This window comes from Quercus robur, chromosome 1 (assembly GCF_932294415.1).
Source record: "Quercus robur chromosome 1, dhQueRobu3.1, whole genome shotgun sequence".
In the NCBI taxonomy this organism is placed as follows: Eukaryota; Viridiplantae; Streptophyta; class Magnoliopsida; order Fagales; family Fagaceae; genus Quercus; species Quercus robur.
The window spans coordinates 20874208-20946296 of record NC_065534.1 but is presented as its reverse complement, the minus strand read 5'-3'; the positions used below and the strand labels follow the sequence as shown (position 1 = coordinate 20946296).

At 35.2% G+C, this 72089-nt stretch overlaps 3 protein-coding genes and 1 long non-coding RNA gene across 4 annotated transcripts in view; all 4 read right to left on the bottom strand.

Annotated features, from left to right (window-relative positions):
• The window catches only part of LOC126725026 (uncharacterized), a 17104-nt gene extending 13203 nt beyond the window's left edge, over window positions 1–3901 (bottom strand). The window contains exon 1 of the long non-coding RNA XR_007655258.1: window positions 3766–3901. This is a non-coding gene — a long non-coding RNA (uncharacterized LOC126725026). The remainder of the gene's footprint in view (window positions 1–3765) is intronic.
• A 17125-nt stretch (window positions 3902–21026) lies between these two features.
• Window positions 21027–21811, bottom strand: LOC126731779 (uncharacterized). Its single transcript, XM_050435080.1, has 3 exons — window positions 21777–21811; window positions 21304–21622; window positions 21027–21095 (listed from the first exon to the last, which is right to left on the bottom strand). The coding sequence occupies exons 1-3, from the start codon at window positions 21809–21811 to the stop codon at window positions 21027–21029; spliced, it is 423 nt and encodes a 140-aa protein (XP_050291037.1).
• Window positions 21812–21995: 184 nt separating this feature from the next.
• Window positions 21996–24446, bottom strand: LOC126731624 (uncharacterized). The gene is made up of 5 exons (XM_050435067.1): window positions 24236–24446; window positions 23704–24038; window positions 23022–23441; window positions 22583–22913; window positions 21996–22519 (listed from the first exon to the last, which is right to left on the bottom strand). The coding sequence occupies exons 1-5, from the start codon at window positions 24444–24446 to the stop codon at window positions 21996–21998; spliced, it is 1821 nt and encodes a 606-aa protein (XP_050291024.1).
• Window positions 24447–43990: 19544 nt separating this feature from the next.
• Window positions 43991–52061, bottom strand: LOC126731472 (aluminum-activated malate transporter 7-like). The gene is made up of 7 exons (XM_050435053.1): window positions 51729–52061; window positions 51464–51604; window positions 51109–51378; window positions 48921–49065; window positions 48578–48770; window positions 46053–46196; window positions 43991–44233 (listed from the first exon to the last, which is right to left on the bottom strand). Exons 1-7 carry the CDS (start codon window positions 52000–52002, stop codon window positions 43991–43993), a joined length of 1410 nt encoding a protein of 469 aa, XP_050291010.1. The 5' UTR covers window positions 52003–52061.
• Window positions 52062–72089: the final 20028 nt, after the last annotated feature.

Below are 72089 nucleotides of genomic sequence, written 5' to 3'. Positions count from 1 at the left end.
TAGGGTCATCTTAGGAAACTCATTCATGTGTCTGTTGTATCCATTTATCACGGATAGTGAAGGAATCACTACCCATCCTTTTGGCCAACCAGTCAAGTTTAAGTTTATTAGGAGTCCTGAACCTAAAGACATCAATAGTTTCCAAAAGGTTTCCATCTCCAAAACCTTTAGCCTCATTAAAGCCAAAACCCAACACCTTAAGTACCTTGGTAATGAACTAAGTTACAAAAGAGTTGAAGAGCAATTAGCCTGCAAGAATTACCAATCAGACATCAGAATGTTTGAAGAAAAACTCAAACATGAAGTTTGCTCTGATCTTCCCACAGCCTTTTGGCATAGGAAAAGGCACGAAGTTGCACTACCTTATGTCAAGGATTTCTATGAAAAGGATATCCCTACCAAAGCCAGACCTATCCAAATGAGTCAAGAACTTATGGATACCTGCAAAGCAGAAATAGAGGATCTTCTTAAAAAGGGAATCATCAGAAATTCTAGGTCACCATGGTCTTGTTCAGCCTTTTATGTCCAGAAAAACGCTGAGATTGAGAGAGGTGTTCCTCGTCTTGTCATCAATTACAAGCCCCTTAACAAAGTCTTAGAATGGATTAGGTATCCTATCCCCAACAAAAGAGACTTAGTCAACAGGCTTAGTAAAATAGTGGTTTTTAGTAAGTTTGATATGAAGAGTGGTTTTTGGCAGATACAAATCAAAGAATCTGATAGGTACAAGACAGCTTTTACCACCCCCTTTGGCCATTACGGATGGAATGTAATGCCCTTTGGTCTAAAAAATGCACCTTCTGAATTCCAAAACATCATGAATGAGATTTTTAATCCATTCTCCAATCATACCATTGTATACATTGATGATGTACTCATCTTCTCTGAATCCCTAGACAAAAATTGGAAGCATCTCAGAACATTCTTCCAAACCATAGAAAGAAATGGTCTTGTTGTCTCGGCCCCAAAGATAAAGCTTTTCCAAACAAGTGTTAGATTCTTAGGATTTGATATAAAACATGGAGTTATCAAACCCATAGATAGAGCCATCCAGTTTGCAGAAAAATTCCCAGATGAAATCCTAGAAAAGACCCAGCTTCAAAGATTCTTAGGATCCCTCAATTACATTTCTGATTTCTATCAAAATCTTAGGCAACAATGCAAGCCCCTTTTTGATAGACTCCGAACCAATCCTCCTCCTTGGACGCCCACTCATACATCGGTTGTCCAACAGGTCAAGAAATATGTCATGACGCTCTCTTGCCTAGGAATCCCTTCTGAAAATTCCTTCAAGGTAGTTCAGACAGATGCTTCTAACATTGGTTATGGTGGCATTCTTCTCCAGCGTACTAGTCCCACTTCCCCTAAACAGATTGTCTGTTTTTATTCAGGAATCTGGACTCCCACTCAACTTAATTATAGTACCATTAAAAAAGAGATTTTATCCGTAGTACTTTGCATTTCAAAATTTCAAAGCGATCTTTTGAATCAAAAGTTCTTATTAAGAATTGACTGTAAATCTGCAAAACATGTTTTAGAAAAAGATGTTCAAAACATTGCATCAAAACAGATTTTTGCACGTTGGCAAGCTATCCTTTCAGTTTTCGATTTTGACATTGAATTCATAGCAGGAACTCAGAACAGTATCCCTGACTTCCTAACCCGTGAATTTTTGCAGAATCCAAGTCAAAATGTCCGGGAAGAAACCCGCACAACCCCAACCTCCAAAAATACCTAAACAACAAACCACTAGGAGTATTAGTCAGGCACAAAACCCTGGCCCCTTAGTACCCTTCTCCAGTTCACCCAAAGTTACACCTGTGTCACCATCCATTGTAGCCAATCGTTATTTGGTCTCCACAATTCCAAAACCAAATTACCAAAGGCCCCAAGGACAACACAGTTACAGTTTTGCTCTAGCCACACTTCCTCCCAAAGCAACTTTAGCTCCATACAAAGATAAAGAACCCTTTGGTCCGATTGTGTCTAAGCAATCTTCATATACTCTCCCTCCCAGAACAGGTAGAGCTTCTTATATTAAGAAACCTTTTGTTCAGCATATCTCTTATATTGAGCCACACTTAGCTCATATAACGGATCCACTAGCACTAGCAATGGAAGTTTTACCTCCTGAATGGCATTTCCTTCCCAAAAGCCCTGAAAAGAGCATCAAATTCTATAAAGGCATACTCACACAGGAAAAGTCTGCCAGAATAGAAGATATCAGAGACAGGAATAATCCCTCAATTATCTTATATCACAAGTTCACAATACAGAGTTTTGTAAGCTGCAAAGATTGGGGACATCCCTCCACTCTCAGAACACTTACAGTACTCAAGGGCTCAGAACCCCTGTATAACTACTATGATTATATGGATGCATTTGAAAAGGTATTATTCTTCCAAACTGAGACCTATGATCACTCATGGTTCATTCAGTTTGACAAGAATTTCAAGGGACAGATACCTTCGTGGTTCCTCAAGTGGTGGGAAATGTTTGGTTCTACCCCTCAGAACTTCCCAGAACCTCTACAGGATGCACTAAGATACTTTGGTTCCAAATTCCAGACAGATAAGCATTCTTCACAGTTTCCAGCCATCTTGCATATGACAGCCCGATACAAGATCCACTGGATTTGCTTGTGGAATTATGCTATAAATCAGAATCTACTTGATAGGGAATTCTTTACAAAATGGTGGGATAAGTTCAGGCCAACTGATGCTATCACCAAAATATATAAAGACTTTCCTCTTCCAGTTCAGAAACCAATAGCCTATTGCACAAGATCACAGTCCAGCCTTGATTCAGTACTCTCCGGAAAATCAAGCAGGGAACTCAAAGATCTTGCCCAACAGCTACTCCTTCAATCTGCACAGCTAGAGTCAGTAGAAAAGGATTCTCCTGCCTCTTCAGAAGCCTCCTGCAATCGTGCCCCAAATGACCCATTCCAGGATTCTCAAGATCCTTATGATGGTTATAATTTGGACAGTGATTAATATCTTCATATATCTTCAGAAGCTCAGAAATCATCTTCTGCAAAGAACCGGTTACTATTCAGAACAGTACCCGCATACAGATAGATCACTATTCACTGCACAGTCCAGAACACTATGCAGAGTCACTATTACAGTAAAGCAAGGGGACAAAACACTGTTCATAAACAGTGACCAGTTACTGTTCACTCTACAGTACCCCAGACAGAATCATGGAAATCACTGTTTGCTTTCGGTGGAAAAGAATCTACCCTCGGTAAAAGCAGTTTACTCTCCATGATTCCAGCAGTCTCTAGACCTGATCCAAAGCTCTCCTCAGCTATAAAAGGGACCTTTGGCTCGAGTCTTCAGCAGGCTTAATTCTTAGGAATACCTCAGAAGCTTAGTTTCACATTGTACTCAAAATACTTTGTAAAACCAGCATGTCTCTCTTCTCTTCTCCTTTAGTTTACACTTGTACTAGAACTACACTTGTAACCTATTTACACTTCCGCCCCCAGTGCCCTCTGAACGGCACCCTCTGTCTGTAGTAGCTTACCCCCGATATATATATATAAACGAAAACATTTAATCAATCACATCAGAATCCTATTTTCTAAGCCCTAATTTCTGAATTTAAATCTAGAACCAAAGCCAACTAAAATTATAAAATTTGAAAACGTATAACAAAAAATCAAAGAAAGAATGGGAACCCATCGGTGGAGGAATTTTTTTTATCAGAGAAAGAGTAGGAACCCATCAGCAGCGGTGTTTATGGGCGGAGGAGAATTACCTTTTGAGAGGAAGTAGGCCACAACCTGAAAATCAAAGAGAATGGTGAAGGACCCTCAAAATCAAATTGCTATCTCTGTCTCGGCGTTTCGCGGCTCTGTGTTTTTTTTTTTTTGGATAAGGCGGTTCTGTTTTTTTTTTTTTTTTTTTTGTAGAATAGAATCTGTTTGGGGTAGCAGAGCCACAGGTAGAAGAGGAGTGGGGGGAACGACAGAGAGAGATACGTTTGCGTTTGAGGGAGAGAAACAGGTTTTATCGGGTTTGTTTTTGGAGAAATAGTTATTGGGTCAGAAAAGGATTTTACTTTTTTTTTTAATAATCTTTTTTTTAAAAAAATAATGCTGATGTGGAAAAATGTGGTAGCTCTAAAAGCTTCGGTTATATATATATATATATATATATATATATATAGATTAGTAACAACCTGCCACTTAAGATTTGTTATAAAAATGTTGTGAAAATGTTGTGGACATATCATTTCTAAAAAAAAATTGTGGTGCCGAAATGGAAGGAAAAAAAAAGTGGCAAATTGTTTTTTTCCCTCTATTTCGGCAATGCCATTGCCACAAAACAGTTTACCACTTTTTTTTTTTTGGCACCACAATTTTTTTTAGAAATGATATGTTCACAATATTTTTACAACAAATTCTAAGTAGTAGGTTGTTACTAATTGTTATTATTGGGGTAAAAAAATAATCTTAGTGTTAGGTTCAAATTTGAATTAATAACAATTAACCACCTGTAATTTATTGTGAAAAATGTTGTGAATGTAGCATCTTTTTTTTTTCCCTCCATTTTCGGCAACTTAGTTGCCACAAATTTTTTTTTCTCCCATTTAATTGGTTTCCATTTTGGGCAGTATAGGCAGGACAAGAATTTCGGTAATCTTACTTTTTCTTGCAATTTAGGTAACACCGTTGCTGAAATTTAGTCTCTCTCCTCATTTTGCCAAATAACTTTGAGCAATATCTATAACAATAATAAATTTCATTTTTTTGCAATTTTTAGCCAAGACTCTAATAATGTAAACTAAAATAAATGGTCACACAAATCTATGTCTTTAACCTAATTTAATGGCCCACTTCACCACCATCGTTATCTTTAGAATGGCCCAATTAGATGTTAAAAAAAAAAATCCAACACAAGTCAAAAGAATCAAAAGTTCAAAACATCCCACCTAGTATTCACGTGCATTCTGACATAATTCAAGACTTCAACATTTACCTAACACATCACAGCCACACATTTTGAATATAAGATAACAAAAATATGCAACAGCTGCTGGAGAGAGAGAGGGTAAACGCATTTGACATTTCTCTAGTGAAAAATGAAAACATGGTGCGTGCTTGGGCAGAGAAGACAAAGTAACAAATTAAGAACTAGAGCATTAACATTGGGAAATGTTAATGCTAAATGTAAGGGATATTTGACATTTTAAGCCCCAAAATGTATTGCATCAAGAAATGCTATTGCTAAGTATTGTAATTTTTTTTTTTCCAATAGTGCTACAGTGCAATTCTAAAAATAGACAATTCTAAAAAAAAAAAACTAATATTTTATTGTGATGGTGATTAGGAGAAAGAAAGAATAAATGATGATGATTAGAAGAAATATTATTTTATTATGTAGATATATTATTTTAATGAGTAGAATAGGAAAATAAAAGTTTGGGATGCTGGAAGTATTGTAAAATGAGATAGTATAATTGATAAAGTAGCTTTTTGGGATGGTAAAATAGAATAGAGTAGCATTTCCTGATGCTAATGCTCTAAAAGATTGTATGGGAGTGGCTGAAATTTTGAGCTTATTTGTAATTTTATTTTATTTTTGTTTTTTATTTATAGATCTCAGTTCACTTTTTAATACTATTCATAAGTTCTATTGTACTATACAGCTTATTTTTCAACTTTTTTGTCTATACTTCTAGCAAAAAATTTTCAATTTCAGTTAAATAAGTTGTTTCTAAATAGACCCTAAAAATCTTTATTGTAACAACGAGTGAAGTAAATTGACTGAACAAGGTTGTGGTGTTGTGATGGTATAAATTTATTGATAGTTCAAGTATGTGTATAAACACCCTTGAACGTTTAGACCCCTAAATTACAACTTAACCAATTCAAGTATTATGTCAAACAACAAGTGTGCGGAAAATTAACATAAGCTATAATATGGAATTGGAAAAACTATCTAAGCCAAATTAAAATCACAACCATAGCAGAAAATAAATGGCAAAGATAAAGGGAAGAGAGATGCAAACACAAGGACAACACACGATGTGTTATCGAAGAGGAAACTGAAGCCCTCGGTGTAAAACCTTTCCGCCGCCCTCCAAGCGGTCAATAATCCACTAGAAAATGTAGTTGGGATACATGAATAACAATAGACCCTCCAAGCCTAATCTACCCGATGTACCTAAGCCCTCCAAGCTTCTTGCTCCAACGAGGTTGCGCCGAACCTTTTTCTTTTGTAGCTTACCGGATTCCGCTACTAGACCGTAGCATCCGCCATCCTTGGTATCTTCCAATACTTCCCAAAGCTCCAAAAACACTCAACACTCTAAATTGGTGTGGGTAGTGTTTGGATAGAAATCTCCTCTCAATAGGTATGACAATGAGAGAGGGAATGAGAAGAGACTACAAAGGTTTCTCTCTAAGAATGAGTAGCTTTCTCTAATTGGGTGGGTGTTTTGAAGAAACCTCTCTTAGGGTTTTTCTTTCTGAATAGCCACACATATTTTGTGGGAATGAGGGGTATTTATACTGGTATGAGAATGGAATGTGAAGAGTCAGTTTTTCCAAAACAGGGCTAGCTAGCGACTTGACCTCGCGACTTGACTGAGTCGCGAGTTTAAGCCGCGAGCTAACTGAGTGGCCAGTCTGGATTTTTGTCCTGTAGTGCTCCAGCTGGCATGACTGTGCAGCTCCCCTGCACGCTCTACACGTGTGTAACTTTTGGCGGCTTGCAAGCCGCGAGCCTCCCGCGAGTCCTAGCCTCGAGTCTTTGCTTTACTGTACTATCTTGAGCATTTCTTCACATTCTCTCACACACTACCCTTACATGATTCCCACCTAAATACAGGGTTTCTAAGTGCTGTATTATAAGCAAATATATCACGGAATAAAGCCAACACATGGTTGATTAAATTCAACCTTACATTTATAATTTATTTTTTGGAAAATTTTGGGGTTTTCCAAATGAAAAGACTTAGGTGTTATTTTTTTAAATTTAGTTACGTGGTCTTTTTTCTTATGGAATGAAAGTGCATTTTTTTAATTAAGTAGCCACATGACTGAATTTTAAGAGGAGAATCTAAGCTACTGTATATAAATTGTCACTTTCTAAATTGTTTGGCATGATTATGCGGATTTTTTCTCATATTGTTTTGGTCAATTTGTTAGTTTAAAGGATTATGTTTGGGAAGACCAAGGAGAACTTTCTTGAGTACAAATTTAAAATCTCATAAAAATATATATACTACTAGGTTATTTTTTAAATTCCGGGGGCATAGCCCCCCAAGCCATCAAATTGCTTCCTCCCTGTCAAAAACAATAATTAATTTGCTATTATGCTTGCTTTTCATTAGTCAATATGTATATGCTATTATGCTATACATATATATATATATATATATATATCTATATATCTATATATATATATATATTCTTTGCTTATGTAGATTGAATAGCATCTAGGGGTTAGATCTCTGTTTTAGTTTAACATAATTCATAGATATGAAAGAAAAATAACTCTGTCTTACAACAATATTGTAAGTGAAAATCAGAAGGGAATTTAGCTTTATTCCATATAATTATATGGGCCAAAATCTATGCCTCATTGATGTAAAATAAGGGTTTAAGATCTAATTTAACTAGTCACTAACCCGTGCGATGGACGGAATAATTATATAAAATATGCAGTATCAATAATTGATCTAAATTCATAAAAACGAAAATTAAACTAAAATGTAAGCTAACATATATACTTCCCCTTATATATTTAACTATTAATAAGACCACACATTACATATGCAAACTTATCATTATTAGCAATTATGTTGCAAAGAAAGCATGCAAGATAGGAATAACAATTAGATCAATATAAATTCAAAATATGGAGATGCACCAACAGGTGGTGGTTGAATGAAAATTTTAAAAAATGTCTCTCTTCACTTGAGATAATCATAATCCTAATGCATTTGGAATTCAAGAAAGTATTCAACATTGACGAAAATAACTACAAATGAAAAAAATCAAATCAAATGTGAAAGTTCAAAAATGTGTACAAAACACCTTTGAACGTTTAGACCCCCAAAATACAATTTAACCAACTCAAGCAATATGTCAAACAACTAGTGTGCGGAAACTTAACACATGCTATAATATGTAATTGGTTATAAACTATCTAAGCCATAACAAAATAAAACCACAGCAGATAATGTAAAGGCAGAGATAGAGAGGAAGGAAGATTCAAACACACAGACAACACTCGATGTGTTATCGAAGAGGAAACCGAAGTCCTCGGCGAAAAACCTCTCCGCCGCCCTCCAAGCGGTAATCAATCCACTAGAAAATACAGTTGGGATACAAGGACAGCAATAGACCCTCCAAGCCTAATATACCCAGTGCACCTAAGCCCTCCAAGCTTCTTGCTCCAATGAGGTTGCGCCGAACCTTTTTCTTTTCTAGCTTCCCGGATTCCGCTATTAGACCATAGCATCAACCAATGAAGATTGGCTCCTTCCTAACTGCTTCCCAGAACTCCAAACGACTGTCTCACAGAGATGATGATGGTGAGAACCAGGTTTGGTATAATGCCTCTCAAGGATTTGACAATGGAGAGGAAGAGAGAAAGGGAATTTGAAGAGACTCTAAGGTATAAATTGTGGATGAAGCAATCTGGTTTTTCTTTAGGGTTTCTCTCTCCAAATTCTCTCTGGAAGCTCTCTTTCAATCGTGGGTTAAAGGGGTATTTATACTGGAGTGGGAGAGGAATGTGAAACGTCAGGTTTTGGCAAAACAGGGGTGGCTCGCGGCTTGACCTCGCGGCTTGACCAAGTCGCGAGATCCAGTCGCGAGTTAACCGTATGGCCAGTTGTCCTGTTTTGTCCTGTAGTGCTCCAGCTAGCATGACTGTTCATCTTCCAGCATGCTTGGCACGTGTGCAGCTTCTGGCGGCTTGCAGCCGCGAGTCCACCCGCGAGTCCCAGCCGCGACTCTCTGTTTTCTTGCACACTCTTGAGCAATCTTCACTCTATCTCACTCACTACCCTTACAACAAACCCACCTAGATACAGGGTTACTAAATGCTGAATTACAAGCAAATTTGGCACGGAATAAAGCCAATTAGATGGTTGAATAAATTCAACCTTACAAAATGCAAACCTATTTTAGATATATAGTAAAATTAAATTTAACGTGATTACCTATGTTGGGTAACTTTTTCTTTCCTTTCTCAACTAAGAATAATATCAACACAAATTATAAATAAGAAGAACCATTAGGTGAGGCGGCTATGATCGCATATGTGGGTTTTGAAGGTGCTGAAAGCTTTTGCCAATCGATGTAATCCACAAATCCACCGAAGTACTTGTAAATTCCAATTGCACAAAAAAAATAAAATAAAATAAAATAAACAGTTTTATAAATAATCAAGAGAGCCATAGTTACTACATTAAAGTAGAATTCCAATTAACATTATTAACAGAAATTAAAAATTATTAAGAAAGTTGCTATGGAGGCGTAGTTGTACCAAAATTCATACAGTATGTTATAATTGTTGACATCACCTCATGAGATTGATTCCCTCCCCCACACTACCAATAACTAAGCCTTCACTTAGCAAACAAAAATCCAAGGTAAAAAAGTCATTGGTGAAATCCATAGAGATTTGCAAAATTGAATCTATAACAAAGGGCACAAATCAATGATTAAAAAAATATATTATTGATTTATAATCACAAAAATTTTCATCATGTAATGATATTAATACAATCAGGTCATGGCAAACAAATATCTAAACTTGATTGCAAGATTTAGAACTATACGCTATCATTGAAGGTTGAAAAATCAGCAATCAAGTATTATTCAACACTTGCACCACTCATAAACATGTATTGTTGGTTGCACAGATTTGTAAAAATTAGCAATCAAGTATTATTCAACACTTGCACCACTTATGAATATGTATTGTCGGTTGCATAGATTTGTAAATTGCTAATGCATATTGAACTAAACCCTAGAAATCAATATAAAAAAAATTTAGCAAATAGAAAAAGCCTTACCTTGATTTGATTTTTCAGATGTAGCAACTGGAGAGGGAGTGCTAAAGAAGGAGAAAAGTATGAATGGCTGAAACCGTAGCTCAAGAAGGAGAAGCATGGCTAGTCAGGCTTTTGTTTTGAAAAAGGAACATGTGTTATTTATTTTTAAAAAGTCAAATAATTTTATCTAAATATTGTGCTAAAATGAAAAATTATGAGAGTTTTAGAGACTTTGGTTATATATATATATATATATATATATATATATATATTTATAGACACCAGGTACAATTGAATTCAGTAAGAGGGGAAAAAGTTAACTTTTTTTCCTCTACCATTGGATCAAATACAAAAAACCAAAAAAAAAAAAAAAAAAAAAAAAAAAATTCTGCCGTTGGATTCACTTGCACCCAGTGTATATAATACCTTTCTTTTTAGGAACCAAAGTATATAATACCTTAGATATTGCATTTTGATTATCTCAATCCTAAAATAGGAAATCACCAATGTAGTAACTAAAGTGATTTGATAATCATAAATTACTCTCAAACAATTTATAGTTTGAACTTCACTAAAAAAAAAAAAAAAAAAAAAACCATACTCGTATTTAATTTCAATTTTAAACTAAAATTTTCTAACCAAATGAATCAATGATTAAATCATTTTGCACTTCGTGAAATGTTATAAAACTTATTTTCTAGAAGTTGCGGACCAGAAAATTCTTTATAGCAACCTTTAACTGATTTATGAGGTTAATCAATTTAGGAATAAAATTCAAATTAAAATTTCATCCATAATGAAGTCATTGCATTTCGATGCTTTGAAGTCGGGACTCGGAAGAATCAATGGAATCCAATAAGAACTTGTGGGTTATTTGTTCACCTTGAACTTGAGTCTCATAAGATTTTTCAGAATTTCTAACAATTTTTATCCCTTGATCTTTTTTAATTATTGAGTTACATCTACCTTCTTAAGCAACTCTACATTGTAATGTTTGACTTCATCGTAATTAAATTAAATGCAAAATTTCAAATTCAAAGACTTGAACTTGTTCCCAATGTGGTGTCACATAAATCTAGTGTCTTCTCACGATACTTGGATATCAAATTCCTCGATATTATTAATAGGGTTGATGGCTTTTAGATCCCTTAAAACACAATTGATTTAACCTAGGTAATTAGCCAAGTTGTTACTTAGTCCAATTTAACAAATCTAGGTTATCATAATCACAAAGATCATATCATGCAAAGCAGCGGAAAGATAAATAACACAAGATATGATCATCTAGGAAACCAAACTGGTAAAAACCTGAGGAGGATTTGACCTAGCTATCCTCAAGGTAAACTTGAATCCACTATCTTGAAAGAATCGAAGTTCATACAATAAGACTTACAAGCCCCCACGCTCGACTTCTTATTGCTACGAACCAGTAGAACTTACTGACACGACCACGTGCAAGCTCTGAATCCACGGACTCCTTCTTTCTTGGATTCACCACCAGATACAAGCACACCCGCTTGTGTTTTCTTTAAGCTTCAATGGCAGCAACCGAGTTGATCATCAAGGTGTAGATAATATCTCTTCCTTGAAAACCCTAAGTTTGTGTAAATGAAAGCTTCTCTAGATCTCACAAGAGATTTACACAAATCGCAATATGAGCAATACTAAAACGTGGCTAGGGTTTGCCTTTTATACTTAGGACAAATTAGAAAACCCTAAAACGTTTTAAACAACTAGGGCTGAGTTGGAAATCTGCAAAAAAAAAAACATTCTGCCTGAGCTTCGATCGATCGAGCCTAAGCTTCGATCGATCGAGTCAGGCCGAAATGCATAATGCTTTTTGCATTAGCTCGATTCCAACTTTACATAAAATGTACAACTTTGAGCAAGACTAAAACACTTCTAAACACATTGTTTTAATCATGATTTGCCAACAATACACATTAGAGTTCTAAATACATAAATACCTTAGTCTTTAGAACCTAACAAACTCCCCTTTTGGCAATCCGTGACAAAACACAACTAGAAGCTCAAAGTTTACAAAATAAAAACCCTTTACACAAATAATGCTCATAAAACAAATTCAATCCTAACTACTATCCATCAGTTGCAAGTGTAGACAGCAGCTCAATTGAATCAACCTATATATTTCCTGAAACACTAAACAAAATGCATAACCGCATGTGTGGAAAAAATACAAGTAAACAAATTAACTTCTTGATTTCAAACAACACACAATAGACATATATCAATGGATACCTCATAAATATAAATCAATAAACAGTTTGAAACAAGAAACAATATAAGGTAACAAAAAAATAATACTCCCCCTAAAAATACTCCACAAGCTCCAACCACAAAAATACTCTCCCTGAAAACAAAAACTCTACAAGGTACTCTCCCTTTTTGTGACGGAATGCCAAAGGGCAAACAAAATCCATCATCAAAAGGGAGGTGGTGTGGAAGAACGTCTAAACTGCACCAACTCCGCACATAAGGCAAGGATCTCATCGAGCACGTCCACCAAAATCTGTCCATGAGCCGCCTGAACGGTCAAGACATGATCCAACGTACGTCAAATATCTAAATCATCCGAAGTAGTCGGTGGAGGAACATCAGCATCAGCAGCAGCAACACTCGACGTCTCAGCAGTATCAACACCTGTAGAAGAGGGATGAGGGGGAACAACACTAGATGACGCACCTCTAGGACACGAAGGAGCAACTCTTAAGTGAGCAGCCCTCTGTCTAAGAAAGGTGGCACCTATGGGAGTAACGACATGAACAGGCTCACCAGACGGGAAACCATCTAGACCCAAAAACAGCAAAATCCTATGAATGAAAATAGGATGAATAAGCGCATACCCTATGGTAGAACTCCTATGAACCTCGTTCAAAGAACGAAGGAATAGATGAGGGAAACTGATCGACGCACCAGAAATGAACGCATACAAAAACACACATTGCTCTGGAGGAATGGTGTGGAAATGAGAAATAGGTCACAACGAATGACACGCTATCCTAAAGAAAAGATAGGCAGTTTCGGTAAGTTTAGCGGATGTGATTCGAGGATTAGAACCCCACTAGATAGATGACCCAGTGATGTATGACATGACAACATCTAAGAAGGGCGACTCATCATAGGGATAGTCAGACTCCCGAACAACCGGAACCCCAAGAGCCTCAGCCACTACTCGAGGGTTAATGGTGAACTCAACACCTCGTATCCAACTCCTAATAAGAGTGTTGGAATCATAGACGTGGCAAGAGAGGTTCGAGAAGAATTCTCTAATCAGGGCGGTCGGGGGTGGATGATCAATCTCTAAGAGAGGTAACCAACCTCTAGACTCAAAGTTGGCCCTAATGGCCAGATCAATCTCATCTAAAACTACAGCACGCTTAGCCCAAATCTTGGTATGGTGAGAAAAGGTTTTGACTAATGTACCTCTCAAGAATAAAACAATGGAGAGGGTAAGAGTTGAGGAATTTGAAGAGTCACTTATGTAAAGATTGTGGATGAGTCAATCTTGTTTTTCTCTAGGGTTTCTCTTTCAAAATTCTCTCTGGAAGCTCTCAATATTTCGTGGGTATAAGAGGTATTTATACTAGAGCGAGAAAGGAATACGAAGAGTTAGTTTTTCCATAACAGAGTGGACTGGCGACTTGATCTCATGACTTGACTGAGTCACAAGTCCAAACCGCGAGCTAACTGATTGGCCAGTCTGGATTTTTTGTCCTGTAGTGCTACAGCTGGCATGACGGTTTAGCTTCTCTGCATGCTTCACTCGTGTTCATCTTCTGGTGGCTTGCAAGCTGTGAGCCACCCATGAGATTTAGCTGCAAGTCCCTGCTTTACTGCACAATCTTGAGCATTTCTTCACACTCTCTCACACACTACCCTTACATGATTCCCACCTAAATACAGGGTTACTAATCGCTAAATTACAAGCAAATTTGGTACGGAATAAAGCCAACAAGATAGTTGATTAAAGTCAACCTTATATATGTGAAGGCAAACAACTTTAGATCTCACAAGAGGTTCACATACACAACATAAACAACATTAGAGAGCTTTTGGGTACAAAACTCTAGATCTACAAAAGAGACACAAGATGCACTCTAATCACTCTAAAAGCTAATAAAAACGTCCTTAGGGTTTCCTTTATATACTAGGAGTGTTTTACTTGAAACCCAATATGTTTAGTAGAGTATGGGCTGAATTGGAATTCTGCAAAAAAATAAATATGCACGTTTAGCTTTTCTGCATGCTTCACTCGTGTGCATCTTCTGGTGGCTTGCAAGCTGCGAGCCACCCACGAGATTTAGCTGCAAGTCCCTGCTTTACTGCACAATCTTGAGCATTTCTTTACACTCTCTCACACACTACCCTTACATGATTCCCACCTAAATACAGGGTTACTAATTGCTAAATTACAAGCACATTTGGTACGAAATAAAGCCAACAAGATAGTTGATTAAATTCAACCTTATATATATGAAGGCAAACAACTTTAGATCTCACAAGAGGTTCACATACACAACATAAACAACATTAGAGAGCTTTTGGGTACCAAAATCTAGATCTACAAAAGAGACACAAGATGCACTCTAATCACTCTAAAAGCTAATAAAAACGTCCTTAGGGTTTCCTTTATATACTAGGAGTGTTTTACTTGAAACCCAATATGTTTAGTAGAGTTTGGGCTGAATTGGAATTCTGCAAAAAAATAAATCTGCACGTGATTCGATCGATCGAGTCTTGTAGATTTAGTTCAATAAATTATGCACTCACTCAATTTCAATTTTACAAATAAAAATAATTTGAGCAAGCCTAAACCTAGACTCTATGTTTTGATCGTGGTTTACCAACATAATACAAATTGAAGTTCTAATACATTAGTTCCTAAAGTCTTAGAACCTAACAGTTTGAAATAGTGTTGTAATATTTCATTTAGTATTTATAATAAAATGACTTTTGAAGATTCATAGTATCATATTAAATAACAATACATGATAATAATGTGTTTAAGACTTTTTAAATGAATATACATGAACTTGATGGTCAAATGGTTAAATTTATCTAGAGTTTTGTATTGCAATTGGTTCTTAATGAATTTAATTGTTTCAATCCCTTAACATTAACACTTTAAAGTTAATGTTAGTGTTTAATTAGGTCCATTGAACTCCTCTCTCAGTCCCCTAACAATTCACAGCATTAGAAAGTGGCCAACCATTCGGATCCCAAGAACGTAAGACAAACCAGCCCAATGAATCAAACAAAAGGAAAATAAATCTAAAACATTGAATCTTAATTAAACCTCAGTTGATCTGTTCAACAACTCAACTTTTTAACTATTCAATAATGACACTTTCGAAATTGATAACCTCTTAGGTAAACTACTGATCATTAAAAACGAAGCCACCTCCCACATTAGCCTTGTTTGAATGGAGTTTGGTTAAGGCTGCTTCCAACCGTTGCAGTCAACTACTTAGACTCTTAATGTCAAGATAAATATGAGTTGTTAGAGAGAAACATCTAGATGATTGAAAAAAAAAAAAAAAAAAAAAAAAAAAAAAAAAAAAAAGGAAGCAAAATTTGACATGACCTTGTTAAGGATGCAGGTCTAATGTAGATGCAAGATTGAATTCTATGCATGACTGCTTGAGAGTCCATGGGGATGGGGTAGTGTTTGTGTTTACGATCCAGTTGGTGTAGTGTCTGTGGCAGCATCCAGTTCCATTCACTTTCGGAATATTCCTCTTCTAAATTTGAGAATGTAACTTCTTGGAGGATACTGTGTGCACATCCTGTGTACTTTTTTTTTTATTGTTTCTTAATAAAATCTCTATTACTTGTATTTCTTTATAAAAAAATCCTTATATTTTTAAAGCAAATTTACATTTTTCTTTTATCAGAGGTCATATAGAACACCTACTTCTTCCATTTCAAGAATTGGAGCCAATCATTCTCAAAAAAAATCCATCAAAGAAATTATCCCTTTTTTTTCTAGAGGCCAAAGGTTCTGATTGATTTACCCTGCAAAAGTGTAAAAATATGCAAAATTTACTGTACAAATGTCATAACATTAAAATTCATTTCGGGTTACAAATCCATCAACCAATTCATCATGTCGAAGAAGTCATAAGCCTATTCATGAGCAATTCATGTGGTCATAATTTCAATACTATTACTGTCTAATGAGAGATTTTATATATTGTCTATATGATATACTAAGTCACTATTCTAATTCAACTGGCCAAACAATCATCTGGGAAACACTCAATTATCGAAGATGAGATAAACCATGACAAAATCTATCCTAATAATGGTTTTGCATTGTAAAAGGCAAATGGGTATAGTTAATTTTCAACAGAATTATCAAAGAGAGCAAACCGGTGTGGTTAATTATAATCAAATGGGTACATGTATTATTATACCCTTGGCTCTGGTTCTTGTTGCCTCAGAGTGAAGCTGATTTTCTGAAATTATATTGCTTTGAATTGTCTTCTACTACTGGGGTGGTCTAGAAAGATGACCTTTTAGCTGATGATTGACATATATCTTTTATGGAGATTTCTGGACATCCTTTAATAGATGTCCTAATTCTAATTGTTATATATGATATCTTATTTAAGCCAATTTGATATGTGGTCTCTTGTAAGTTGTAAAGTTGTGATTTATAACTATGTTTTATGTTGGCTTTATTGCATGACAAAAAGTGTTGTAATTGCTTTAATTTATATCCTTGTACTTTGTAGGATTTTATTGTATTGGGTTTAGTATTAAATTGGTGAAGACTCAAGCTTAAATGAAGAATCAAGTAATTTCGCGAGAAGTTTGTAAGAAGCTAAGCCGCGAAAGAGCCACGTGAGGAGCACATGACTGGAAGCTGAAGAGTCGTGCCAGACTGTCGTTTTCGCGAGTGTCTCGCGGGTAAGGCCTTCCCGTGAGATAGTTGCGAAACATTCTGCTTGGAGGATTTTTAAGTGTGACTTCCCTACCCTTGACCCATACTATATATACCCTCATTATCCACAAATGTAAAGGAGACCATTCAGAGAGAAAAACCCTAGATAGGTTTTCTACAACACACACACCCATCTTTTTGAGAGAGAGCTACTCATCCTTAGTGAGAAATCATTGTAGCCTCTTCTCCATCCCTCTCCCATTGTCATACCTTGAGAGGAGATTTATACCCAAACACAACCCATACCCATTCAGAGTGTAGAGAGTGTTTTGGAGCTTGGGAAGCTTTGAGGAATTGCCAAAAGAAGCCGGTGAGGCTTGGCAGATGCAATTGGTTGGATTGCGAGATCCGGAGAGCTAGACAAGACATGGTTCTGAGAAGTCTTGTTGGAGTAGGAGCTTGGAGGGCTTAGGTACATCAGGTAGATTAGGCTTGGAGGGTCTCTTGTTAACCCATGTACCCCAACTGATTGTCTAGTGGATCAATTACCACTTGGAGGGCGGCGGAGAGGTTTTTCGCCGAGTTCTTCGGTTTCCTCTTCGATAACACTTCGGTGTGTTATCTTGTGTTTGCATTCTCTCTTCCCTTACTCTTGTGCTTTACTTTTAATGTTTGTTGTTCATGTTTATGCACTAGAGTAGTATCGGTTTATTGTGCTTCATTTACTTTTGTTTCCGCACTTAGATAAGTTAGAGTAAAAGTAATCTAGCCGTAATTTTAATTGGGTATCTAAACAACTCTTGTGTTTTTAACACATTTTCGAGCTTTCATAAGTTTTACTGCTTATTTTTAGCTGCTAATCACATTAGAAAAGGTGAGGCAGAAACCATGGTAGCTAGTGGGACTGAGGCTTCAGTCATGCCTACTGGGGTTTCTGGGTTTATAGCTAGATATTGATTTCAGATAGTAATAATGGTTTACAAAATAAAAATACAACGATTTCTTGAACATATACTATCATTAAATGAAGAATATTAAGAAATTTGAATAATTAAACTAAATCTTGTCTTTGCCATTGCAAGGTCAAAACAACATTAACTTTCTTATATTTTTTATTCAACATAAATTTCAATGAGATTGATGGCATGCTAAGCATGGCTGTAGTTTTGTACCTGCGATTACATATATGTACTTACATATTTGTATTGTAAGAATTCCAATTAAAACAAAGTAGAGATTAATTATAGTAAAAAGTTTCTCCTCTATGTGATATAAAACCAATTGAAATGTAAATGATCATAACGCATCATGAAATGGTACAGTTGAAATTCTGTGCACTTCAAACTACTTATAAAAAGCTGTCCAATACATAGTAAACACAAACACATGCAGTGCCAAACAACCAGAGCACAATTCCAAGTTTCTCCAAATCATAATCAAAACAAAAGAAACACCCAAAAGACAAAAATCTTTAGCACCAAATCTCAACAAAAAAGCTAACATAAAATGCAAACCATAGAATACGTTGTTAAGTTATAGTAACTCAGTTGATACAAACCCACAACTTAATCCACAAGTTTAATTTTTCCATATGTATTACATAATAGAAGTAAAATTATTAGGACATATGATATGCAATTACTTCTTCTTCTTCTTATTCTGGGAGCTGCCTGTGTTGTTGTTAGAAGTTTGCTTGGAGGTTCTTTTTTCTTGTAAGATCTTTCTGCACAGTAAGTGGAGAATACATTTTCAGATTGATTGTTCATTGTGCATAAATATTTAAAATTCTAATAAGGGTAACAAAAAAAAAAAAAAAAAAACCATTATGAGAAAGAAAGGTTATGATCAAGCAATTAATAATGAGTTTTTGTCTTCTTACCAATTGTGTATTTCCAAAGACATCATCTATTATGTTGTCATCAGTTACATCCTTCAAGCTTGTAAGTAATTTAATATCTGAAGTACCAATAGGATCATTTGCAATAGTTTGGTCATGGCTGAACAGTGTTTCTAATTGTTTAATCTGAATGTTGTCAGCAACAACATTTCCTGAGTGTTTGTTAGACTCAGATTTAAAGACACTTGTGACAGTGTAAACTTCCCATCCCTCTTTGACATTGTAATCATCAACTTTTATTTGGAATGTATAAGATTTTCCAAGCAAGTTTTGAATTTCTTGAGGTACTTTATTTGGCTCTTGATTCTGCACAATATTATGATGTAGAGCCCATAAATTGTTAGTATAATCAAAACATTAGGTTTAAGCATAAAATTGGAAGTGGTTAAGAATTTAGATTAGATACTTTTGAAGAAAGTTCCATAGCAGTTTTTTGAATTATTTTTTCTGCTTCTTTATCAAAAAGAACAAAGAAGCTGTCCCAGTATGATCCTTCACTTGGATTTGTACTTTGTAACTGTATATAATAATGAGAGAAGTTAGAAAGTGTAATAAGGTCATTTGTACATTTATAATTAAAGCAATTATTATTTGGTTTTCCTATGCAGTCATTTGAATAGTTATATAGTATAAGCAATGAAGAATTTGGTCACCTAGGCATAGGGAACTGAGATTCAGAATTGCGAGTGTTACACCAAAACATATTATTTTGTTGTTTTACATTTCGTTTGCAATTGACATGAGATATAATTCCACCCAAATTCTATTTCTATGTTTACAATATCAGCATGATAGGTAAAAAACCTTTCCTGCAAAATCAGTCATTCTAGTTAGTTTTAATTGAATTATAAAGATTTAGACTTGAAATAGTTCAAGATAAAGAAAACCTTGACTCCTTCCACCCATTCCAATGCTTTAATTTCTACCAATGACATTGTAGTTTGCAATATCAATTCAGATTCAGATTTTGGTTTTGGTTTTTTTGTCACATGTTGGAATAGATCGAACAATATTATCGTATTCATCCTCAATAGATCAATTTAAAAAAAAAAAATCATTGATAATCCATCATAGAGAATTAGTAAAGTAAATGTTTATAAACATGTCAATAAACTCTGAAACCTCTGTAATGTCCAAATTGACATAAACTTTACTTGCACTTATGGTGTTAAGATTCAGTTTGCCTTAAAAAAAAAATAAAAATAAAAATAAATAAATAAATAAAAAAAAAACAAAACGTTGAAGAATTTGATATACACCATTTTTTTTTATTATATAAAAAGCGTTATATATACATATTCTACCTATCTTTCAGTCCCTTGGAATGCTTTTACAGTTGTTGAACTAACAATAATTATATAAGGACCTTCATCTTCTTTGAAGTCATTTTCAGTAGTTGTTTCAGCACTTTCATCCCACAATGAAATTTTTAGCTCTGTCCCTAATGGTACATTACAGCATTCAAAAGACATTAAAAGGTTAATATAAAGTGTACATTGTCTATGATCAATGGCAGTAAAATGAAATGTTCCTTACTAAGGTAGTAGAATTTGAAGATTTCTTATATTTGTAGAGTCGTTGTCAAAGTGAACTTGTTCAATGGGTCCAACATCAATAAGTTTTCCAATGATATCTACATGAGTTTGTACACATAAAAAATATATATTTGAAGGATGAATTTTGATTAATTAAAATGGAGAAGAGGTGAAGTAAAACATGATTTACCTGTTAGGTAAGAATTGTCATTCAAATGACTGTTGATACAATCATATGTTGCAAATTCAAAGGCATGCATAGGTATGGGTTCACTTTCTTCATTGCACTCCTTAACCGAAGTTGTTAATAGGAAAATGATGTTTAGGTCATTTGAAACCGGTCTATAACCTTTATTTGTCATGATTACTTTAAAGTTTGAAATGATAAAATTTCCTCCTTCATGTAAGATGGCACCAAATTTTTGAAACACATTCTTTCTTACAATTGCATGCATTAAGTTTTTTTGTAAAAAGAAAAATGGAAGTCAAAAGTTAGTTTACATATTATATAACAAATACAACAAATAGTTGAAAGATTCAAACATTTTATTGTTGTGAAGTATAATAACCTTTCATTGATAAAGATCATGTCAAGACTGATGAAGTTATTTCCACTTCTCTAATTCACTACTTTCCACATTCTGCATATTCTCACTCTAATTCTTCATGTCTCCTTAGCATCAGATATTTGATCTAGAAAGCTATATCCTTTGGACATTGTTATACCGGATAGCTGCAATAAAATGTAAATGTATTAGAGATACTATTACAAATGATAATGGAAGTTTTACTTTAAAAACACTGTAAAATAAAACCAATATGTCTTTGTAGATCAGTAAAAGTTTACAAATAGGATATCATATACCCCTTGGTAAATTGGAAAATATTTCTTTGTACACTATGTTTTTAACTAGGAATTGTGTTCGGTTCTTGTCATTTACTATCAAGATTTTAAGACCATTTCTATTAGTGACTCTAGATATTGCAACATATAACTGGCCATGAGTGAAAACAGGCTGTGGTAAAAACAGGCCTACTCTATTCAAAGATTGGCCTTGGCTTTTGTTTATTGTCATTGCAAATGAAACAGAAATTGGGAATTGTCTTTGCTTCAGAATGAGTGGCCATTTCAATGCTGTAGGGGACAAAATAATTCTTGGAATAAAGACTTTAGAGCCAATATTTGTCCCAATTATAATCTTTGCCTCAATAACCCAATCAGCAAGCTGGGTGACAATCAATCGTGTTTCATTACATAACCTGCAGTTTGATTAAGGTTTCTCAATAACATTATAGGGATTCCAACTTTCAGCTTCAGCTCATGTTTTGGAATTCAAGGAAACTCAAGTGAATTCAGAAATTCAACTGGATACAACATGTCTAAATCAATAATGCTATTAGAAGTTTTGCATACTGTATCTGAGCTAAGATAGACACGTTCTTCTTCATCAACTAAAGAAAGAATCTTATCATTTATTTTGTTAACAATTTCATTTGTTGGTGCTAAAATTGCTCTCTCTTACAGGTATTGTGAGTCTTTCATCTTATCATGCATATCAGGATATGTGAGATTAATGATATCAGCTATTGGATCTCTGGTTGGTTTTATTAATAAATCCTCTGGAATCTCAATCTAGCTTTCTCCATCTACATTCTCAAATTCACCATTTCCAATCCTTAAAATCCAATTCCCAAAGTCAACAACAAATTGACCATCTTCCAAATTATTGAAATTTTGATTGAGCCTCGTATTTTCTGTAAGCATAAATATCTCACAATGATTCCAAATGACAGATTTGTTTATGGCTGATGCAACAATATCTTCTCTTCTACCCTTTGGTATTAATGGCAAGATCTGTCTGAAATCTCCCCTAACAATAACTGTGATACCACCAAAAACTTTATTAGGATCAAAGTTACTGGAGAAGAGCAATAAGTCTCTCAATGTTCTATCAAGAGCCTCAAAACAATTATGATATACCATAGGAGCTTCATCCCAAATTATCAATTTTGTAGCACAAAGCAATTTTGCCAACTGTGTTTTTTGTTTAATGTCACACACTGAATCTTCATTCACACATAATGGGATCTGAAATCTTGAGTGAGCTGTATGTCCATCTAGCAAAAGGACTGATGCAATTCCTGAAGATGATACAGCTAGAACAATTTCACCACGGGATCAGAGGAAAGACATTATTGTTTTATACACAAGAGTTTTGCCAGTTCCACCATGGCCATACAAAAAGAACATCTTTCCTTCAACTTTTAGAACAACTTGGACAACTCGATCAAATACATGTTTTTGTAGAATGTTCAATTTTGTATATGATGAGGCATACTCAGCAGCCAATGCTTCCTTGTCATAACTCAATTCTTCTTCAAGGAGTCTGTTATTCCTTTCCCTAATAAGAGACATATCAGGTAAAATCATAGGTGGATAGTCTTTCAATGACTTTCCAGCTTTAATCAAAAGCTTTTCAATTTCATATAAGGCATAACTTCTCAATTGATTTTCAGAAAGCTGAAGTTGATCAAACCGTAAGATTCTCCTCTGCCTAAATAAAATATCTTCTAAAAAATCTTTCCAATTCAATTCCCATATCTATTCTGGTCGTGAAACCTCATAAAAAAGAAGTATAGTCACAGAAAATTCTCGAACCTGTTGTCCAGTATCCCAATTTGATGCTTCTCTTATAGCATCATTCCACTCTCTATCTCCATCCAGTAGCCCAAGAGCAAAACATGCAACTTTAAAAGAAGGACACAATTGGCCATTAACAGTTTTGATTTCATCAAAACTTGTAGCACCTTTTACAACATTTAATAGCATTCTAAGATAGAACCATTCTCCACTTGAAGGGTGTGCATAATAGATTCTACCAATGGACCGACCTAACTTTCTTCTCCTCCATTTTTTGTTTTTCTTGTCCCAAACCCATTTTGTTGGAAAGTCTTGGAAGGTTAGCTGTCTAGCATCTTCATACAGTCGATTTGCTATCACCCACTCTGTAAATACAGTTTTGTCAATTCCTGGTCTATTTACCACATTATCTAAATATTCATAATTAGAAAAAGTGACCTGATTTTCATTTTTCATATGACAGTTCAATCTCTGAATAGCTCGTTCATGGTAATGAATCTCAAACTGGAAAATTCTCCATGATGCTTCTGATGCTGATATATATCCGCAGTCAAGATATGTTTTATTTCATCTTTTTCTAATATAGATTCTATTCCATCATCTGAATTGTAGACTACATTTTCTTCCAAAATAGCAGTAACACGATCTGTGCCTTTATTAATGTACTTAAAAAGATATTTGATGGTCTTTGACCGATTACACCATCAACATTTAAGTGTAACCTATACTTCACCAGCAAATCAATATTGTATGGGACTACATATTGATTGTCTAATTCCACACTATTTTTCAGCACAAAACGGCCATCTTCTCGTCTTCTATAAGTCAGAAAGCCTTGGTCATCAATGATGGTTTCACAAACAAAATGTTTAGGGAAATGCTTGGTACAATTGTTATCAACCATGCAAGGAGAGTTTGGCCTAGCTGCACCACATGGCCCATGCATCATGAATTGCTTAACAGCTTCATGGCCAATCGAATCTTCCAAAGAATCAGGAATTTCAGCACTGATTATGCTATCAATATCTTCAGGAACTGGATATTTATCACCAAGATGCAAAAATACCAATATATGTGCATGTGGAAGACCTCTTTTTTGGAACTCAATCGTGTATACAACTTCATAAAATATAAATGAGGGAAGAAATTAAAATAAATAATGCCCAAGCATGCATGTTTCAGAAAATCATGATAATTATTCAGGGAAAAAATGTATCTTTAGTTTGTATTACCGGTAATTACTTTACCAAAATGATGTCCTTTCTTTATATCTTGCAAAAGTGCATCCAATTTTATTTTAAAAGCTCTTGCAACAATGTCTGGTCGATCTTCCAACTTTTGACCAGGAATCAATTCTAGGGAAGAAATGATCTCTTGCCATTTAGGATTGAATGTAAAAGTAAGGAAGAGGTCTCGATAGCCTGCCCACCAACATATTGCCATGGCATCTTGATAGTTTTGAATCATGTATCTTGGGCCACCAGTGAAAGAAGATGGTAAAACTATCCGTTTACCAATAGATGCTCGAGTTATGTCTCGTAGTACTGCATCTTTAAGCCCACTGTATATCTCAGCTCTTAGGTAGTCATGTTTTTTTTTGTATCCACCTCAAATGAATTCCTTCAATACAATAGTAAGCATCTACAATGAATTGCTGGAAAAGTCTACCACCATAAATTAAAGTGTTGCCTTCACTAAGTCATTGTTGAATACAGAATGCATAATATTCTCTCATTGTGACAGTTGAATTTTCACTTTCATGCATTGAGCCTCTTAATCTTTTCAGTATACCAAGAGAGAAGCCATCCTCACCATAAGGGAAAAGTAGAGGATATTGCATAGCCATAAAAGCTGGATGGATTTCACTTATATGCCGGAGCCCATGATGACAATCCTCAACAATAATATCACGATACCCATTATTAAGGTCAAAATCACCCACAATAAGACCAGCAACTTTTGAGGCAGTAGGTAGATTATACTGTGAGGAATGATTGGTATGAAAATTAATGAGACGCAATCTCACATCTGCAATATTACATTCAATGTAGCGATCCCTGGCCATTTTGAAAACCTTAACCAAAGTATTGTTTTCATCAAGCATATGTATTAGAGAGTTAACAATTTCGAGATCAATGCCATCATTTTCTTTATCAGATGAAATTGACCTTATCCTATGCTGCACTTCATTCTCTGTATCAAATATGTAAAGTTGAGCAAACTTTGGTTTCGATCCTTCAACTGGTAACAAAGAGCCAATCAGATGATGATTCTGTCCATTTAACTTGAAGACATAGGGACCATTTCCATCATTTATAGTTCTGTCAACTTTTTCACCCATTGATGTCATTGCAAATATTGCATTATATCACTGACGGTTGTCATGGAAATGCACAAACGAAGGGCCATCGTAATTCAGCAATTCTTTAAGAACTAAAGATGCACGTTTTAACAAAGGTAAATAAATTAGTCCTTCTAAACAGCACAATGAAAACTTTTGTTGTGATGGTCTTCTTGACTTCACATTCCTCTCTTCATACCATAGAATAGCCCCACAGCTCTCACAAGTTTGTGTTGGCTTGCCAAAATTCCATGGTTCAGTGAATTTACCTATTAGAAGTAGCAATATCAAATGGGAGTTAAATAGCGTGAACAACAATGTCAAATATTGAAAGTTCAAAAACGTGTACAAAACACCTTTGAACGTTTAGACCCCCAAAAAACAACTTAACCAATACAAGCAATATGTTAAACAACTAGTGTGCGGAAACTTAACACATGCTATAATATGAAATTGGTTAAAAACTATCTAAGCCATAATAAAATAAAACCATAGCAGATAATATAAAGGCAAAGATAGAGAGGAAGGAAGATGCAAACACAAAGACAACAAGCGATGTGTTATCGAAGAGGAAACCGAAGTCCTCGGCGAAAAACCTCTCCGCCGCCCTCCAAGCGGTAATCAATCCACTAGAAAATACAGTTGGGATACAAGGACAGCAATAGACCCTCCAAGCCTAATCTACCCAGTGCACCTAAGCCCTCCAAGCTTCTTGCTCCAACGAGGTTGCGCCGAACCTTTTTCTTTTCTAGCTTCCCGGATTCCGCTACTAGACCGTAGCATCAACCAATGAAGATTGGCTCCTTCCTAACTGCTTCCTAGAAATCCAAACAACTGTCTCACAGAGATGATAATGGTGAGAACCAGGTTTGGTATAATGCCTCTCAAGGATTTGACAATGGAGAGGAAGAGAGTTGAGGAATTTGAAGAGACTCTAAGGTAGAGATTGTGGGTGAAGCAATCTGGTTTTTCTTTAGGGTTTCTCTCTCAAAATTCTCTCTGGAAGCTCTCTTTCAATCGTGGGTAAAAGGGGTATTTATACTCGAGTGGGAGAGGAATATGAAACGTCAGATTTTACAAAACAGGGGTGGCTTGCGGCTTGACCTCGCGGCTTGACCAAGTCGCGAGATCCAGTCGCGAGTTAACTGTATGGCTAGTTGTCCTGTAGTGCTCCAGCTAGCATGACTGTTCATCTTCCAGCATGCTTGGCACGTGTGCAGCTTTTGGCGGCTTGCAGCCGCGAGTCCACCCGCGAGTCTCTGTTTTCTTGCACACTCTTGAGCAAACTTCACTCTATCTCACTCACTACCCTTACAACAAACCCACCTAAATACAGGGTTACTAAATGCTGAATTACAAGCAAATTTGGCACGGAATAAAGCCAATTAGATGGTTGAATAAATTCAACCTTACAAATATAAATTTCAAAGGATTTGGAAATAATCAATAAAATAGAACTTACACTTCAAGGTGACATTCGAAGTAGGAACTTCAATTTGTGTATCCTGCTGAATCAATAAATCTATCAATCAAGAGATGTGGCATGAGAAGTAGGCCAGTTAAAAGAAAAGGATACAAAACCAACAGTGAGCACAACTAAAGTAATTACCAACTAATGAGAGGAAGTAATTTTTAAAAAGAGCATAAATAATTTCTTTCGCAGGTTTTATTTAAATTTAAAGAATCTAGAACAAAATCAAGTTTTAGTTAGAATGTCAAATATATAATTAGTAGCTATTGGAACCAACTTGTTTAGCTCTACAATTAAATAGATAAATCTGAACAATTGCTAATTCAAAATAGACTTGATTTCAACTGTTTTTTCAAACATTCATATGCATGTATTTTAATTTGGATGTCCATACATATAGTGAGAGAAAGCAATTTTTAAAAAGAGCAGAAATATTTTCTTTCACAGGTTTTATTTAAATATAAAGAGTCCAGAACAAAATGAAGCTCTAGTTAGAATGTCAAATATTTATTTGGTAGGTATTTGAACCAACTTGAGAGTACCCTTTTGGAGTTTCTAAAAGGATTTCAATACATAGAAGAGGAACAGACAAATATTATGTGCAAATATTGCAGAACACCAGGCACCAGCTGGTTTGAACATGATGAAAGCTTTTAGATATTGACGGCTCTTAGTTAGCTAGATTCTTAGTTACTTTAAGTATGTGATTGAAACAAATAACAAACAGAAAGAGAGACTAAAATAGAGTCAAAGAGGTATTGGCACAAGATTTAATGTTTTAAAGAAAACTGGCTAATTAGAAGGTTGACCTAGTTTTGTTTGTGAAACCATGAATAGAAGTATGAAACTCATTTATCTTTGGTAAGGGAAAAGAAGATAAAAGTGTCATTAACAAAAACAAAGAAGAGGTGAAGAGGTAATTGGTAACTTACAATAGAGAGGGGTTAATGGAGAGAGTCTTATTGTTGATTTTAATGCTAGTGGGAAAGAGAAAGAGAAAGAAAACAGTCAGCTATTTATTTATTTCAGCTAGTTAGGTAGTTGGGTTTACTGATGGAGTAATGGTACATACGCACATGGGAAAATGACAACATTCTTATTTTCAAGCCTTTATTGAATCTGTTTGGAACAATTACTAATTCAAAACAAACTGGATTTCAAGTGTTTTTTCAAACATTCATATGCATGTATTTTAATTTGGATTTCCATACATATAGTTTTAAAAGGCATGTGCACAAAAAAAAAAAAAAAAAAAAAAAAAAAAAAAAAATTTAAAAGGAAAAAATTAAGTTCTATTCCATTCATTACCTGTAGGGGCAGCAACTTCGGCATGCCTTATCACGTGGATCAAGTGCTCATTAGGAAGATCATCTGCTAAATTAAGCATTATTAGTAGTGCAAAGATAGATTCCAAACAACCATTGCACATTATTAGTATAACAAAAATCTAACCTGATATGGTATTGGATTCATGTGAAGTGCTCCCAAAGATAGTATTCGCATTATTTGGAAAAAAATCAGTTGCCACCTCTTCTACCATCACATCCACAGGAATATCTAATAAGTTGTCATCTATAACTTCTTTGTCACATCTTTGGAGGATTTCATCATTCAATTAAGACAGCACCAGCATATATTCCACATTACCAAAATCAAAATCATATCCAATAATTCCCACTGTTTTTTCCGATTTCAATCTCTTAGTAGCACCATTTTTATCATGACTTTGAAAGGTATAGATACCAGAACCATACGAAATAGGAACCTCAAATAGATTTCCATTGTTGGTTTTACTTTGAAGGGTAGAGGTACCAGGACCATACAAAATAGGGAACAACAAATAGGTAGCCAGGATCCACTTCACTTGTACAACACATCTCTACTTGAGTTCGTATAGCTCTTTTTTTATTTAAAATCAAATGTCTTTTTGACCTTCTAGCTCGTGCTTCATCCATAACTATCTTAAGTAATATACTTGTATTATCGAACCACTAACACAACATTACCGCTAAGTACTCACCATATTTGTTAGTCAATTGAAAATTTATTAACTGGTAAAATACAAAGTTCTAGTAGTTTGTGAATACCATAAAAGCAAAAATGTTAAAAGCTCTAACGAAAAGCATATTAACAATAAGTCATATAATTTACCAGTAATAATAACAACACTATTAGTAAAAAAGTAGCTGACCTTTTTCAAGAGAATAAGCAATTATTAATACATTATCAAGGCTAAATACTAACCATATTTTTGTAATCGCAACATAAACAGGGGAAAAAAACTGACCTTTGTTAACAAAATAAGCAGTTACTATGGCAAATCGTAGCTAACTACTTGCCATATTTTTTAATGACTTGAAAATTGACTGACAGGATAATAGAAAGTTTTGGTACAATTGTGACTACCGTTAAAATGAAAACATTAAAAGCTCTAATAAATAGAATATCAACAGCCTATCAAATAATTGACCAATAATAATAAGAACGTAAACAATAAAAAAGAGCTGACCTTTGGTAAGAAAATAAGTAGTTAAAAAGCCTTGGTTCGTTGGCAACAGAGTTTCCCAATTTTATGACAATCTCTTGTGGAGAAAAAAAGCACACCAAATAAGGACATAAACTGTAAAAACATAGATGACCTTTGTTGAGACAATAAGCTATTTAAAGACCCTTTATCATATAAGTTACCAACAAATTTTTATGGTAAATCAGAATATACTATTACGCAATCAGGGCAAAATCATAGTGAAAAATGACCCTTTATTCTCTGCTAATACTCCAACACAAACAATAGTATAATCTAATATATAATGGAAATTAAACTAAAGAGTTTTAATCTTCGGATTGTAACATAAACATAGAATAGTAAAAAAGAAGAAGTATTAAGAGAATTAGGAAGAGATTAAGGTCTGGTTAATGGATCTCTAGCAATTGAGTTATTATTGATATAAAGTTGCAGAGAAATGAAATGAGAGCGTACCAAAAGTAGAAGTAGAAGAAGAAGTAGAACCAAATGTGTTTCGAAATTCGATTTCTAAAGCATGGGCAGACAGTCCTATGTGTGCAACATAAACAGGTTTTTTGAAATATTAACGAAATATTAATGCATTATAAGAACTCTTATTTTCAATTCAAACAATTCCCTACTTTCCCTGCAACTTGTTATGAAACAGAAAATAAACATGAAACAAAAATCATAGGAAAACAAAAAAATTATATAATTAAAGAATAAAAATTATTCACAAAAAGGAAGGAAAGCATAGGCAGATGAAAGAAAGGAGTAATCAAACCTTAGGAATGGTTGAAATTCGTTTTGCAGAGCATAAACTAGGACCATTAAAATTGTGAAGAAAAGTAAAATTGGAATAGATGGAGAACCTCTTCCTATATAAGATACATAAATACCCAAAGGCATGCATCATTAATCCCAGGAGATTCTTTTGAAATTCCATAGCATTCATTGAAGAAGAGGGGAGTTGTATATTAAAGTGCCTGAATCGGTGTGGTAACTGGGAAGATGCACCGTTAGCTGAGTAGGAGAGGAAGGATTTTGGGTTTTGATTATTGTAGAAGGGGAGGTGAACGTGAAAATAGGCGGGTCTGATTATTGTGGAGGAGCAGAATGCTTTATTCAAGAAAAATTAGATAGATGGAGCAAAATTTAGACAGATGGAGCAAAATTAGACTCCAATTTCATATTTAAATTGAACAATTAAAAGGATAATTCTGGTTTGGTCCCCACATGAATCTAGACACATGGTACAAAATTAGAATTCTAATTTGGAATTGCAATTTGAGTTTCTCTTTGCTTCACCTATTATTATATATATAGATTAGATTTTTTTTTGAAGAGATTTATAAGAAAAAATTGCTCCCCCCCCCCCCCCCCCGTGGGCACAAATTTTGACAACCTATGTTCAAAGTATGTCAGTATCCTGGCACATAGAAAAAGAAAAAGAAGGAAAAGAAAATATAATAAAAAATCTGTTTGATTTTGAAATCAATCAGATTCCTTTTTACCCATCCGTTTAATTGGGGAGATGAAAAAGTGGGAAGATAGAAAATGAGCAGAGAATGGAAAAGTGAGATCATCAAAGAAATTTTAGTTTTCTCTTATAATATTTGATTGAAAATGAAAAAGAGGGAATTAAAAACGTAGTTTGTATAAATTTACTTTCATACTCCTATCAAATAAAAAAGATAATAAATTATATTTTTATTAAAAAATTGTATATGAATGGGCACTTTCTTTTATATATATATATATATATATATATATATATATAAAAGAACTTATTAAACAATTATAGTGAAGCGTTGCACAGTGAAGTGAAGAAAACAAGGAAGAAAAAGACCCAAAAAAAAAAAAAAGGGATAAGTATGTTGCACCATGCAGGACATTTTCGTCTACTTGTTTTCTGTCCAATTTTCATCCATTCAAGGAAATTATATTCGGGTGCATCTTGGAAGAAAATACTTGGGTTCCATACATTTAGAACCCATATGTCATTGAGATATAGGTCTCATAAGACCGTCTTATATAAGAATTTTCTTTACTAAGGAGCTAAAGAAATCCATTAACGGAGCTTTTGAGACCAAAGATCAGGTTTGGACCCACATTATTAACTAGGACAACAACAATTACCAAATCATTACTTGGCTACATAACATGTCAAAAAAGAGGAATTTACCAAGGTAAGCGTGTTTGGATGAGGAGTAGTTTTCCAAACGCACAACAAGAGACAAAAGTGGGTAAAGGTGGGAAGAACAAAAAGTAAGGCCTTATTTAGATACTCACACGATATGATTATTACACACTCATTTTTGTATATCATTTGTACACACTGTCATGTTTTAAATATGAACTAAAAAAAAAAATAATGTGTGCATAGTGAATTGAATAAAAGTCAAAACATGGGATTCAAGTGATAACCCAATAGTAATGAATTTTTTTTTTTTTTTTTGGTGCCACATGTATGTGGTTTAAAGTTTATATCTCCCTATCCCTCCCCAACTATTTACAAATCAAAAAATGAAAATAAATAAAGGACAAAAAGTAAATGAAGAGAAAATATCTAGTAGCCAGTCCAAGAGTTTTGAGTGCTAGTTAATTAGATAAACTTTTCCAAAGGGCTTAGCCTTAGGTTCGTTTTCTTTGTTTCTCATGCGGAGGTCGGACTTAAAATGATGTTGAAATTAACAAATATGGTAAGTTGATTGCCTAGAGTTTCGATCCATTATCAGTTTTCTGGCCAAAATGGGCATTTGCTCATTTCGCCAAAACTTTCCAGCAAAATGCCCTATGTCTGAAACTATTTAAGGAAATGCCCCTGTTTTGAAACTTGATTTTCTAAAAATCGAGTTTCAATTTAAAACTTGATTTTTGGACAATCGAGTTATAGCGAACTGAAAATTAAAAAAATAAAATAAAATTGTGGAACTCGTGTTCCATTCAAAGAACTCGAGTTCCTTAAAAAAATATTTATGTAAGTCAAGTTCCATGAACTTGAGTTTCAAAATTTTTTTTTTTCTAAGTCCAAGTTTGCTATAACTTGATTGTGAAAAAAATCGAGTTTTACATTTGAAACTCGATTTTCTAACAATCGAGTTTCAAAACAGGAGTATATCCCTAAATAGTTTCATACATGGGGCATTTTGGTAGAAGGTTTGTGAGAAAGGGGTAAAACTCCATTTTGGCCTTAGTTTTCTCTTTCTATTATTGATGTCACTTGTGGACTTCTAGAATAACAAGATACATCATGAAACATTCATATTTGATTAAAAGGTAAGTAAAAAGACAAAAACATTGAAGCCATAAGTGAATATGAAAGAATCAAAAGTCAAAACATGCAGGCATGTCAGAGATGATGAGATTAACATGCATGATTTTTCACTAGTCAAAAACCAGGGACGAAGTTAGGATCTCAAGGGTCTCAATCGAAAGACTTAAAGTAAAACAAAATTTTTTTTCTTAAAAATCCAAACTAGCATTCATATAGTATTGACAATTGGGCTGTTGTTTTAATAAAAAAAAAAAAAAAATTGTCAACAAATGAAAAAATGCAAAATAAATGTTTTTTTAATACATTGCAATACAATCTATTAAATGGAATTTGAATATTTTGGTTTGGTCAAGGAAATCAAAGTTTTTGATATTGTCCAATAGCAATATACTGTTTTGATATTATTGTTATTTTTATAAAGGATATATATATATATATATATATATTTTTTTTTTTTTCTTTTTTTCTTTCTTTCAATTATTCATTTACATTACACTATCAATATAAGATTTACATTGTAGACTAAACTAATTTGTACAACATCATATACAATTGTAAAAAGTGTAAAATGTTGTACACGTCTATAATATACCATGCAAATATAATATTGATAATCTAATGTAAACTAATAAATAAATAAATAAATAAATATATATATATATATTTGCGTTAAAAGGGATTTTATTTCAAACTGAAAGTGCAGTACAGAGACTTCAACCAGACTTACATAACTACAGAAACCATAAATTGACAACCACAGCTACAGACAACATCAAACCATACCTTAACAACCACAACAACCATGACACAGCAACAAGACATAACACCACAACAAGACAACGACATAACACACACAGACTTCCGATGGCCAGATTTTAACTTCCTTGAGATATATATATATATATATATATATATATATATATCCCACTAAGCGAGGTGAGATGAATCTTAGTGATGTGAAAAATGTAAACTAATAAATGGTCACACAAATCTATGTCTTTAACCTAATTTAATGGCCCAGTTCACCACCATTGTTATCTTTAGAATGGCACAGTTAGATGTTAAAAAAAAAAAAAAAAAAATCCAACACAAGTCAAAAGAACTACGTGATCTTCGTGATCTTTGTAATCAAGGAGTTTCGTGATCTTCATCGTGTGATGAACTAAAAAATTTTGCAGTCAACATCTTTCTTAAGTTGGTGAGTAAGCCGTGTACTGGGATCTGCACATCGAATTGGCTAGTCATGTACTGGAAGCTGTGCATTGAAAAGGAGAGATTGTTACTACAGAACAAGTCCAATTGGGTATTGGGGTAAATGTTCAGCTGTAGGTTGGTATAAGAGGTATTGGGATTCCTTTACTTGTAACCGCTTGTTGTGATAATAGTAAATTCTCGGGAGTGGTGACCTTAAAATCATCAGGTGGGGTTTTTGCCGTGTAGGTTTTCCCCATTTATAAACAAATCACCGTGTCAATTTAATTTCTGCTGCATTGTAGTTAATTGGTAATTTGTTTGTGCTACCACACGTATTGTATGCTAATTGAATTAATTAATTAACTTGGCTAATTAATTTGTTAATTCATCAGAAGGGGTCAATACATTCTTGGCCTATCAAGTGGTATCAAAGTAGGCACACTCTGATTAGGTTTTAATCTTTACTGTGTGATCCATTGACCCCCTGGTTGTCATGGATAGAGGATAGTCTTTTATTATACCTCCTTTATTTGATGGCACTGATTATGCATACTGGAAAGCACGCATGAGAGCTTTCTTGCAGTCATTAGATGAAAATGTGTGGCAAGTTGTGGAGATAGGCTGGACCAAGCCTACAGAAGCGCTAGCCGACTGGGATGATGCTAAGATCAAGGCGAAAACTTCAACAGCAGGGCATTGAATGCATTATTCAGTGCAATCACAAATGAGGAATTCAAGAAGATTTCCTCTACTGAAACTGTTAAGAAAGCATGGACCATTCTCCAGACAACCTATGAAGGAACCAAGACTGTCAAGGATTCAAAGCTTTAGAGGCTTACTACGAGCTTTGAAGAGATTAAGATGAAGGAAGATGAGTCATTCGATGAGTTCTATGCCAAGTTCAAGGACATAGTGAACTCAATTTTAATCTTGGGGAAACCATTCCTGAACCCAAGATTGTTAGAAAAGTGCTTAGATCTTTATCCGAGAGATTTCATGCCAAGATCACCGCAATTGAGGAATCAAAGGATATTGACAAAATTCCTTTGACAGAGCTGGTTGGCAATCTGCAAACCTATGAGTTGGGTTTGACAATGATAGGGAAATCAAGTAAGAGCAAGAGCATGGCATTGAAGGCCAAGAGTAGTGACACTGATGAGTCTTCAGATGATGAAGATTCTAAGATGAAATCCTATATCACCTGGCAATTCAAAAAGTTTATGAAGAATGCCAATGCTAAAGGATTTGACAAAAATCGTAAGAAGTCCATCTCGTTTCAGTTCAAGAATCAGGACAAAGGAAAGAAGGATGCTGAGAATGGCGGTCAGTACACTGTTCCCTCAGGACCAAAATGGTTTGGATGTCAAGGTTTCGAACACATGAAACGAGAGTGCCCTACATATCTCGAGACCATTGGGAAGAGCAAGGCACTTGCTACTACCTTGAGTGACACTAAGCCTGAAGATGATTCTGACAATGAGGATGATGGAATCCTAAATGCCTTCACTGCCACTGTAAATCCTACTGAAGGGATTGTTGAAGATGTGGATAAAGAAGAGGAATTGGTGGAGTCCAAGTTTGAAAAGATGGATGAACAAGATGACATTCATACAGCTGATGCAAAGTTATACAAGGTCTCAGAAAAGCATGAGAAATTGTATAGGTTGGCCACCAAGAAGCTTAGTGAAGTGGAGCTTGAATGAGAAGAAATTTCCACAAAGTTTGATGAAGCCAATCAGACCATTGGAACACTGAGATTTGAGAATAATTTCTTGGCTGAGAAGACCAAGAAACTTGAGGTAGAACTGTTCCAAGTTAGAGCTCAGTTGGAAATGACTTCAAGTGTGAAGCTTGATGAGATGCTTAATCTTCAGAAATCTGCTTCCGATCGAACCAGTTTAGGGTACGATTTCTCTTCTTCTTGTATTGCTACTTTTAGTACTACTGTTTTTGTTCCTTCTACTAATAATGTTGAAACTGAGAACAGTGATGTTAAAAATGAATTAGCTAGTAAGAACATAGACAATGGTAAATCTATCCTAAGAGCACCCCTAAACTTGATAAGAAAGAGATTAAGAACCCTAGGGCTAAGAAGGGAAATGCTCAAAAATCCAAATAGAAAAAGCAGCATTTCTGTCATCACTGTGGAGCAGCTGGACATACTCGACCTAATTGCTATAAGTGGTTAGCCATTCAACAGAGCAACAGTGTGATCTCATCGGGAAACCAGAATCAGCTTCCATCCTCCTTTACTCCTCTTAGAGATCTTCTCAAAGCTCTCATGTTCCTTTCGAACTTGAATGGTTTCAATTTTTCCCTCTCATTGCCAGATCAAGGGTTTGCTAAACGGAAAGGTTCTTCCAAGGTGTGGAAGGAAAAAGGCTCCAAGTGATTCTATCACTTTTTCTTTCTTTCCCTTTCTTGTTTTTGTTTTTGCATTACTTGTGTGTTTTACTTTTGTGTTTTGAGTCAGTATAGTTTTATACATTGTTTTATTTAACATGTTGTTTGTTTGTTTACTTTTCAGTTTTGCTTTATTTTGTTTTTCATAAAAGAAATTTGAAAAATCAGAAAAATACAAAAACAGTGTGTGTTTGTGTACTTTGGTACTTGTGTACCTTGGATGGCCATTGAAACAAAGTTTTCTTAACTTTATATCTTTTGTAGCTTAGATGAGCATCTCTATGCACAACTAAGCAAGTGAGCTTTGTGGCTCATGTTTGTGATGAGTATGATTAAGTAATCTCTTGTGCTTATCACTCTTTTTGACGGGAAGGACTAGAAAATCCTAAGAGAAAAGCATAAATAACCATCTCACCACTGTTGCCTGCCAATCATGAAATGACATTTGTATGCTTTGGCATAGCAAAAGTGGAATATCAAATGCTTAACATAATTGGGTATTTCTTATCTATCTCTTATATGCCCATGCATGGTTTGCTTAAAAGAAAAATATGCAAAGAATAACAAAAAGCAAAAAGAATCAAAATGCTTTATATATGATTGGAAGCGCGTATTCTAGGAAATATGGGAGTTATAGGATGTACCTGGAAAGTGATAGTCCCCATCAAACAATTATGATTGTGTGTGAGTGAAAGTGATTTTCTCATATCTCAAATCGTCATAACATGTAGATACTTGTGCAATCTTGTAATGTTTTTCACACACAACATACAATATTCTTTGCTACTTTTGATACATGTGCAAGTAAAATGTAATTTGGCCATCACAAGGAATACATGTGTCAATGTATGCTCACTAAATTGTCTTAATTTGTTTTTGAAATATAAAATTGGTTAGACTTGTTTAGTGTGTGTGTGTGTGTGTGTGTGTGTTTTGGATCTATGTGCTTGACATTTTTTTCTTGATTGAGAGATGATTTTGAGAGCTTAAAATGTTGTTTGGATCTTTGGTTGTGGAGCATGCTTGATCGCATTCATGTTTGTGTTTTTCTCTTCTTGAAAAACTATTTTTAAGCAATCTCAACAGCTGCTGGACACCTCTCGACAGCTAGGCTATCTATCGAGCCCCTTCAGCTGCTTTTTATCGCATTCTCGATAGCTTCTCGATAGCTGCTTGATCCATCGAGAAACTTTCTGGATGCTCGATAGATTCTTGATAGCTACCTCGATCCCTCGAGATCCTTTAGCTGTGGACACCTTTTGACAGATTCTGGATAGCTTTTCGATAGATAATACACGCGTTTTTAATCCTCGATACCTCTCGACACCTCTTGATCTGTTGAGAATTATGTTTTTCTATATATAGGATCCACGCGTTTTTCTCTCATTTCTCCTCGATCTCTCTCGACAAAAAATCACTTTTCTCTCTCACACTTCTCACTCAACCTCTTCATCTTCCCTACTCATTCTTCGGTCTTTCCATTGCATTTTTCATAGGTATGATCTCTTTTCTAGCCTTTAATTATACATTTCATGCATTCAAACCTAGATTTTGGGATTTTTTGAAATTGATGAAGTTTTGGTGAAATTTTTGGGTTGGGTTATGTTTATATGATCCTAAATGTCATGCATTGCATCACACGTGCATTATAACTATATTTTCATGCATTATAGATGTGTGCTATATATGTTGATTAGTTGTGTGCTGTTAGGTTTGGATTGGGCTAAGCCCATGATGTTTTTAAGTTTGCATGTCACATGTTCATGCATTTTCATACATATGTACCTTCATTTCTTTATGTTCTTATATATTGATTTGTTTGGTGCATTTCTACGTGTCTCTCTTTCTCCTTCTCTCTCTTTCTTTCGGTTAGTTGCATCATGGCACCTAAACGAAAATCCACTCCATCCCAGAACCCTCTTCATTCTAGGGCATCCTCTTCCTCTGACCCTACTCCTTCTTTTGTTCGGTTCCATGATGATAAAGCCCGAAAGGAATTTTCGGAGAACTTCTCTAGACGAGGCATTCATTTGGAACGCCAAGTCATCCTATCGAATTTCTTCGATATTGACCTTCCCACTGTCATCTACAATAGGGGTTGGGAGTCACTGTGTGGTGTCTCGGTCACTTTCCCTTCCGTGATCATACAAGAGTTTTACTCCAACAAGCACGAATTTGATTACTCTATGCCCCAGTTTGTCACTCACTTTCGAGGTATACGCATTGTAGTTACTCCAGATCTTATATCCGAGGTACTACACGTTCCTGGGGTAGCACATCCTGACTACCCTGGTTGCGATCATTTGAGGACTGTGTCCAAAGACGAACTCTCTCCTCTCTTTTGTGAGACACCTTCATCTTGGGGTGATTGTCAAAATACCTCTTGCTCGAGCTTTGCAAAAGGTCTGAGATTCCTTAACATGGTGATGATATTCATTCTTCATCCATTGTCTCACTATAACATTATCACAAAGTCTCGTACTCGGTTTTTGTTGTCCTTCTTAGAGGACATTTCCATTGACTTTCCTTCTCACTTCATCCTATCCCTTATATATATCTATAGGGATACGACAACCTGTGATAAGCTCATTTTTCCTTCGACTATCACGAGGATCATTTGCCATTTTTCTGTCTCTTGTCTCGTGTCCGATCACTTCTCTGTTATGGGTGCCATTGACGTCACTACCGTTAGACGGAGTAAGGCTCAACTTCACCCAAGGTGGACACAGACCGAGATGGTAGTTCCTCCAGCTTCTACCACTCCTTCATCTTCTGCAGGTGGAGTGATTCTTGAGGCCATCATGGCACAGCTTGTGCACATGGATACTTGCCTTGACACTTTCAGTGATAAGTTGTGTCAGGTGAGCACTCGTGTTAATCGTATCACACAACGACAGGTTGTCATGGGTGGTTTTACTGTTGTCTCCATCTCCACCGGCTTCCGAGGATGAGAGTGATGATGGCTCTGACAGTGATGATGCTGATGAGGATGATGGTGCTCGCTCACCCAGTGATGATGAGATGTCTACTTGATGTACTTAATGTAAGGTTGAATTTGTTCAACCATCTAATTGGCTTTATTCCGTGCCAAATTTGCTTGTAATTCAGCATTTAGTAACCCTGTATTTAGGTGGGTTTGTTGTAAGGGTAGTGAGTGAGAAAGAGTGAAGATTGCTCAAGAGTGTCCAAGAAAATAGAGACTCGCGGCTGGGACTCGCGGGTGACTCGCGGCTGCAAGCCGCCAGAAGCAACACACGTGCCAAGCATGCTAGAAGATGAACAGTCATGCTAGCTGGAGCACTACAGGACAAAACAGGACAACTGGCCATACGGTTAACTCGCGACTGGATCTCGCGACTTAGTCAAGCCGCGAGGTCAAGCCGTGAGCCACCCCTGTTTTGTAAAACCTGACGTTTCACATTCCTCTCCCACTCCAGTATAAATACCCCTTTTACCCACGATTGAAAAAGAGCTTCCAGAGAGAATTTTGAGAGAGAAACCTTAAAGAAAAACCAGATTGTTTCACCCACAATCTCTACCTTAGAGTCTCTTCAAATTCCCCTACTCTCTTCCTCTCCATTGTCAAATCCTTGAGAGGCATTATACCAAACCTGGTTCTCACCATCATCATCACTGTGAGACAGTTGTTTGGATTTCTGGGAAGCAGTTAGGAAGGAACCAATCTTCATTGGTTGATGCTACGTCTAGTAGCGGAATCCGGGAAGCTAGAAAAGAAAAAGGTTCGGCGCAACCTCGTTGGAGCAAGAAGCTTGGAGGGCTTAGGTGCACTGGGTAGATTAGGCTTAGAGGGTCTATTGCTGTCCTTGTATCCCAACTGTATTTTCTAGTGGATTGTTTACTGCTTGGAGGGCGGCGGAGAGGTTTTTCGCTGAGGACTTCGGTTTCCTCTTCGATAACACATCGCATGTTGTCTTTGTGTTTGCATCTTCCTTCCTCTCTATCTTTGCCTTTTTATTATCTACTGTGGTTTTATTTTGTTATGGCTTAGATAGTCTTTAACCAATTTCGTGTTATAGCATGTGTTAAGTTTCCGCACACTAGTTGTTTGACATATTGCTTGTATTGGTTAAGTTGTAATTTGGGGGTCTAGACGTTCAAAGGTGTTTTGTACACGTTTTTGAACTTTCACTTACCTTTTGTCACTCTTGACAAAAAGGGGGAGTAGTTTTGATATGAGAGTAGTCATATACATAGAGGGAGGGTTAGTATAGGAGATTTTGTGATAGGGGGAGTGTCTACGAGGGATGTAGTGAGCACTTTTGGTATCTTTTCTTTTCTTTCTCTTTTAGATACATTATCTCTTGTACATTTGTCTTGTGACCATTTAGTGATAGCAAACATTGTACTTATCTTTGATATATATATATTTGATGATGTTGTTATCACATTTCACCTATCTCTCCATGTGTTTGTTTCTTTTCTCTCTTTATACACATGTTTCTTTTAGTGTATGCAATCTTATATTTATGTTTCACACTAAGATGCCTTAATGAGTTTTATTTAAAGTGTTTCAGAAATACAGGTTGTCAAAGTCTTCTTGCCATAAACTCTCTTCTTGCAAAGTTTTTCAAAAGTTTGTGTTAGGATCGATTTTATTATAATTCAACAAGTGAGTATGAGTTGAGTGATTTATGACTTCTCTCATATGTTCATTTGTTTGTTGTGGTTTTGTCACGGATTGCCAAAGGGGGAGATTGTTAGGACATATGTGAATCATGTTAGGAACATATGTCAACATTTTATATAATTGACTAATCCTTTGACAAAATGCACTTTACTTGTAATTGGGTAGATCTAAGATGTGTTTAATACTTCAAGGAACAAGATTTCAAGTTCAAGTGTTAAAGCCATGCAAATCTGTCCAAGAAACAAGTGAAGAAGTGCTGGATTTTAAATCTCAACAGCTAAAAAATCTATCAAGGTTTAAAAGCTGCTAAAGCCTGATGTCGACAGCTAGCTCGATAGATAAGCTATCTATCGAGGTTTATGAAAAACAGTTTTCCAGCTCTGATTTTCATCCAATCCATGTGTATATGTTTGGACTTTCTTTTCTCACAACCCTAAACATATATAAGGATTATTTTAAAGGCTGTCAAAGTTGGCGCAAGTGTGAAGCAAAGTTGTGTTCATGCAAATTGTGACCGAAGACAGAATTTGCCCTAGTTCATCTTTCTCTTGAAGAAGCTGCTGTGTTTGTACACCGTAGGATTTTGTAACTAAGGAGTTTCGTGATCTTCATCGTGTGATGAACTGTAAAACTTTGCAGCCAACATTTTTCTTAAGTTGGTGAGTAAGCCTAAGCCGCGTACTGGGATCCACGCATCGAATTGGTTAGTCACGTACTGGGAGCCGTATATTGAAAATGAGAGATTGTCACTATAGAACAAGTCCAATTGGGTATTGGGGTAAGGGTTCAACTGTAGGTTGGTATACGGTACTGAAATTCCTTTACTTGTAACTGCTTGTTGTGATAATAGTGAATTCTCAAAAGTGGTGACCTTAAAATCACCTGGTGGGATTTTTTCCGTGTAGATTTTTCCCATTCATAAATAAAGTGAATTCTCGGAAGTGGTGACCTTAAAATAACTCGGTGAGGTTTTTGCCGTTTAGGTTTCCTCATTCGTAAATAAATCACCATGTTAATTTAATTTCCGCTGCATTGTAGTTAATTGGTAATTTGTTTGTGCTACTACACGTATTGCATGCTAATTGAATTAATTAGTTAACTTGGCTAATTAATTTGTTAATTCATCACAAGGGGTTAATACATTCTTGGCCTATCAATTGGGAAGGCAAAGGAGAATTTTCTTGGGTACAAATTTAAAATCTCATAAAAATATATATACTACTAGGTTATTTTTTAAATTCTGGGGGCCATAGCCCCCCAAGCCATCAAATAGCTTCCTCCCTGTCAAAAACAATAATTAATTTGCTATTATGCTTGCTTTTCATTAGTCAATATGTGTGCGTGTATATATATATATATATATCTGTGTGTATTCTCTGCTTATGTAGATTGAATAGCATCTAGGGGTTAGATCTCTGTTTTAGTTTAACATAATTCATAGATATGAAAGAAAAATAACTTTGTCTCACAACAATATTGTAAGTGAAAATTAGAAGGGAATTTAGCTTTATTCCATATAATTATATGGGCCAATATATATGCCTCATTGATGTAAAATAAGGGTTTGAGATCCAATATAATTTCCAGACACCAGGTACAATTGAATTCAGTAAGAAGGGAAAAAGTTAACTTTTTCCCTTTACCATTGGATCAAATACAAAAAACCAAAAAAAAAATTCTGTCGTTGGATTCACTTGCACCTAGTGTATATAATACCCCTTTTTTTTTAAGGAACCAGTGTATATAATACCTTAGATATTGCATTTTAATTATCTCAATCCTAAAATAGGAAATCACCAATGTAGTAACTAAAGTGATTTGATAATCATAAATTACTCTCAAACAATTTATAGTTTGAACTTCACTTTAAACCACACAAAAAAAAAAAAAAAAAAAAAAAAAAAAAAAAAAAAACCATACTCGTATTTTTAACTCTAAACTAAAATTTTTTAACCAAATGAATCAATGATTAAATCATTTTGCACTTCGTGAAATGTTATAAAACTTATTTTCCAAACGTAACGGACCAGAAAATTCTTTATAGCAACCTTTAACTGATTTATGAGGTCAATCAATTTAGGAATAAAATTTAAATTAAAATTTCATCCATAAAGAAGTCATTGCATTCCGATGCTTTGAAGTCGGGTCTCGGGAGAATCAATGGAATCCAATAAGAACTTGTGGATTATTTGATCACCTTGAACTTGAGTCTCATAAGATTTTCCAGATTTTTATCCCTTGATCTTTTTTTATTATTATTGATTTACATCTACCTTCTCAAGCAACTCTACATTTTAATTTTTGACTTCTTTGTAATTAATTAAATTAAATGCAAAGTTTCAAATTCAAAGACTTGAACTTGCTCCAAATGTGGCGTCACATAAATCTGGTGTCTTCTCATAATACTTTGATATCAAATTCCTCGTTATTATTATAGGTAAATTTCAGCAATCTATCCTGAGATTTGGACTAATGCCAACTAGGTCCAACATATTTCAAAATTGACCAACTTAGTCCGTAAGCCCAACTTACCCCTTAAACACCGTTAGCCCATCCGTTAGTCATTTAGCCCACTATTCTCTCTATCTCCTTTTGCAGATTTTCTCCTCTTTCTTGTCTCTCTCTTCTCTCAACTCAAGATTTCTAATTCCTCTCCGTAACCCTATGGGCCCCAAAATCTCAAGCCACAACCACCGCCACCACCATAGTCTCAAGCCACAATCACCACAAGCCAACACCGGTTCCACATTGGCTCTCTCTATCAGTTCTTTTTCTCTCAAGCTCGGCCATGGCTAAACTCCACAAAGCCACGCCACCACTAATGGCAACTAAGCTCACCACCACCACCACAACCATTAGCCAATGCCTTCTTCTCTTTATTTCTCACTTATTTTCTTCTTCTTCTTTTTTAATTTATTTTCTCCTTTTGTTTTTGGCCAAACCCCTTTTGTGTTTGGTATTGTGATAGGTTTTTGGTTTTGTTAATTTAGAGATTGAGTTTTTGTTGGTTGTAGGGATTTAGTGATTTTGATTTGGGTTTGTTAATTGTGATATTGGGTGTTTTGAGCTTGGCTATTAAGGTTTGAAAAATAGGATATAGGGGTTGATTTCCAATGGGATTGGATGTACTGTGCACGTGTGCCTAAATCAGTGATGTGTAAGATCTGTTTGTGGTATGATCTCTTGGAGATTAGCATCTTCCAAATGGTATGTATCAAGCATGAATTTCAGGTTTTCAATAGCGGTTTTTGTGTTTTCAATGTGTGCATTAACTGATGTTGGTTGGTTCATTTTTTTGACTGCTGATGCTAATTCCCTAAGAGCTTTTCCAGATTCTGAGCAGATTTTTGTGCTTGGCTCTTGAATTTTGCGTCCGAACTCATTGAGCGTCTGTTAGGATGGCAAAACATAGGTAAGTGAATTAACTCCACCTAATGAGTCATTAAAAAAATTTGTGAAAGTTTTGTCATTTTTTATTAAATAAACAAAAATATTTTCAATTAAAGAATAGAAATAAATATATAATTATCATTTCATAAATTTAATATGATACATGATGCCTAAGAAAACAATCAACAATAATTCATTATCATATAACAAATTTCATAATATATTATGATAACTTTAACAGATAGCGAATAAAAATAACTACAAGTGAAAAAAGTTTACTCTTGAGACAAAGTTATCATTGCAATCATATATAATTAAGAACCAGCACCAAAAGATTAACTATTTTTTTTACACTATTTGGAATATATGTGAACTTATTTGTAATTAGCTACTGCTATTGAAGATTAAAATATGAAGGGAAACATTTTTTGGGAGGGGAGGGAGGGGGGGGGGGGGGGGTAATCTTTAAATGGTCTACCTAGCCCCCTCCCTCCACCCTTGTGTTAAAGGGAGGAAAAAACCAAAATAAATAAATAGAAAATCATATATATGTGTGTGTGTTATTGTAAAGTTGTAATTTACAACTATGTGTTTTGTTGGTTTTAATTTCGTGTCAAATTTGATTGTAATTTTATTCAATCTTTTGTACCTTGTATTTATTGTGGGATTTAATTGTAAGGGTTGTGTGATAGAGAGAGAGAGTGTGTGTGTGAAGACTCAAGCAATTGAAGACAGAAGAGTTTTGATGGGTAGCTCGCGACTAAGCATCCTGTCAAATAATGCATGTGCCCTGCACATGACTGGAATGTGAAGAGTCAGGACAGATGGAGACAACTGTGTTTCGTGAGTAGCTTGCAGGTAAGGCCTTCCCGCAAGACACTCGCGAAACATTCTGTTTTGCCAGACTGTGCTATTTGATACACACTTTCTGTACCTACACTATATATACCCACATTATCCACAGATGTTGAGGAGTGCTTTAGAGAGAAAACCCTAGCCACAAACCTTGAGAGCTAGAGATTGTTATACCCACAATCTTCTACACAATTGCTTGTGGATTTTTCTCAACTCCTACCTCTTCATTTCCATATCCTTGAGAGGTTGATAGCCCAAACATTTACCACACCCTTTCAGAGTGTTCAGTGAGGTTTTAGTGCTACTGGGAAGCATTGGAAGAAGCCAAGGATGGCAGATGCAACATAGAGCTTGTAGCGGGATCCGGAGAACTAGACAAGATACGGTTTCGGGAAGCCTTGTTGGAGTAGGAGCTTGGAGGGCTTAGGTTCATCGGGTAGATTAGGCTTGGAGGGTCTCTTACTAACCCATGTATCCCAACTGATTGTTTGGTAAATCGATTACCGCTTGGAGGGCGGCGGAGAGGTTTTTCATCGAATTCTTTGGTTTCCTCTTCAATAACACATCGACGTGTTATCTTGTGTTTGCATTCTTCTTCCCTACTTTTTTACCTTTCATTTTACTGTTGTATTATAATGTTTATGGGTTAGAGTAACTTGTTTGTTTATCCGCTCGCATTTACTTTATTCCGTACTTAGTATTAAGTTAGGTAAAATCAATTGAGGCATAACTTTAATTTGGGGGTCTAAATAGCTCTTGTGTTTTCACACATTTTCAAGCATTCAGTTATCATATGTGTGTGTGTGAGAGAGAGTGAGAGAGTATACACTTTAGCAATAAAGAAAAGATTAAAAAAAAGAGTATACATAATTGTTTCTACATAATCTTTGCAGAAGAGTTTTCTATACATAATAACTTGTGTGAAAAAAAATATCCATTAAAAATTTGAGTATTGTTGATTTACTTGAATCTCAGAGTTAAGGTAATTGTTAAGAGCTTCAATTTTGTAGGCGCATTGCCTAGTTAGGGTACCAATTTTAACATATTGTTTCCAAGGATGAAAGAGCCCAAAACAATAGTTCCACAATTCCCATCTTGCTAGATTAGCCTGAAAATTAAAAAATAATTACAAAAAATTGAGGAAAACCAACTGTTGAGAAATTAAACAATAAGAGAAAAAAAAAAAAAAGAATTATATACTAGGGTCACGAACAGGACATGTGACGTAGTCACAAGGTAGTTCTTGAAGAATTAGGACATGAGTCGGTTTACAAAAAATAATTAATAGGTATATTTTATTTATTTATAGAAATATTTTTTGTTTATTCTAAGTTTTCAAAATTAATAAATAAAAATTGTTTAAATTTTTAAAAACATAAATATGTTTTTTCCTCCCAATACATTATGGACACATATGTAAGAGTGTTCTGTTCTTGACATATCTGAAATGGACGTGCCCAACACAAATATGACTAGAGTTTTGGAGTGTCCATGATTTTTATATATGGGGGATGAAATATATACCTTGTAAGATGAAAGTTCAATATGTGTATAAAACACCATTGAACGTTTTGACCCCCAATTACAAAATAACCAATTCAAGCTTTATGATAAACAATAAGAGTGCGGAAAATGAACACAAGCTATAAACATAATTGGTAATTAATCTAAGCCAATTAAAATCACATCCACAGCAGAAAATAAAAGGCAAAGAATAAGGGAAGAGAGATGCAGACACAAGGACAACATAATGATGTGTTATCGAAGAGGAAACTGAAGCCCTCGGCGTAAAACCTCTCCACCGTCCTCTAAGCGGTAAGTAATTCACTAGAAAATGTAGTTGGGATACATGAACCGTAATAGACCCTCTAAGCCTAATCTACCCAGTGTACCTAAGCCCTCCAAACTTCTTGCTCCAATGAGGTTGCACTGAACCTATTTCTTTTCTAGCTTCCTGGATTCCGCTACTTGACCATAGCATCAACCAATGTGAAATTGGTTCCTTCCTATCTGCTTCCCAGAACACCAAACAGCCCTCTCACAGTAATGGATATGGTGAGAAAAGGTTTTGGTAAAAGGCCTCTCAAGGATTTAACAATGGAGAGGAAGAGAGTAGAGGAATTTGAAGAGTTTCTTATGTGAAGATTGTGGATGAATCAATCTTGTTTTACTCTAGGATTTCTTTCTCAAAATTCTCTCTAGAAACTCTCTTTCTTTCGTGGGCAAAAGGGGTATTTATACTTGGGTGAGAATGGAATGTGAAGAGTCAGGTTTTTCAAAACAAGGCTGGCTCGTGGCTTGGCCTCGCGGCTTGACTGAGTCGCGAGATCCAACCACGAGATAACTGAATGGCCAGTTGTCCTATTTTGTCCTGTAGTGCTCCAGCTAGCATGACGCTTCAACTTCTGGCATGCCTGGCACGTGTGCAGCTTCTAGCGGCTTGCAACTGCGAGTCACCCGCGAGATCCAGTCGCGAGTCTCTGTTTTTCTTGCACACCCTTGAGCATTTCTTCACACTATCTCACTCACTACCCTTACAAGAATCCCACCTAAATATAGAGTTACTAATTGTTGAAATACAAGCAAATTTGACACGGAATAAAGCCAACAAGATGATTGATTAAATTCAACCTTACAATCTCCCCCTTTGGCTATTCCGTGACAAAACCCTAAAACAAACTCTAGACTTAACATGTGAGTTGGGAACAGTTGAACAAAACTCATTCACACCTAACTCTAGAAACTGTGAAGCACTTGAATCATATGAACATGAATCTCCTGAAACACAACAATACACCATGATCATTGTATGTAGAAAAGCATGAAATGCATATGAAGTAGGCATGATGTGATCAAGCAAAGATGGAGTTAAGAAACAAACCATGGCTTGATCAAACAAGCAATCACTACAAGGTAACAAGTGACTTGGACATACAAGCTAACAAGAACAATGCAAGTCACTTGTATGCCCAACACTCAACCAATGCATAATACACTAAGTATATGCATCTAGGAACAATCCTACAAGGGCACAAGAGTGACAGTACTTAACAAGAAAATGCATGACATTTAGTTAGAAGTACTGATTTAACAAAGCATAAAGGCTGCATAAAGCACGGTACAAACCATAAAGCCTACAGATAATGAAAACAAACCCTAAAAGCTTACAAAAGCAACATGGGTACAAACATAAAAAGATGAATAACAACTAAAAGTAAAACATTTAAACTGCTTGCTGAAATCTCCCCCTTAGATAGTTTTCTCCCCCTTTGATCAAGCTATCACTCCCCTTTTCATTGTATTCCCATTGTGTTCCCCTTATGACATCATCTCCCCCTTTTTGTCATGGAATAGCTACATATCCTCTTCTAGCTTCCTCTGAATCTGATCCAATTGAATTTGGAGGGAGGTAAACTCCATATCCCACCGAGTGCTGTGATGGTGTAAAATAGATGTGAGTCCGGACATCTTGGTATTCAACTCGTGCACAGATGTCACAATGTTGTCGAGTTTTTCATCAAGGGAGAATGTGCTGAAACCACCGTGAGATGTGGAAGTTTCTAGTTTAACTCTCTTCCGACTATGACCAATGCTTGCGTTGAATGTACGCATGTTGATTGGACTCGGTTTTGTGCAAGGAGATTCATCTGTTGTTGGGTGAATTCCTTTGAACTTCAAGATCCTAGAAATGAGACAGCAAAAAGGAACACATATTCCTGACTCAATTCGCAGAACCGTTTTGTGGAGAACGTGAAAGATATGAGCACAGATGTCAATCTCTACATCAGAGATTAGGTCATGAAGAAACAAGGCAGGTCTGAGGTTCATATACCTAGTGCTGGATAAGGGGTACAAGTTGTGAAACATCACTATTGTAAACACTCTCAGTTTCAGAGGAACAGAGGAAACGCTGACTGAGTTTCCATTGGATGAGAATTCCAAGTCTTGTCCAAGACCATCCTTAAGTAGTTCCTCATCTGGACATAGATCATGATAAACCGATGAGTTTTTAAGCATTGGCCGGTTGATGTGAAGGATCTCTGCCAAATATGTAGGAGAGACTGAAAAACTTTTTCTCCTAACCCAACACTTGAGTTCTTCGCCATCCACAATTGCATTGGCATAAAATTCTTTTACCAAATTCTCATAAGCTTCATCCAGATCGGAGAGAAGGTAATTCCAATTTTTGTGGTTAAACCATTTTGGAATGTCAGTGTCATGAAGTGAGGATTGATCAACAGGTCTTTCCAGTAATGGTGTAGCATTTCGGAAATAATTCTCATGAGTCTGAAAGGCAGCAAAGGATCTGAACTTGTTGGGATCAAACACCCCTGATGGGAAACGAGTCCTTTTTGTTTTAGGTGAGTAGTCATTGACATCAATGACAGGCTCCTTTCCTTTGGAACTACCTCCTTTCATAGCTGCTTTCTTGAATGGAGACATTTCCAGCCTGCATCATGTAATAGAGGAAAGGAAAGAACACAATCCAAGAGACATTATTAGCAATGGGTTAGTTTCAAAATATGGATAACGAAGAAAATCTTAAAAACTAGATGGGAATGTCCAGAAAGTGACAATGAGAGACAATAATGACCCAAAGTTGTCACAATATAGAGTAGATCAGAAAATAACCACCGAAAAACACACAATGAAGACACCAGACAATCAGATACCCAAACACAATCAAGAGATATACAAATATCATAGAGAACACAAAATCCATGAGGAAAAGGCAATAACTGTGAAAAATAAAAAATAGAGGACAAAACCCATACCTTTCCTTGAAGATTGAGAAAATGGTGACAAAATAGTGGAAGGATTTTGGAGTTGACCACGGTGGTGTTGAAATAATGAAAGTGAGACCAGAAAATGAACAGTCACAGGATGTAAGAAAAATAAATTAAGACCCTTTTTGAGAACAGTGTTGAAAAAGAGCTTCTTTTTGTGTATAAAACACCTTTGAACATTTTGACCCCCAATTACAAAATAACCAATTCAAGTTTTATGACAAACAATACGAGTGCGGAAAATGAACACAAGCTATAAACAGAATTGGTAATTAATCTAAGCCAATTAAAATCACATCCACAGCAGAAAATAAAAGGTAAAGAATAAGGGAAGAGAGATGCAAACACAAGGGTAATACAATGATGTGTTATTGAAGAGGAAACCGAAGCCCTCGGCGTAAAACCTCTCCGCCGCCCTCCAAGCGGTAAGTAATCCACTAGAAAATGTAGTTGGGATACATGAACAGCAATAGACCCTCCAAGCCTAATCTACCCAGTGTACGTAAGCCCTCCAAGCTTCTTGCTCCAACAAGATTGCGCCGAACCTATTTCTTTTTTAGTTTCCCGGATTCCTCTACTTGACCATAGCATCAACCAATGTGAAATTGGTTCCTTCCTAATTGCTTCCCAGAACACCAAACAGCCCTCTCACAGTAATGGATATGGTGAGAAAATGTTTTAGTAAAAGGTCTCTCAAGGATTTAACAATGGAGAGGAAGAGAGTAGTGGAATTTGAAGAGTTTCTTATATGAAGATTGTGGATGAATCAATCTTGTTTTACTCTAGGGTTTCTCTCTCAAAATTCTTTTTGGAAACTCTCTTTCTTTCGTGGGTATAAGGGGTATTTATACTTGGGTGAGAATGGAATGTGAAGAGTCAGGTTTTTCAAAATAGGGCTGGCTCGCGGCTTGGCATTGCGGTTTGACTGAGTCGCGAGATAACTGAATGACTAGTTGTCCTATTTTGTCCTGTAGTGCTCCAGCTAGCATGACGCTTCAACTTCTGGCATGCCTGGCACATGTGCAGCTTCTGGCGGCTTGCAGCCGCGAGTCACCCGCGAGATCCAATCACGAGTCTCTATTTTTCTTGCACACTCTTGAGTATTTCTTCACACTATCTCACTCACTACCCTTACAAGAATCCCACCTAAATACAAGGTTACTAATTGCTGAAATACAAGCAAATTTGGCATGAAATAAAGTCAACAAGATGGTTGATTAAATTCAACCTTACATAAGAAATTCTCAAGTTTTTCAATGTTGTTAGCTATCAAATTTTGAAGTTCCTCTCCAATCCAAACGGGACGTATACAGATGCATGTAATTATAGCGATAAAGCTATCCATGATGATTGTGGTTACCCTCTGATGGGTCATATGTAGCACCTTATCTTCTCGGTAACCCGAAACAGATACTAAAGAGAAAGTCAATATGAATATGAGCAGCCCATAATCATACCTCGCCTTCATTGTGGGAAAGAATCTCACAAATGTTACTGTTGCAGCTGCATATATGCATTATACCTCTAATGAGTTTGAGAATTTTGAACTATAACATTAAATTATCACAATCTGTCTTTAACATTGTACCTATCATAGCGACGAAGAATCCAAGTACAATGGGCTCTCCTTTCTCACCAGAGAGAGTTGCTAGGTGATGAACTCCAACACCTAGAGCACCAGCTGACAACGTTGCTAGCATCCTGTTTAAGCCTTTTCCCAGAGTTGCTCCTACAGAAGATTGGGAAAAAATCAAAAAGAAAAACGTCGCGAATGGAATTGTTAGTTCCAATTCTGAAGCTATTATACCGTAAATTGGTTTATATGCATCATGGTAAATAAATTGCAAGCTTACCAACGGAAAACTCAAAGACAAGAATGACTGTTATGACAGCCCATATTGAATTTTCGCCAATACGATCATAGAGTGGTTGGATGTAGTAGAATAAGGAAACCAATGTGAGAGCCTGTCCTACTTTTAGCGAATGGATAATTCTCCGTGGACCATCTTGTCCCAGTTTCTTAATCTTCTTTGCCATCTCGACTATCTTATTTGGCAATAGCTTGTGCCATCCACATGCACGAGTGAAAGGTCCAGCATTTTCAATACTTGGAGCAGCAATATTCATTGCTATGGATTGAAAAATGCAAGATTGCAATGGTTGAGAGAGAGAGGGGTTTCCAATCTTGATGTTTTGTGGAAATGTCTATTTATACGTGATAAATGTTGAATGGAACTATATAGTTTTTACACTGCAAGCATGTCACAATTTTTATGACAACGTGAAAAAGATGCCCCAAAGTGGGAAGGGGATATGGGGTGGTGGGCGGTGGTTCTAGCTAGGGAGCTATAATTGGTCCTGACCTTAAAATTATTGGATAAGCCCAGCCAATTTCATAAGAGATTTCAACAATTTGAAAAATAAGAACACCATAGTCAGAACAGACAAATTCATGACATCCATGCTTGCAAATTGCAACCCAGTCTTGTTCGATCTGTCCCTCTCCTATGGAAGTTGATTAAACTTAGTGAAAGTCCACAATTAACAGCTGGTTCTACTCCTATATTTTTTCATTATACAATACGCAAGATGCTCCCCCACCCCCCCAGGGCACAAATTTTGACAACCTATGTTTAAAGTATGTCAGTATCTTGGCGCATAAAAAAAAGAAAAACAAGGAAAAGAAAATAGAATAAAAAATCTGGTTGATTTTGAAATCAATAGGATTTTTATTTTTGCCACGTTAGGCCGTTTGATTTGGGAGATGAAAATGTGTGAGAATGAAAAAGTGAGCAGATTTTAGTTTTCTTTTATGATGTTTGATTGAAAATGAAAAAGATGAGGGATAAAAAACGTAGTTTATATAAATATATATTCATGTCCTATTAGAAGAAAATGATAATAAATTATATTTTTACTAAAAAAATTGTATATAAATGGGCACTTTCTTATATATATATATATATATATATGAGAACTTATTAAACAATTATAGTGTGGATTCCAGTTAGCTCAACTGGTAAAGTCTTTGATGGTTGTATAAAAGATCTGGGGTTCAATCCCCGCCTACACCAAAAACTGATTGGTGTCTTGGTCTGATGATAAAGAGCTATCTTCAGGAGCAGACGCCATAAGTTGAAATTCTCTAAAAAAATAATAATTAAACAATTACAGTGAAGCGTTGCACAGTGAAGTGAAGAAAACATCTGCTTGTTTTCTGTCCCATCCATTCAGGGAAATATTTGGGTGCATCTAGGAAGGAAACACTCAGATTTTTGTTTTCTGTCCCATCCATTCAGGGAAATATTTGGGTGCATCTAGGAAGGAAACACTCAGATTTTACCAATGGCGACTTCAGAATTTTTTTATTAGGATTCAATATTGTCGAAACTAGGAATTTGTTGTAGGGGGAGTAAAAATTTATATTAAATTTCTTTATAAAAAACTTTCATATTATATACAATAATCTAAAATAGTACTCTAAATACAATTTAGCGTACAATACAATTATATTATACAACAATCTAAAAAAAAATTTAATAGTTTAAAGATCAATAAGAAAACAACTATTGAATGCATAAATAAATATAATTAAATAACTAATCATACTTTTTTGTCAAATTAATAATAATTTATTATATTTATATGTAATATCAATTAAATAAAAATATATGATAAAGAAAAATATTAATACACTTAGGAATAGGACTGGGAGTAAAATTGAAACTAAGAAAAAAAATAGTAATTGATATAAGTTTTTGCATTTAAAGTGTATGGCTTTTTAACCATACACATGGTCATTCTATTGGGATTGGAACAAACACTAAAATACTTCTTAAACTTAGAAATCTGTAAAGCACTTATCCAACTACTTAATTAAATAGAAAGAAAACATAGAAGGGATGCAGAAAGAAAGATAGAGAAAATGAGAAAAGAATCAAAGATATAGATACAAATCGGTTGGTTATATAGGTGGTGTAATTTTTTCTTTTTTGTGCTAAAAGGGGTGTAATGTTTTGCTGAAGAAGAAGAAAAGTGTAGGTATAAACCATTTTATTTCGTCGTCAACGAAGGGGAAATTTTATGAGTAGTGCTACTGACACAACATTTTCACATAAAAAACTAGGTGGCAAGTTGTTAAAGGTATGTTAAAAAGTAATGTCTGTTGTGAGTTTGGATAAAAACCAATTACAACTTGCTACTTAACCTTTATTGTAAAATTATTGTGAAAATATTGTGAAAATACCTGGTGTCCCAACTAGAGTGAGAGAACCTTCTAATGTAAGAGCAGGGAGTTGAGAGATAGGAGTAACTTGGTGTCCCTACTTAGCTAGCCTTGAGACAAGAGACATGAAAAACAGGATGAATCTAAGAATTTGAGGGTAACTCCAATTTGTAGGCTACTTCTCCAAATTTTTGTATGACTTGGAAAGGACCATAGAACTTTTGAGACAATTTACCAAGTGTGTTATGCTTCAAGGACCTCTATCTATAGGGCTATAACCTCAGATACACCTAATTCCCCACTGCAAAACTTCTCTCAGACCTGTGCTTGTCTGCTTGAGAGTTCATTCTTTCTTGAGTAAGTAGCAAATTCTACTTAAGTAATGATAGAACTTGCTGCCAATACTTCAAATGCTCATTAACAGCTCCCACAAGAGTAGTACCTAGGATATAATCCAACAACCTCGGAGGTGAATAATTGTGCAAAGCTTCAAAGGGAGTTAACTTGGTAGAGGTGTAAAAGTTTGTGTTAAACCAAAATTTAGCTAAGGGCAACCATTCTACCCAAGAAGAAGGTTTATCAGCTGCAAAAGTCCTCAAGTACTACTTTAAACTCCTGTTAACCACTTCTGTTTTATCATCTGTTTGATGATTGTGAGTTGAAGACATGGCTAACTCAACACCTTGAAGTTTTATTAATTCACTCCAAAAACAGGAAGTGAAAATTGGATCCCTATCACTCACCACAAAAGTAGGCATACCATGTAATTTGAAGATGAATTGCATATACAAGCATGCAACCTTAGATGCAGTATAAGGATGAGAAAAGGCAATGAAATGGATATATTTAGTGAACCTGTCCACTACCACCAAGATTACATTCTTCTATTGAGACCTAGGCAAGCCCTCAATAAAATTTATGCTCATAGCCAACCAAGGTTTGGAAGGGATGGGTAAAGGCTAAAGCAGTCCAATTGGTTTATAGTTTTCATACTTGACCCATTGACAAATGTCACATTTGTACTGACTTAAATCTCTCATCAAGCCAGACTAATAAAAATCTTGTTAGACCCTATGTATTGTTTTCAAATAACCTGAATGCCCTCCTAATGGACCATTATGAACATGTTGTAAGATTAAGAATTTGAGAATACTTGTAGGTCCCAAATAAATTCTACCTTTAAAAAATAGCAATCCATTTACTAAGGAAAAACCCTTAGGAGGCATACCACCAGCTTGAAAAGTTGATAGAATAGACTAAATAGTTGGATCAAATGCATAACTAACCTTGAGTTTAGCGACCCAAGTTGGAGTTGGAAATGAAATGATACATAGAGTACTCAAGTCAGTAGCAGCTGAAGTGTTTAAATTAGTGGCAGCATCACCAACTAAAGAATCTATACACCCTTGATCTTGAGCTTCAATTAACTCTCCCTTCTTTCTTGACAAAGCATCTGCAGCCACATTGTCAATACCCTTCTTGTATTCCACAACAAAGCATAACCTAATAGCTTATACAACCACTTTTGTTGAATTGGAGTACCTATTCTTTGATGTAACAAATACTTGAGGCTTTCTTGATCTATCTTGATAACAAATGCATTACCAACCAAATATGGCCTCCATTTCTTCACTACAGTGATTAAAGCCAAGAATTCCTTTTCATAAGTGGATAAAGCAAGGACTCTACCTTTCAATGCTTGACTGTGAAAAGCAATTGGCCTTTGCTCCTGCATCAAAACAGCACCTAGGCCATGTTCTGAAGCATCACATTCCACGATGAATGTCTTAGAGAAATCAAGCAAAGTTACTGGAAAGCTTCCTCAACTTCAGGATTCCAAGAAAAAGAATTTTTCTTCAGAAGTGCTGTTAAGGGGGCTACAATATGACCATACCCTCTGACAAATTTCCTGTAATAGCAAGTAAGGCCTAGGAATCCTCTAAGAGATTTAGGCCCTGTTTGGATTAGGGGTGTTTTGAGTGATATGATTGGAAACTCATAACTGAGTTATCAAAAAACGTGGGACCCACATAATTTTTTTTTGTTTGGCTTGATTTCCTAAACTTGTTTTCATCACTCAAACTCAGTTTGGGTTGAGTGAGAGTGATGAAAACTGAAAACACCAAATTGGTGTTTTCAGTTTCTGAGTTACATAACTCAATGGTAGAATTGTAAATTTTTGACCTCTGTGGAACCCACAGCTTTTGTGTTGTCAACTCCACCGGTTTCCTCTTTTCTTTTTTTTTTTCTTTTTTTTTTTTTACTTTTCTCTACTTCTATCTTCACTCCACCACCAACCCCTTTTTGGTCTTCTTCTTCTTCTTCATTCTTTCTTTTTCATTTTTTCTTTCTTCTTCTACTGAGTTCCACCGGGTTCCTTGCTTCTTTTTTTCTTTTTTCTTTTTTTTTTTGTTTGATTTTTCTCTACTTCTTCTTTCTTTCTTCTTCATACCCACTCCACCACCAACAACATTTTTTCTTCTTCTTCTTCTTCTTCTTCATCAGACCCATTCCACCACCAACGGTATTTTTTTTTTTTTTCTTCTCTTCTTCCTGGTTGTCTTTCTTTCTTTTCTTCTTTTTCTTTCTTTCTTTCTTTCTTCTTCAGACTCACTCACCATGTTCATCCACGCATAAATATATCCCCAAAAATAGAAACTCACTCCTCATTTTCATGATTTTGGTCTTCGATCTAAGGATTCCTGGGTTTGGATTTGGGTTTTCTGTATTTGTGGGTTTGAGTTGGCAATTTTGGATCACCAATCTAAAGATTTTGTGTTGGTGTGTTTGGGTTTTCTGTGTTTGTAGTTATGGTTTAGGCTGTGATGGAGGTGGGTTTGTGTGGGTGGTGGTATTGATGATTGGAAATTTTTTCTTTTTGTGGCTGTAGCTGATGGTTGGATTTTCTTTGGGTTAGATTTTTTTTTTTTTCGTTTTGTGGCCGTTGGTGGTGTTGACAGTGGTGGGTTTTAAGTTTTCCATTGTATATGTGGTTTTTGGTTTGTGGGTAAGAGGAAAAAAAAAATCTGAAATTTGGAATAGGGAAGAGGGAAAATATGTGCTATGAGTAAGAGAAAAAATTCATGGAGAAACGGTGCCAGAAGTGGGAGGGAACCAGTCTCTTGCTGGGTTATGTGAAATGGGTTTTGTGGTGTACAGAGGCATGAAATAAGTTGCTGGCTTTTGTGATGGGAAGGAAGAGCAATAAAATGAAGAGAGAGAATGTCACACGCGGGTAACATATGACCGTTCTGTGTAGTGTCAGTGGTGGGGTCCACTGTTTTGGGGAAAAGTTGTAGAGATATATAACTGAGAAATGAGTCCAAACATGTGTTTTGCAATTTTTGAGTGAAAGTGAGGTTTGAGAATTGAGTTATGAGTTTTGGGTTTGAGTTATGGGTTTTAAACTAAACGGGCCCTTAACATCCTTGGGAACAGGCCATTCTTGCATAGCCAAGATCTTTTTAGGGTCAATTTGTACACCTTCCCCAGAGATGACATGACCAAGATATTCTACTTCCATACAAGCAAACATGCACTTGGACATCTTACATACAATTAATTCTTAGCCAACACTTCCAAAATAGTTCTAAGATGTTCCAAATGATCAGCTATGGTTCTACTATACACCAGAATGTCATCAAAGAAAACAAGAATAAATCTTCTAAGATATGGCTTAAACACTTGATTCATTAAGGATTGAAATGTAGAGGGTGCATTTGTTAACCCAAAGGGAGTCACGAGAAATCCATAGTGTCTCTCATGAGTCCTAAAAGTTGTCTTAGGAATATCTTATTCCCTCATTCTGATTTGATGGTATCTAGATCTCAAATATAGTTTCGAAAAAATGCAAGCCCTATGTAATTCATCTAACAGTTCATCTATAATAGGGATATAGATGAACTGTTAGAGCCCTATATACACATACACCATGAACCATCTAATTTTCTTACTAAAAGAACAGGTGAAGCAATTTTGAATGGAACATACTTCTATTTTGAATAGAACCTACTTCTAACAACTCTTTCACTATCTTTTCAATCTCAATTTTCTAATAGTATGGATACCTGTATGGTCTCTTGCAGATTGGCTGAGTCCCCTCCTTAAGAATAATTTGATGTTCATGGCCTCTCATAGGAGGTAAGCCTATTGGTGTAGCAAAAACTCCATGGAACTCTTGCTACAAGGCAGCAATCTCAATCGGATGGGAGGATTGCTCTACTGTAAAACATTGAGTTGTTATCTGAAAAATCAATCCCTTCCTAGTAGGTTCTTTGAAGAATTGAGCCCTATCTTGTATCTTACGTCTTGTTGGTTAGGTTTTGATTCCCTATAATACTATCTACTTGCTTCCATAAGTAAATTCCATGGAAAGGTGTTTGAAATCCTAGTTGATAACTCCCAAGGTACTAAGCCACTGAGTCCCTAAAACCAAGTCATAGCCCCAGGCAACACATGCAGATGAACCAAGAATATTAGACCAGGTATGAACACAGGGACATCTTTGCACAATCCTTGTGTTTTGATTATCTCCCCATTGGCCACCTTCACTTCAAGAATTTGTGATACATCAACTGGAATTTGAAGATTAGGTATTAAGGCTGTATCAATGAAGTTATGAGTGATTCCATAATTTACAAGAATTACCAAAGAAATAGTTTTGATTTTTCTCTTAACTCTCATTGTTCCCGGTATATGACTACCAACTAAGGCATAGAGGGTAATTTTAGCATCTATTTCCTCTTCTTGTACCCTAGCAATGGTAACCCCATCTTCAATCTTTGTAAGTTGTACCTCACAACTAGAATCTTGAACCATCTCTATTCCTTCCAAAAGAAACAAAGTGGCATTCTTACATCTATGCCCAGGTGCCCACTTATCATCACAATTGTAGCATTCTTCCATTTGAGCAGGAGAAATTATCTTAATTGGTATTTTATTTCTAGTGTCAACCGGTGCACTAACTCTAGGTAATCCAAGCAAGGAAGGCCTATCCTACTCGTGTAAACTCTTGTAACTCTTCTTGCATCCCAACAGGTACTCTTCTTAGATTTTTTCCAACCCCAATGCTGCAATAAGAGTAGAAGCGTTCAACATCCTCACAAGTAGCCTCAACTCATCCTTTAAGCCACTCAAAAAAAAACTTAGTTTGTGTTATGGAGACAACCCTCTAATCCTATTGGATAGAGCCTCAAATTCCCCCTTGTATAGTGCCACTGTTAACGCTTGTCTCAACCTAGTTAATGCCTCCCAAATCTGATCAACAAAGCCTACGCCAATGCCTCCCAATTCCCAAATACACCAGCATCTTCACCTTCTTGAAACTAGACCAAAGCTTCTCCATCCATGTGGAAGGATGTCATCATTAACTTCTCATTGTCTGGTATCTTATAGTACTCAAAGTACTGATTGGGTTTATAAATCCAAGAAGTTGGCTCCTCTTCAAAGAATCTGGGAAAATCTAGCTTCATAGACCTTAACATGCTTGGGATTATACTACAGTTGATATGAGCTTCAGAGGTGTGTGAATTCTTAGGGTTAGGTTCTGTATTTTCCGCAATATTTAGTTTTTGCAAGATTGTACCTAATTGTTGGCTCATTTCATTCAGGGTACGAGTGTAAATACTGGTAAATTTGTGAATTTCTTGTAGGTCTTTGGTGTGGTGGTCTATGGTAGATTTGAGGGAAGCTATCATATCATTAAGAATGGCAGAAGCTCATGTTTTAGTCATGGCAGAATGTAGAAATTGTTGGAAAAACCCTGCTCTGATACCAGTTGGTAAGATCCAAGATCTTATATGGGAAATAGCTGAGTTCAAGGACAGTTGGCCTCCAAGAAAAAGGGATAAGGGAGAGAGAATTAGAGAGAGGGTGGGTAAGAAAGTAAAAGAATCTTCTGTGTTATTGTCTGAATGTTTCTATGAGTACACTCATGAAAGTTCAAAAACGTGTACAAAACACCTTTGAACGTTTAGACCCCCAAAAACAACTTAACCAACTCAAGCAATATGTCAAACAACTAGTGTGCGGAAACTTAACACATGCTATAATATGAAATTGGTTAAACAACTATCTAAGCCATAACAAAATAAAACCACAGCAGATAAAATAAAGGCAAAGATAGAGAGGAAGGAAGATGCAAACACAAAGACAACACGCGATGTGTTATCGAAGAGGAAACCGAAGTCCTCGGCGAAAAACCTCTCCGCCGCCCTCCAAGCGGTAATCAATCCACTAGAAAATACAGTTGGGATACAAGGACAGCAATAGACCCTCCAAGCCTAATCTACCCAGTGCACCTAAGCCCTCCAAGCTTCTTGCTCCAACGAGGTTGCGCCGAACCTTTTTCTTTTCTAGCTTCCCGGATTCCGCTACTAGACCGTAGCATCAACCAATGAAGATTGGCTCCTTCCTAACTGCTTCCCAGAACTCCAAACAACTGTCTCACAGAGATGATAATGGTGAGAACCAGGTTTGGTATAATGCCTCTCAAGGATTTGACAATGGAGAGGAAGAGAGTAAGGGAATTTGAAGAGACTCTAAGGTATAGATTGTGGGTGAAGCAATCTGGTTTTTCTTTAGGGTTTCTCTCTCAAAATTCTCTCTGGAAGCTCTCTTTCAATCGTGGGTTAAAGGGGTATTTATACTGGAGTGGGAGAGGAATGTGAAACGTCAGGTTTTGGCAAAACAGGGGTGACTCGCGGCTTGACCAAGTCGCGAGATCCAGTCGCGAGTTAACCGTATGGCCAGTTGTCCTGTAGTGCTCCAGCTAGCATGACTGTTCATCTTCCAGCATGCTTGGCACGTGTGCAACTTCTGGCGGCTTGCAGCCGCGAGTCCACCCGCGAGTCCCAGCCGCGAGTCTCTGTTTTCTTGCACACTCTTGAGCAAACTTCACTCTAACTCACTCACTACCCTTACAACAAACCCACCTAAATACAGGGTTACTAAATGCTGAATTACAAGCAAATTTGGCACGGAATAAAGCCAATTAGATGGTTAAATAAATTCAACCTTACACACTCAGGTATATATACAAGTCTTAGCATGGTACACAACTAACACAATGATTACAACCAATTCTTCAGTAATTACTAACTAACTAATCAATGATTAATAATGCAGTAACTAACTAACTAATCATTGATTAACAGTAACACTAACTAACTCAACTAACTGACTCAATCCTCTTTGAACACCCAGCCAACTCAGCAGCCTTGTATCACTACCACACCCTCTGGTTCCCCTTAGAACATTTTGAATCAAGAAGCACAGACACAGGTACGGATAGAGGTACAACACGGCAAGAAAATAATTTTTGGAAAAAATATGACACAGTACAATAGACATATCTATTAAATTACTATTATATATATACACACATATTTATTTATTATTAAGCATTTATTTTTCATATAATATTAAATATATTTCAAATTAAAAGCAATAATAGATAATAAAGTAAATCCATGCCTATTAAAGAATATTATAAATTAGAATATAGATCAAGAATAAAGATATTTATTAATGGAAAATGCTAAAACCACAAACCATTTTACTAATTTTTTGATGTGGTGAGTGGTTTTATTGGTAAGTAAAAAATTAATGTTGGTAGTAGGTCCAAATAAGAACCAGTAAAAATTTACTACATCAACGATTTGTAAAAATGTTGTAAAATATTTTGTGATTGTAGCATTACTCTTTATTAATTTTCAAATGTACTATTATTTTCCAAAGCATGATTTTTTTTTTTTTTTTTTAATCGTGAAAGAGTATTCGATCCCTCTTACACTTGTGCCCTAGCAATGTCATGCAATATATATATATATATATATATATATATATATATATATATATTTTGGTTTTAAAGACACTGCTGGAACACGCATGTAGAACTGTCCTAGGTGTGTTAAGTATCCGACACAAATATAAGACCTCTGTAAGGTTGAATTTATTCAACCATCTAATTGGCTTTATTCCGTGCCAAATTTGCTTGTAATTCAGCATTTAGTAACCCTGTATTTAGGTGGGATTGTTGTAAGGGTAGTGAGTGAGATAGTGTGAAGATTGCTCAAGAGTGTGCAAGAAAACAGAGTGTCGCGGCTGGGACTCGCGACTGGACTCGCGACTTCAACCCGCCAGAAGATGCACACGTGCCAAGCATGCTGGAAGATGAACAGTCATGCTAGCTGGAGCACTACAGGACAAAACAGGACAACTGGCCATACGGTTAACTCGCGACTGGAACTCGCGACTTAGTCAAGCCGCGAGGTCAAGCCGCGAGCCACCCCTGTTTTGGAAAAACCTGACGTTTCGCATTCCACTCCTCTTCAGTATAAATACCCTTTTAACCCACGATTGAAAGAGAGCTTCCAGAGAGAATTTTGAGAGAGAAACCCTAAAGAAAAACCAGATTGTTTTACCCACAATCTCTACCTTAGAGTCTCATCAAAATCCCTCACTCTCTTCCTCTCTATTGTCAAATCCTTGAGAGGCCATTATACCAAACCTGGTTCTCACCATTATCATCTCTGTGAGACAGTCGTTTGGAGTTCTGGGAAGCAGTTAGGAAGGAGCCAATATTCATTGGTTGATGCTACGGTGTAGTAGCGGAATCCGGAAAGCTAGAAAAGAAAAAGGTTCGGGGCAACCTCGTTGGAGCAAGAAGCTTGGAGGGCTTAGGTGCATTGGGTAGATTAGGCTTGGAGGGTCTATTGCTGTCCTTGTATCCCAACTGTATTTTCTAGTGGATTGATTACCGCTTGGAGGGCGGCGGAGAGGTTTTTCGCCGAGGTCTTCGGTTTCCTCTTCGATAACATATCTGGTGTTATCGCTGTGTTTGCATCTTCCTTCCTCTCTATCTCTGCCTTTACATTAATCTGCTGTGGTTTATTTTGATGTGGCTTAGATAGTTGTTTAATCAATTCCATGTTATAGCATATGTTAAGTTTCCGCACACTAGTTGTTTAACATATTGCATGTGTTGATTAAATTGGTTTTTGGGGGTCTAAACGTTCAAAAGTGTTTTTGTACACGTTATTGAACTTTCAACCTCAAATAAAATGTTTGTGAGTCCTAGGTTTTGATAAATCAAGTTATGAAAATCCAGTCCTGGTTCTTAACGTCCATCTAGGCAGTCCAACAACTATTGCCGTTATTGCAAACCTCATGGCTACACTTTTGAGACTGATCACCTGTAGAAATGGCTCAAGTGCACTTACAACTATTGTTACCAAGTTACCAACATAGAGAGTAATATGTTTCTAGCTCCTACCCCAATTGAGTCATCTAGAATTGTAGATCCACCAATGTACTCACCAAAGCTGAGTTAGAAAATATCTTCAATCGGGTTCTGATATGCTCTAACAGTGCATCATCTTCCTCTACTCACTGTATCTTACCTAGTACAGGGGTGGTTTGATGTAGTTGGGGGTCTAATGCGAAAACTGAATTAAGACCTTTTATATATTTAAATATGACTTAAAATTTTTTTTAAGTATTACTTAAACTCTATTATCTTGTTTTAGATGCAAAATTACTAATTAACATGAACTACATAGAATTTTTTTCTTTTAAGAAAGTCTATAGACACAAATATTTGACAAAACTTTTCACACTTGTTAATTTGGTAGATTAATAGTGGTAAGTAAAAAAGTGATGGACCTAGACAAAAACTAATAAAAGTTTGCCAATTCAATCGTTGTGAAATTTTTTGTGAATTGCTTTTTTTTTTTTTTTTTTTTTTTTGAGAAGTGCTACATTCACAATATTTTCATAACAAATCTTAGGTGTTAAGTTTTACTAGTTCTGATTTGAACTTACCATTAAAATTACTTTTTGGCCACCAATAACAGCTAATAACAACCTATCACTTAGGATTTATTGTGAAAAATGTTGTGAATGTAATATTTCTCCTTTTTTTATATAAAAAAATTATTTTATTTATTAGCTAATATTTGGACTTATTTAATACTATTATAATGAAAAAAAATAACCCTATTGATCAAAATTAGGGAGTCTTAAGTGACCACCTCATTTACTTATACCATAGAGTCGGCCTGGAGCTAATAAGTCTACCTCTTGACTTCTTGAATTTGCATGTGTCAACCATATGACACCTTCTTTTCCTCTAATTTCAATCATACACACCACCAATCTATTATTCGCACATACATATGGCTCCACCATGTTTGTCATGTTTGTCTTATCTATAGCTAGACAATATCACTACGTCAAAGCTTTCAGTTCCTTAGGTGCTTTATGTTCCTAAAATATCATATAATCTACGTTTTGTTTGACCGCCTCATTTACTTATACTATAGAGCCGGCCCTAACCTAGTAAGTCTAGCCAAAATGGGGATATACCCCTTTCGCTGAAACTTTTCAGCAAAATACCCCGTCTGAAACTATTTAGGGATATGCCCCTGTTTTAAACTCGATTTTCTAAAAATCGAGTTTCAATGAAAAACTCGATTCGGAGAAAATCGAATTATAGGCAATCAAACTTTAAAATAAAAATAAAAATAAAAAATCCTGCATGGCACTCGAGTTCCATGAACTCTAGTTCCATGCAGGATTTTTCAAACAACTCGATTTTCGGCAAATCGAGTTTTTCATTGAAACTCGATTTTCTAAAAATCAAGTTTCAAAACAAGGGCATATCCCTAAATGGTTTCAGACAAGAGGCATTTTGCTAGAAAGTTTCGGTGAAATGGGTATTTTGTCATTTTGGCCTAATAAGTCTACCTCTTTGACTTCTTAAGTCCATCTGTTGCAACCATATGACACTTTGTTTTTCTCTAATTTCAATCATACAAAGCAACCATCTATTATTCGCACTACATACATATGGCTCCACTATGTTTGCACTACAAAAAATAAGCTTATTTGCGATGGTCAAAGTTCGTCGCAAAAGCACAAAAAGCCGTCGCAAATTCGTATTACTAACGGCAAAAAGCCGTCGACATCCGTCGGCAAAAGCCTTGTCGGTAATACTATATTGCCGACAAGGCCATCGCTAACACTTATTTTCGACAGCAAAACTTCGTCGTAAGTACTTAATAATTGTCGTCGCAAATTCAACTTCATACGAGGAAGTTGGACAACCAAATAGAGTTTGTGACGAACTAAGACTATCGTTAATGTATTTTTTTCGACAACTAAAAGTCATCACAAATACTTGTCTTGTCGTCAAAAATAGAACTTCAAACGAGGAAGTTGGTCAACCAAATACCTTTTGCGATGAACAATGACCGTCATTAATGTATTTTTTCGACGACTAAAAGCCATCGTAAATACCTAGTTTTTCATTGAAAATATAACATTAATGCAACCAATTACTTTTTTTTTTTTTTGACGAACTTTAGCTGTTATTAAAAACCATTTATCTCGTCACTCATACATTATTTGCAAAGAAAAATAGCTCCGTCGAAAAAAAATTTATGATATTTTTATTTTATTTGATAATATCAAATATTTCTATATATGGAATAATTAATATATAAATTACAAACACAAATCCATAATTGTTCATAAAAGTTTCTCCATTCAAATAACAAACACAAATCCATAATTGTTCAAAACTAATAAGTGCATTAAAAATGAAAATATTAAAAGGTCTACAAAATAGCATGTTTTTCAATAAAACACGAAGGCTATATCATATCCTTTACTGAACTTGAAAGTATAAATATTGGAAGATCAATTATCATCTAATTTAGTGTCATCCTCCATCTAAAATTCATCTTCCTCCTCATAGTCATCTTGTGTCATTATTTACATTGTGATCTCCTCCTTTCGCATTGGTCTGCAATATTTTAAATTAAACTGAATAAATATATAAGAACATTATAGTGCTCCAGTTAATGAGAACTTAAAAGAATACATCTGCCACCAATAACCATATTAATAGTACATCTCCATCACCCTTAACAATTTATTCATCACCACAACAAGTCACATGAAATCACATATGTACCAACAATAGCAATTAATTGAAAATTATAATGAGCAAATTTATCACTTATTTCGACAACCTAAATAAAATAGCAAAAAATTTTAATGTTGATTATACTGAGAAAATATATATGTGTAGTAGTTGCTTGCATATAATTAAAGCCCATCGATTTCAAAACATTTTTTTATAATAAAAGCTATCATCTCGTTCAATTGACTGATTGTTCCCTCCAATAACCACTTATCATATCATAAGTTTATAGAAAATTTGGAAAAAAAAATTTAGAACTTTAGTATTTTTCATTTTTAATATAAATACAAATAAAATAATATAACTCTAGAGATTGTTAAAGTTAATAAGCCTTTTATATATATATATATATATATATAGATATATTTATGTCTAAACTACATGTATTCGTTAGTCTAATATGATCTATCAATATATATTGCATATAAATAATAAAAGAATAATATAATCACCAATCCTATTATATAACTATAAGCTACTTTTGTCTTTACTTGGAACTTTACTAACAAAGAAGAGGCAAACTTAAACAAGGCAAACTCTAAAAGGCTAAAACGCAAATTGAACAAAGCACTATTATCAAGTGAAAAACGCTTCTCATGAATCAACAGATTGGTTGAGGCTACCAATACACACAAACATTACACTATGGGCTAGTACCGAACTATCAAGAACTTTGCCTACAATACTAGATGATATATTATGAAAGAGGTATATCTAAACCAAACCCAAAATTTAGATAAATAAAATAAACAAGCAAATACATTTACAAAATCACAATACATTATCAAAAAAAAAAATTGAAAAAAAAAATGAAAAGATAAGGATCTAAGAAGACCAACCTTTTGGGTTTGATTATGATTGGGAGAAAGAGAGAAAATGAACAATAGATGGAGGTAAGGTTTTTTTTTTCTTTCTTTCTTTTTTTTTTTTCCTTTTTTTTTCCTTTTTTTTATTTTTAATAGTGAAATAGGAGTGTTAATATAGTGAGGGGGCAAGGGAGGGCGGAGGATTAAAAAAAAAGGGTGGGGGCGCTTGTTTTTTAGTAAAAGGGAGAAGGAAAGTGGTGGGAGCTAGGGTTTTGTCTTTTCCTCCTTTTCTTTTCTTTTCTTTTTTTTTTCTTTTTTTTTTTTTTTTTAACTAAGAAGTGGGGGCGTTTGTTTTTTAGTGAAAGGGAGAAGGAAAGTGCTGGGAGCTATGGTTTTTGTCTTTTCCTCCTTTTTCTTTTTCTTTTTTTTTACTTTTTTTTTTACTAAAAGATAATAATGATATTGTGGGGTTTTCTTTTTTATATAAATAAATAAATAATAATGATAATAAGGCATGGCTGGGTTTGTTTGAAATCAATGTAACCTTATTTGTTTATTTATTTTTACAACAAAACCATGTATTTCATTTATGACAACCACACCACTTTTTTTTTTTTTTTTTTTTTGTCATCACTTTGAAATATCACTTTTTATTAATTATTATTAATAAAAGATAGAAACACTATGAAATCTCACTTCTTGCAATTTTTTTTTCTCACATAAAGTTTTCTTTTTTGATAAAAGAAGATAGATGATTTATTTATTTAGTATCTCAATTTAAAATAGGAAATAGAGATCAGAGACATTCTTCACATCGGCCAAAGCTTGAATGTGAATGTGACTTGTGGATGATTTAAGAAATGAAAATTTGGATGTAGTGAAGGGGATTACTTACTATGTACTCACAATTTTTCAGTTTTCCCATGGGTCATAGACCCAACTTCAATATTGACCATATTTGACCAAATTTTGACCAAATTTTGCAAACTTTGACTACTCATTTTTCACAATCCGACTGTCTGATTTTTATCATACTTTACAAACACCAATATATCACCACATTCTTCCAATCCAACGGTTAGATTTTGGATTTAAGTCTAGAACATTATGGACATGTGTCATTGTACCAACATATCAAGAAATTTTGATTGGTCACGTTCTCACAATCCAACCGTTTGATTGAGCTCAAAGTTCATCAAAACAAATATTTTATCATACTCTTTCAATCCAATGGTCAAATTTTAAATCTGATTATGGCATAAGATGGAAGCATGTTGTTGTATCCACCTATCATGAAACTTCAATCACTAAAAATATTCAATACTCTTTCAAGAGAGTTATATACTATATAAACATTACTAAGAATTGATAAAATGATCTAAAAAACACAACCCAAAATCTACAAAATGACCATAATGGATTTGTATGTGACTTTTGACTACCTTGTTTTGCTATTTTAAAACTTGACATTGATAAAAACATGAAAATCAAGAAAACCTTAAAACACTGACTAATACCCAAAACCCACATAAAACCTCCCTGATCAACCTAATTTGATCAAATCTAGTGGTCCTAAAACCAACTTTGAAGTTTGACCAAAGATTGAACAAGTTTAATAGACTTTGACGAATATTTGCAAGATTTGACTACTCTGTTCTCACAATCTGACCGTCTGATTGTCACTGTAATTTACAACCACAAATATTTCACCACATTCTTCCAATCGAACGGTCAGATTTTGGATCTCTATCTGGTTGCATGATGGACACATATTGTTGTACCCACCTAATGAGAAACTTTGATTAACCTTGTTGACATAATCCGACCATCCAAAATGGCTGAAATACGCCATCAAAGATAGGAGATGACCGAGATACCCATAAACTTCTAAAATAACCAAAACACAACCCAAAACCTACAAAATGACCAAAGAGCCCCTCAAAGCTTTAAGATGATCAAAATACCTTTTAACTCTAAAATGACCAAAATAGCCCTTAAGTACTTAGAGGGTCTTGAAAGATGTTTTTGTGCAGCTTTTTTTTTAAAAAAAAAAAAAAAAAAATTGTCCGCTCTATATATCACTATCACTACATCAAATCTTTCAGTTCCTAAGGTGTTTCATGTTCCTAAACTATTATGTAATCTACGTTTTGTTGGCCAACTGTGTGAACTTGGTTACTCCATCTTATTCATTTCCTCGGGTCAGTGGCGGTTCCAAGAATGTTTCTCAGAGTGTTTCTTAAGAAGTATAAATTACACAACCTAATAAAAAGAGAAATTCATATAAGTTCATTTGAAATATTAATAAAATTATTAATTATTTTTGTTTAGTTGTTTCATTAATTTGTTTGTCTTTTATAAACTATAATTTGTTATACTGTTGTTTCATTAATTATAAAATTATTAATTGTTGTTTGGCCTAACATAATTTAATTTGTTTGTCTTTTATAATGTATTGGTTAATTAAATTATTAATTATTGTTTATTAGTTGCTTCCCCCAATTAATTATTGGTTAATAAAATCATTGTTTATTAGTTGCACTAGCACACAGTGCATTTACTTCCCCCAATTCAAATATCCCACCCCAGTTCCATGCCCCCATCCACCGCCCACTCAACAAACAAGCCCCATGGCCCCAATCACAATCGCCAATTAGATAAATTCACAATCACAAATCACAATACACTAAAAGACAATAATTGTATCTCACCAACACCAACGGATAAAATAATAAGGGCAAACAAATATTAATAAAGTTATAAATTATGGTAAGCAAAAGCAATCAACCAATCACTGAATCACAGTTCAAAGAGAGAGGGATAAAGTCTTAAAGAGAGAGAGAGAGAGAGAGAGAGAGAGAGAGAGAGAGAGAGAGTCATTTCATTTCACATTTCACTTTCATTCTTTAGATAAAGAGAGAGAGAGACCGAGACTGAGAGAAACCCATTAACCCAAATACCCAATAACCTGTATATGTAAGAGAGAAAAAGAGAGAGAAGTTAAGTGTACCTTGAGGTTGAGGGAGCAGGGAGGCTTGAGGCTGAGGGGCGGTGCTGTCGGGCAGCATGTCGAGGCGAGAAGACTGATCTCCAAACAGATGTGTTCTGGAGGCTGGGGCTCGAGTTTGAGGCCTGATGTGATGTGGCAATGTGCTATGTTGGCTGTTGCTCGAGCCTCAAGGCGGAGGCGCCGTCCGTTGGTTTCTGATTTTAGTATATTGGGTTAGGTTTCTTTCTTTCTTTCAACATCTATTAGTGTTTGGTTGTGTCGTCCGTTGGTTTCTGATTTCAATATTTTGGGTTTTGGTTTGTTTGTTTGTTTTTGTTTGTGTTTTTTTTTTTTTTTTTTTTTTTGTTTTTTGTTTTTTTTTTTTTTTGTTTTTTTGTTTTTTTTTTTTTTTGAGAATTCGTGGGTTTGCTACCATCTATAATCTATTGGGTCTACTTTACCTTTTTTTTTTCTTTAGATTGGGTTTGCTTTACCATCTGTTGTTTGGGATTGATGTTGGGCTTTCTTTCCCTGGTGGGCTTGCTTCGTTACAATTTTTTTTTTTTTTTGCTTGAAAGTAGAACAAATTAGGAACACCCTCAAATATTTTTTTTGCTTAAAAAAAATTAGGAACACCCTCAAATAATATATATATATTATTTGAGGGTGTTCCTAATTTTTTTTTAAAGGGTAAACAAATAAAAAATTTTAATTATTATATATAATTTTTTTTTTCAAGTTAGGGTGTTCCTAGGAACACCCTGGAGTGAACGCGGCGCTGCCACTGCCTCTGGTTATGCTCTGTAGGATTCACAGACGAGACAAACATGCACTTGCAACCGATCGTAGAGTTTGAGAATTGTTCAAAGTTTCTAGCCTTCATATTCCTGCTACTGGAATTTAGGCGGCTACTTCTTCGATCCACCTTTTGCATCCACACTCTCAAATTAGACATTCACCTTCTTCCTGGGTAGAATTGCTAGCATCTGGTGGGTGTGGTATCAAAGGATACTTTTGATTATGTTTCTTGTAAATTGCGTAAACAACTAGCATTGTCATTTAACTATAATGTGTCAATGTCCACTGCTACTTTTGATGTTTTGGGACCTTTACATATTCCTGGTCTGAGTGGCTCTCACTATTTTATCCTTTTCTTTGATTATTAATCTCGTTACATGCGGTTAGATGTTCAAAATGAAATCTCACTTAGAATTATTAATACATATTGTATTTTTGTAAAAGTATTTGAAATTTGAAACTCAATTTTCTATTATGTTTACTAAAATTTAATTTTTTTTTAAAATATTTTTTGTCATTGGAGATTAATGATATTTAATATATATATATATATATATATATATCTTCCACAAGTTTTCTAATTACAACATTTGTATTGTTGAATCTTCCAATTTTAACCTACACACATAACACTAAGGCTACATCGATAGGATTGTTGCATTTTTATTAGGGTAAACTGCGTATTTGGTCCCTATCCTATACACCATATTTCAATTTGGTCCTTAACCTTTTAATTGTGTCAATTTGGTCCTTAACATTTCAGTATCGTGTCAATTTAGTCCTTACTGTTAAATTTTGGATGAAAATTGATGACACATCTAATGGCCAAAATAAAAAATTAGCTTTCATTGATGTGACAATACAATAAAATTTTATTTTGATCATTTGACATGTCATCAATTTTTCATTCAAGATATAATAATAGGGACTTAATTGACACGACATTGAAATGATAGGGACTAAATTGACACAATTAAAAGATTAAGGACCAAATTGAAATATGTTGTAAAGGATAGGGACCAAATATGTTGTTTACCCTTTTTATTATGATGGCTATAACAGGAGTTGCATGGATTATTAATGTATATACACCCCCAATTACTTGGTCTACATATGCGAGAAATCTATATATTATATATTGAAAGCTCGGATTTGTAGTAAAACCCATGAGCTTGTTCAAACCCCCAATTAAAAATTACGACTTGATTGCTTTTACTCTAACTTAGACTAAATGCAGAACAAGAGTAAATAAGCACAATGAACCGATAAAGCTACCCTAAGCCATATTCATCCATCATCAACAATAAAATGGAAGCTTAAAGAGTAGGGAAGAGAGATGCAAACACAAGATAATACCAAAACATGTTATCAAAGAGGAAACCGAAAAACTTGGCGAAAACCTCTCCACGA

What these genes read in the sequence shown, in the direction of transcription:
- LOC126731779 (XM_050435080.1), bottom strand. Translation starts at nt 21,811, where the DNA reads ATGAAGAAGAACGTGTCTATCTTAGCTCAGATACA. An exon ending in TCTATCTTAGCTCAGATACA is followed by an intron (nt 21,623 to 21,776) that starts GTATGCAAAACT and finishes ATCAAACTGCAG; the next exon opens with GTTATGTAATGAAACACGAT. An exon ending in ATGGTCTTAAAATCTTGATA is followed by an intron (nt 21,096 to 21,303) that starts GTAAATGACAAG and finishes ATTTTATTGCAG; the next exon opens with CTATCCGGTATAACAATGTC.
- LOC126731472 (XM_050435053.1), bottom strand. Translation starts at nt 52,002, where the DNA reads ATGAATATTGCTGCTCCAAGTATTGAAAATGCTGGACCTTTCACTCGT. An exon ending in TGTCTTTGAGTTTTCCGTTG is followed by an intron (nt 51,605 to 51,728) that starts GTAAGCTTGCAA and finishes AATCTTCTGTAG; the next exon opens with GAGCAACTCTGGGAAAAGGC. An exon ending in AAAACTTGAGAATTTCTTAT is followed by an intron (nt 49,066 to 51,108) that starts GTAAGGTTGAAT and finishes ATCTATGTCCAG; the next exon opens with ATGAGGAACTACTTAAGGAT.
- LOC126731624 (XM_050435067.1), bottom strand. Translation starts at nt 24,446, where the DNA reads ATGGCAATATGTTGGTGGGCAGGCTATCGAGACCTCTTCCTTACTTTT. An exon ending in TTTTGGTAAAGTAATTACCG is followed by an intron (nt 24,039 to 24,235) that starts GTAATACAAACT and finishes ATAAATATCCAG; the next exon opens with TTCCTGAAGATATTGATAGC. An exon ending in ATTGGGATACTGGACAACAG is followed by an intron (nt 22,914 to 23,021) that starts GTTCGAGAATTT and finishes TTATTTAGGCAG; the next exon opens with AGGAGAATCTTACGGTTTGA.